Here is a 70,723-nt window from a genome sequence, read left to right on the forward strand (position 1 = left end):
ATTTCATAGTTTTCATTTTCTGACAATAAGAAGAATAAAATTCAGCTGCAGACAACTCGAGAAGGAATTAATGTATGAACCTTTAAATAAAGGGAGACAGGCAGCACTGTGGAAAATACCTAACTCTGTTTTTTTTTTTTAAGTTTATTTATTTTGAGAGAGAGAGTGTAGTGGAGGGACAGAAAGTGAGAGAGGGAGAGAGAGAGCGAGAGAGAGAGAGAGAGAGAGAGACAGAGAGAGAATCCCAAGCAGGCTCTGTGCTATCAGGGAGAAGCCTGATGTGGTGCTCGAACCCATGAACCGTGAGATCATGACTTGAGCCGAGATCGAGTGGGACGCTTAACCGACTGAGCCTCCCAGGTTTTTATGCAACACAGGAGAGTCAGATGATTGTCATCTTGAGAGCCTCTACCCTTACATACTAACCTCCTACTTGTTAAAGCATCTCCACAGGCTGAAAAAATGTGATCCTGTATTTCCTTCAAGGCCTAAGAAGATCACAGGTGTAGAACCTGGGGAATCTCTGATGGGTGGTTTATATGCTTTGACCCTCTCCAATCCCAGATGCCTAAGCAATCGCCGGGTACATGCTAAACACCTATAAATAATGACCCAAACCTCTAAACAATATAGATTTTTCTGGACTGAATGAGAGCTGTCCAATTTCGATACAAGATAGGAAAGAAAGAATCATGCCCTTCTATGTTGTAATATTAAGATCTGGACTTGGCAGTCCTTTGCAGGCAGGCTACCCACTGTAGAGTTGCAGGAACAACATGGGATGGGGCAGGGGAACAGCTTGGAATAATGCTTGAATGATGTGCTGGGCACCGTTCTAAATAGCTCTGTGAAGGAGATACCATTATCATCTACATTCTTCCAAGAGGAAGTTGAAAGCCCAGAGAGATCAAAGGTCACATATAAGCATCCCTGAGTGAGGAGACCCTGTTCTCGACAGAGGGCGACAGTGATAGGACAGACTTAGGAATTCTAGTCCGTACTGCTTGGGAAAACAAGACTTTCATTTGACAACCTGCTTTAGGCGGTGACCACCTGTCTATACCTTCTCAAAGCGAACTCTATTATTCTGTACTTTTTGCTGAGGAAGGCGTCTATTAGGCGCCACAAATAAGTAATAGTGTGGAAAAGCAGCTTAAATAGCAGAATGATTCAATTTAACCAGTGGGAGAAGATTGTAGAAAATTGTTCTTTTTAAAATTTTGAGAGGGGCGCCTGGGTGGCGCAGTCGGTTAAGCGTCCGACTTCAGCCAGGTCACGATCTCGCGGTCTGTGAGTTCGAGCCCCGCGTCAGGCTCTGGGCTGATGGCTCAGAGCCTGGATCCTGTTTCCGATTCTGTGTCTCCCTCTCTCTCTGCCCCTCCCCCGTTCATGCTCTGTCTCTCTCTGTCCCAAAAATAAATAAACTTTGAAAAAAAAATTAAAAAAAAATTTTTTATGATGAATGCTTACTTATTTCTGTGATTTAATTATGCTGTAATTTATATTAATTAATGTTCCTTCTGGCAATAGCTACAGTACAAATTCAATGGTTGCTTCAGACCTTTCCTAGGCAAAGACAATAACACAATGCCACTGGTTCAAAGGAGAAAGGCTAGCCTTCCTGTTTCCTAAGGCAGAGGGACATGCCCCTAATTTTCCTAGTATTATGAAGATTAAAAAAAAAGGAGCAGTTCTAGGTCATTGCCCCATTTGGTGCCATTTAAAATTGGTGCTGTTTCTGCCTTGAGAATCTAACTAGTCTAACAGCGCTGTTTTCCCAAAGGTGCTGGAGAATGAGACACTAGCCTGGAGTCTGTGCTCCGTATTAAATGACGTTGAGTGGCCCGGGTGTCCTTGATGATTTCCCAAAGTGGAGGAAAACGCTCTCTAACAGAGCTTTGTTCTTATACAAGGCACTTTGTAAGAGCAATCGTAGGAATGGGAAAGTGGGTGTAGATAGGCGGTCAAATGAGTGCCTGAGGGACCGTGGAGATCTGAGGGGCTACGGGAGAGTCGAAGATGAAAGGATTTTAAGTTTGGTTAGCTCAGGTGATGGTGCCACCACCGGTACAAGTAGGAAAGTTAAGAACCAGGTAGGTTTGGATGGTGGAGGGACTGAAACCACAGGTAGGAATCTATTTGCAAATAGACAGTAGGGGCCAGTAAGTTTCTAAAAAACGAACAGTTGCCCACCTCCCTTGTTTAGGATCTGTGCTGTCACTTACCATTTTCCGTTAATATTGACATAACGTCAAGGGTCCATAATGGTCTGATAAAGGTCTGAAAGAGGCCAAAGGCTTATAGAAGTTGATATCGCCGTCTCACAACCTGACGCAATTTTTAGAACCAATGCCAGGCCATTCTTCCCTCCGTTCAAATTTATTCATCCATTCAACCAGCATGTGTTTCTATGATCCAGGCACTGCAGGGACTATGCTAGGTGCTATGGATAAAAAGGTTGATAGCATAAGGAGCTTAATAAGAGACGATAAGAAAACAGGCAATAACGTCAGAGTGAGTACGCAATGGTAGGGGTAGTGGGCAGAGCTCATAGGAGAAGCATCTTACTCAGCCCTGATGAGCCAGAGAAGCCTGCCTGGAAGAGGTGATGTCCACGTGTTAACCGAAATGATGGGGAGCAGAGAGCTGGGGCAAGTGGCAAGGTAAGAGCTTTCCAGGCAGGGCAGTAAGCAGGTCTACATGGTTAGAGCAGAAAGGGGTATTCAGGAGCTGGGACTGAATTCAAGAGCCGTGAGATGCTATCTACTGACAGATTAGAATGATCTCTCTGCCTACAGTAGGAAGGATGGAGTGGGCTTGGGTAGTGCTTCAAGGAGTACTTTGTTGTCTTCTGATCATCTGGGGACAAGTGCCAAGGGTTCCCACCTCAGGGAGGAGCATCTTGGGAAATCAGAATCGGAACTTTGGCCCCAGCACTGTTAGACTCCCACTCTGACACTCTCCACCTTCCACTACCACTGTAGTGGCCCTTGTCAAGGAATCGTAAGAACCTATATTTCAGAAGCCCTTTCTTCATCCCAGCCCCGATGTAAGCATCTCACAGTTTCCTCCAAACAAGCCTACGGGGTAGGGATTATTTTTATCTCCATTTTACATAGAAGGAAGCTGAAGCTCCAACAATTTGAGCGGCTTGACCCAGATGGCACAGGTAGTAAGTAACAGAGGGAGGATTCGAACCCAGGCGAACTGTCTCGAGAGCCCACACTTGTGACTGTAGGGAATAGGAAAAGGCAGGTGGCATTCATCGTTCTAACTGGGATGTTGGCGTATCACAGGAGAAGAGTCTGAAAGATAGAACCACGCTTTTTTTTATATATATAATTTATTATATATATAAAAAATGCCATTTTAACCTTTTCTAAGTATACGATTCAGTAGCATCGTTCATGTTCATACTGGTGTGCAACCATCCCCACAATCTGTTTCCAAAAACATTTCCATCATTCCAAATAGATACTCAGTACCCATTAAGTAATAATTCACCTTTGTTTCTTCCTCCAGCCCATGGTAATCTCTACTTTCTGTTTCTATGAAATTTCCTATGTGTTTCTATGTATTTCATATAAATGGAATCATACAATATTTGTTCTTTTGCCTTTGGCTTATTTCATCTACCATAAAGTCTTCAAGGTTCATCCATGTCGTAACAGGTAACAAAACTTCATTACTCTTTATGGCTGAATAATATTCCATTATATTATGTGCCACATTTTGTTTATCCCTTATCTGTTGATGGACCCTGGGTTGTTTCCACCTTTTGGCTACTGTAAGAAAATGTTCTAATGAAAAATGCTCTAAGTAACCATTTAAATCCCCACTTTGAATTATTTTGAGTATGCACCTGGGACTGGAATTGCTCGATTGTAGGCTGAGTCTATGTTTAGTTTGGTGAGGAACCTCCAAACTATTTTCCACTGCGACTGCACCATTTTATATTCCCATCAAAATGTACAAGGGTAGAACTGTAAGACTTTAAAAGTGGAAAGGATCCTCAGTCTATTTAATGAGCTCCTTTACAGCTGGAGGGCTATTACTGATTTAAAAATTAGTCACCATTTTTGATCGCTGACCAGATGTCAGCCATTTATGTGTAATATTCCACCGAGTCCTCTCCAAACCCCTATTATCTCAATTTTACAGACAGAGAAACTGATGCGCAGAGAGGCTGATTTAAATGCTCAGTATCGGGGCGCCTGGGTGGCGCAGTCGGTTAAGCGTCCGACTTCAGCCAGGTCACGATCTCACGGCCCGTGAGTTCGAGCCCCGCGTCGGGCTCTGGGCTGATGGCTCAGAGCCTGGAGCCTGTTTCCGATTCTGTGTCTCCCTCTCTCTCTGCCCCTCCCCTGTTCATGCTCTGTCTCTCTCTGTCCCAAAAATAAATAAATGTTAAAAAAAAAAATAAATAAATGCTCAGTATCTCCCAAAGGATAAATGTGGAGCTAAGCTTTGAACTCAAGCCTGTTTCTAGTTTCAAGTACACTTAAGATCCTAAACACGGGGCTTCTCTGTGGCATGGGGTTACTTCCTGGAATTGGTTCTCAGTTTTGTCCATTCTCTAGGATGACTGCAAAATGTTGTGTGCCAGTGAAAGCTTTTAATTATGCCTGTAAATTTATTTACAGATTTACCTGGCGTGCGTACGTATGTGTGTGCTTTCGTATTACCTGGGTTCATGTTTTTCAAATGCAGCTTCATTGTCCATCAACAATGGAACAGGCAGGAAACAAAACACTTTGTTGTTATTGTTGACTAAATATAGCACTGGTGCTGATTCTTCCTCTTCTGAACCTTCTCCAAAGTATTCCTCTGGGTAGCTATTGTAGTCTGATTTATAATAAACATTCTGCTAATTTGGATGCTGTTAGTAGTGGGAGAACTCATCAGATTTTTACATCTGTCTTTTTGTCCTTCATGGGCATGCTTGTCACCCATCGCTTGTCTGATTTTCTTTGTTATAGATTGAATTTCCATATGCTGCCACACCGTGCCTGTAGCCTTGCTTTCCAACCATCTCTTTACCGTGCAAGACGTTTCACACCCTATTGTGAAGCACAGGCGTGTGTTATCTTTAACCAACGATAACATTTCCCCCAAGAAATCTCCTTCTGCTTCTCCTCTGCTTTATAGGTGTTCGATTTCATTCATTTGTTCTGTTTAATGTCCTCATTACATAACGTATTACAGGGCGGCTTCCTTTTTCTCTTCTGCTCTCTAAACAACTTGGTCAGCCGTTCTGGGAATCATATTACTTTTTTTTTCATCTAGGATTTTAAACTCTGTTATTAGTGATACCGAGAATTAGTCTAGCATGCTTCCGAGTGTGTTCTTTTTTACTTGAAGAATGAAAGCACAGCCAAGAGGAAAAATAGTCCTCGCAAATGGTCCTCCATACTTTCTGCAAGGGGCTCTTCTCATTAATGTTCTCCTACTAGGTGTCTAGAAATTCTAGCTGGGATTTTCACTGTCGCTGGCTCGCCCGGCTGCCCCAGGCATCCTGCTGGTTGCTCTGGCTTTACAGAAGCAATTGCTTACATTTGTATAAAGCCTCATACTTCATAAACCACATTGGAATACACCGTGTGAGTTGAGTCTGACTTAAATGCAGTAGGTAAGCTTTATAAACCCTGTTTGTGATGAGAAACTGAGACACAAGGAGGCTAAAAAAATTTTCCAAGGCCACACAAACTAAGTGGCAGAAACAGTATGGACTTTACATTTTTTGCATATTTTTCTTCTATTTTATCAGCACTTAGGTATATTTAAATTCTTCTTGGTTCCTAGTAATCAGATAGTGAATTAAAAAAGAAAAGAAAAGAAAAGAAAAGTATGAAGAAGATAGTGGTAAACAGCAGGTGGAAAGAACCAGAGTAGAAACGAGGCAGAGATGGACACATTACTAAGTCTTCAAGTTTGAGCTACAGGTTTTTCTTCATTGACCTGTATTTGTGTCCAACGGTTGCACACAAAATCGTTACAAACTTAACAGCTGAAAACAACACCCACTTATTCTCTCTGGATCTGGGTCTGGATCTGGCCGGGTCCCCCGCTCAGAGTATCCCAAGGCTAAGGTGAAGGTGTTGACCAGCCTGGGCCCTCATCTGGGGGCCCTGGGAAGGACTCCATTTCCACTCTCATTCTTGCTGTTGGAGAATTCAGCTCCTTGTGGGTGTAGGACTGAGATCCCTCTCTTGTTTCTGGGAGTCAGCAAAGCTACTTTTCTTAGAAGCCACCAAATTTCTTGACAAGTGGCCCCTTCCCTCTTCAAGCCATCGGTAGTGACTTGAGTCCTTCTGCTTGAGATCCCTGACTTCCCCTTCTGCGACCAGCTAGAGGAAATTCTCTGCCTCCAAGGGGCTCTTAGGATGAGGTCCTACCCACCTGGATGACTCTTCCCATTTTAAGGCCGACTGGGCATTTTAATGTAACCCATGGATGGGAGTCAGACCCAGGCTCTTCATGGTTCTGAGGATTTTGCAGGATGTGCAGGGGTGGGGTGGGGGCGGGGTGGAGTGAAACACCTTAGACTCTTGTCTTCTGGAAAAAACTGGCCCTGTTCCTCCCCACCGTCTTAAATAACACCAGTGTCTGGTACTCCTATCGTGTGGCCTTCAGGGATCCCTAAAATCTCTCTAACACTCACTGCTGATTTCCTCTTCGAGTGTGGCCTCAGGCAGCCATTCCAGACTTCTGAGTGCTCTCAGATGTCTAGTTGACCTTTCTCGATGCTAGGCCCGAGAATTCCTAAACATCTTTATCACTCCCCTGAAGATCCTTTGGCTCCCAAATCCCGAAAAACCCCATTCTTATTCCTGACCCATCTCCTAATGCCCTGAGTGGTTTGCCCTGGCATCATTCACTGACTGGTAACCGTGGCTTCTGATTCTTTCCTCGGAGGCCTAGCTGGTGTCAGGCCCGGGTCCTGTCCCAGTTCCCATGTAGCGTAAAATGATGAGTGACACCTGGGCTCAGCTCTGGAAGCTACTTTGGCTTCCTCTCCATTTCCTGGTCGGATGAGCATGAGCGAAGCTGTCTTCTTCCCAAGATCCCACGATCCACTTGGCACTTTCCAGCCACGGCTCGTTTCTGACATCGCAGGACTCAGTCAATACCGCGGTCTAGAGATTCAGACTATGGTTCTCTCAAAGTCATCCGATAGCCCACCTGCCCCCCGGGAGGGGGTCTTTCGGAATTGCAGCTTTAACATATTAGGACGTTAGGTGTTCAACATCTTCTCAGGTGCCTCACTGCGTAGAAGGAATACGGCAAGCCTGCGAGGGAAGGAGTATTAGGCGCATTTTACCAATGAAGACATTGAAGCTCAGAAAGTTCAAACAACTCGCCTGAGGATAGAGAACTAACAAGTGACAGAAACACCTCAGTTTGCGCCTCTTCCGTTCCTGTGATTGCTTGCTCTCAAGGAAAGAATAACACACGTCCCATCAGGATGCCACAAACACAGCGGAAGCGAGGTCGTGCTCTCACACTTGGGCTCCTTGTTGCCGGTACCCCCTATGCTTTTTTAAAGCGTGGCTTTAGGAAACATTCTGCTGCGGTCATTTGCTGTCCCTTTGACTCTCCGTTCCGTCAGCGCGGCGGCTGCGGGCACATCCCAGCACAAGGCGGCACCGCGAAGGCTTTCCTGATGCGGCACACAACAAAGCAACCCAGCAGACGGTTGCCATAAAGTGCCATATGGAAAAATCATGTGTGGTGTGCGCGTTCGGGGCAGGCAGCAAGGGCGCCTCCTTCCTGCGGGGACCCACCCGGGGTGGGGATAGTCTCTGAGCAGTTCCACTGTGCGTCTGGAGGCAGATCGAGGCACCCAGGCACACATTTTGGCCAGACCCCCCCGGACTGTCGGGTGTACGACAGATCAACAGCGGAGGGGGGTTGTGGTTGGAGTGGATTCCTTTGCTCTGACCCTGGTTGGCTCAGCGCTGCCATTTCATTGTTTCCCGAGAAGGCCGTGGTGGCAAGTCAGTCTCAGTACCTGCCAAGGGCCTTGTTTACTTGTCAGGGAGGCTTCCCAGCCCACGGCCTCTGCCTCGGGGTGAGTGGGGCTGGCCACGTTCCGTATCCACTCTCCTTACCAGGAGCAGGACCCTGATTCAACGACAGCCAATGCACAGACTGACCAGCGACCCAGGAGGAGGCCCCACATGAGAAGTCCTTCCCCATCAGAAGCTGTGCTGCTCAACGAGGCAAGTCCGGTTCTCATTGTTGAAAATCTGACCTGGAAACCGGAGAGAGTAAGGGCCAGTGGGCAGAAAGTGGAAGCGACAGACACAAAAAGGGACCGACAGCGAGAGCAACAGAGCCGGAAACTCTTGAGACAGACAGATGCGGGACACCAGCCGATCTAAGGCCTAGCGTTGTCAGAGCCTCTGAACGTCCTCCTGATAACCCCTCTGATGCCGCACGGGACTTGCATTTCTGCTTGTGTATCGCAGGGAGATTCTGGTCTCACTCGTTGTATTCGGAAGGTTTGGGCTGCAAAAGAAAACCGCACTTGAAGCGGTCTAGATAAGAAAGATAATCCATCTCGTCTAACAGGAAAATCCGAAGGCGCGCCCCTCCCCCACCTCTCCAAATCCATGAACCTGGTGGCTGAATAACATCCTGAAGATACCAAGTGTTTCGTAACTCTCTTCTCTGCCACCCTCAATATGCTGCCTGCGCCTCTAGTCCAATGTGTCACTGTCTTTTGAGAAAGACCGTAGTGATTCCGGGCAGTGGCATCTAGAGATAAAAAAGGAAATGCATGTTTCTTGTGACCCTGTCAGACAGGGAGGAAAATTTTCCAACCGCTCCCCAGCAAGCTTCCCTGCTCCGTCACTGGTTGGAATCATACCTGGTACCCATCCCTACATTAAGCACTGGGGACAGCTGGGAGGAGTGCAGCCTGCCCCCCCTCCCCCCCCACCCTTCCCGGAAGCACAGCCTGGCTCTACCCTTCAACTGAGTCAGGGTCAGCTTTCTGTCAGCCAGGGAGAACGAAACAGCAGTGTCCGCTTCACGTGTTTCCTCGTACCTAGCAATGCTGTTCCACTGCGTGACGTGACCTGGTTGCACCTGTTTCTTCCAACTCAAAGAATCAGTGAACATCCAGATCATCCTTAGCAAGTTGAGGCACTGGTCCACAGCAGGACCACTCGGTGTGTGAGTCGAGTGGGTGTGTGAACGCAGTATTGTGTGGCGCCCTGAAAGACCCCATTTCTTTCCAATCTCTTATGTGGCCCCAAAGGTTTACCCACATACGCACACGTGCACACACACACACACACACACACACACAGAGTTAACAGAGAATCTGAAGAATGGACCCATCACACTGCTGCTGATTGCCGGACCAGTTCATTTCTTGCCTTCTCGGACCTCCTCAGCAGTGCGGCAGTCAGGCTCTTGGATTCAGAGTCTGCTTCTGCAGAGGTTTTTCTAGAACGGTGGTTCCCAGAACTTCAGCATGTATCACAGAATCCACTGGATGGTTCCTTAAAACAAAATTGCTGGGCTCCGCCTCCAGAGTGTCCGATTCAGGAGGTCTGGGGTGGAGCAGAGGTTGCGAATGGACTTCTTAGAAGTTCCTGGGTGGCGCTCCCGCTGCCAGTCTGAGGACTAGACTTTGAGAACGACTTGCCCAGGGCAAGGAGTGCTGATCCTCCTTGCAGCTGGAAGGAAAGCATCTAAGAAGGCCACTCACAGAATGTGTCCTGCTGTAAGGAGAACCTGCTTCCTCATCACTTGCTATCACCACCTCTCCGGGCAACAGAAGACTAGAAGGCCTAATTCTCAGAGAAATAGAGGCCACCGTCTTCAAGAATGTTGCAGGGGGTGGAAACGTGGCTTCCCGCTGAGGGAAGGGGAGAGAGGGAGAGAGAGAGGGAGAAGGGGGTCAGCCTTTGGTTGACAGAGCTTGGCTAGGCGAATGGGCACAGAAACTCAGGTCTTTCTCACTCCTACGACTTCTCACCTGTAAAGTGAATAGGTACCAGCTCTGTCTGCGTCACAGGGTTGCTGTAAGGATAAAGAGGAAAGATGGGTTGAAAGCGCCCAGGTAAAATACAAACCTGTTTATGTTTACAGTCTTGTTAACGACAGTAAGGGGATAACAGGGCTGTGTAAGGCCCCTTTGTGGCTCACGACAGGTGAGTTTCAGGGGCTCAGCACAGCTGAGCTTCAGGGTTCCCCGTTCTTGTCATCTTCCCAAAGCAGGTGCTCACTTTCAGGAAGTTCTGCGCGCAAGCCATCTCAGCGCTGGGCCCCAGGGCTGTCCCGCCTGGGAACATGCGCGGGGCGGGGGGACTGCTTTCGTGGGGAGTGGGACCGCATTTCCTGTCCTCCCACGATCTGCTCAGGGATCCCAGGCACGCGCCAGAACAGGGAGTCCCGAGGGGCCGAGTGGGGTTGGAATCGCCTGCTGCCCGCCCTCGGGGCCGACGCGGCGGTGGCAGGGCCCGGGACGGGAGCGCTCCCGCAGCGGAGCGGGCTGCGCGGGCTCGGGGCAGAGGCGCCGAGGGAGGCCGCCCGCCCCTTGCGCGCGTCCCCGCCGAGCCCGGGGGCTGCGCCCGCCGGCCAAACATTATTCAGCACCCCGCGTCAGCCTTGGCTCCCGGCGCTGGCGCGAGCCGGCCGGCTTTTGGCTTCCTTGGCCCCGTCTGAACCCTGCAGGCGGCGGGCCAGGCCCCTCTCCCGTCGCCTCCCGGCCGCCCCGGGCCGACTTCGCGAGGCCTCCCCCGGCCGCCCCGGGTTCCTCCCGCCCGGCCTTCGCGCGGACCCGACACGCTTGCAGAGGGAGAGCTTTGCGGAAGGGTTTGCAGATGTGCGTGCGCCCTGGCTCCGTGCGCTCCCGGTTACTCCCCGCTGCCCCAGGCTGCCCCGGCCCGAAGCGCTCGCACCCGGGAGCGGAGGCGCGCGGGGAGCTTCGCCAGCCAGGCTGTGCCTGGCGCCGCTCCGGGGTCCGCCCTGACCGCGGGCTCAGTGCCCCTGTGCTCCGGGGCGGCGGTCGGGACAGCGGCCGGAGGGAGGAGACGCACGCGGCCGCCCTGACGTCTCCCCGCGCAGAGGTTTCGGGTCGCGGCGCCGCCCTTCGGGGATCCAGCCGGGAGGGTTGCCAGTTGTGTGCAGCTGTGCGGCGCTCAGCTTCCAGCGGGTTCTGGGTGGGGGCCGCGCGCAGAAGCAGCCCCTGCTGCTCTCTCTGTGTGAGCCGAGCTGGGAAGATCCGCCTCGGGGGCCCCCCCCCCCCCCCCGGGCGGTTGTCCCACGCCGGGCCACAGATGGTTGTGGGAAGTGGAGGGCCTTTGGATGAGAAACTGAAGACTTGGGTTGAAGATGGGGTCTTGATTCCGTTTATCAGCTGCTCAACTTTGAGAAATCCACTTCCCCTCTCGGTTTGTTTGGCTGTAAATAATAGAGCTGTCATTTGAGTGCTTCCTATTTTCCATGTATTATTTTTATCCTCCCAGCGATTTGCAGGATAGGTGTTACCCACATTCTGCAGAGGAAGTGCGATCCAGGCAAAGTGACTTGCAAGCTCCAGGGCAAGCTTAGACCCCTGATATATGGGGACCTATGGCCCGAAACCGTCTCTAACCAGAGACACCGCTGTCTCTGGGAGGTTGTGGATGGCATCCAAAGAATTATGGGTACCGCTCTCTTCTGACGCTCCCTTCCGCCAGGCCCTGAAACCCGGACCAGAAGCATGCCCATCCCTCCTGCCTGCCTTCACAGTAGAGCCCCTGTAGGACAGGTGGCGATGAGGAGGGGGCTCAGACTGGGGCCCCCTGACGGTCAGCCTGGCCTACCTGCCCTCCCCCGCCTCTTTTGACCTCTTTTCTTCCCATCCAATTACTCCATGTCCTTGAGAAGAACAGTGAAAAAGGTTTCACAGTGGTGCAGTTCCCCGCCGCCCCCCGCCCCCAAGCTGGGCAAAGGCATTTTTCTTCCAGGTTCAGAGGTTAGAAGCCCAAGGAGTTGCACACGGTGACTCTGGGTGGCCCTGAGCTCACAGTCTCAGGACCCCTCCAGGCCCACAGCACCTCCACATTCTCACCCCTGGCCTAGAGTTCACCTTGCAGAGAAAATGGGTGGGCTACCGGGGACAGAAGGGCCTGGGTGTTGGAGAACTTGCGTGAGACAGTGAAATATATTGGTAACACTACTCGTGGTCTTGCCCGACCCCGCGAGAGTTGTGGTGGGGCTCAACATGGGGGATGGCTGCAGAAACGCTTGGGGAAGTGGGAGGTGCCTCCTAAATGCAAGGCGGGGTTATTCATACAAGGCAGAGGAAAGGACCAGGACCTAATGAGGAGTGCCGCCACGGGAAAGCGCAGGCTGGCAGGGGAAATAAAAGGGCTCCACAAATAGTTAAAATAGTAGATGCAGACGCAGGCAAGTACTGCGCCGTACATCTCCGTGGCGCCAGCTCATACCCGTGTTGGGATAAGAAAGAACCTACGTATACATCACACACGTGGGTAGCCTCTGACATTCTTACCCGCGCTGCAGGAGCCCCTTGTCTTCTTAACAGCTCTTGCCCAGTTGTCTCCTCTCCCCAGTTCATCCCCTTCTATGGATGTGGGTCTACAGCAGGATTTTCTTTTTTCCCCGGGAGGGGTCGTGCATTAATTTCCTATTGCTGCTGTTAACACATTACCGCAACTGTGGCAGCTTGAAATAACACAAATTTACTATCTTACGCTTCTGGAGATCAGAATTCCAAATGTGACTCCCTGGCCTAGAATCAAGGAATCGGCAGGATTGTGTTCCTTCTGGAAGCTCCAGGGGAGAATCTGTTTCCTTGCCTTTTTCTACCTCTTGGAGGACACCTGCAGTCCTCGGTTTCCGGACCCTTCCTCCAGCCTCAAAGCCATCAGTCTTCAGCTAAATCTTTCTCGCACTGCGTCACTCCAACCTCTGTTTCCACTGACACAGCTCTGACTCTGACTCTCTTACCTCCCACTTATAAAACCTTCTTTTGATTACAATAGGCCCATGTGGATAATCCAGGATAATCTCCTGAAGATCTTTAACATAATCACATCTGTAAAATTTCTCTTGCCGTGTAAGGTAACATTCACAGGTTCCAGGGACTAGGACCTGGACATCTTTGGGGGTGGAAGGAGCACTTAAGAAAAAAAAAATCTAGAGCTTTAATCAAAAAAGTTTTTTTTAAGAGAAATATGAAATACCCAACTGTCCCTTTTTCTTTTTTTTTTTTTAATGTTCATTTATTTTTGAGACAGAGGGAGACAGAACATGAGTTGGGGAGGGGCACAGAGAGAGGGAGACACAGAATCTGAAACAGGCTCCGGGCTCTGAGCTGTCAGCACAGACCCTGATGTAGGGCTCGAACCCACGAACCATGAGATCATGACCTGAGCCGAAGTCGGACGCTTAACCGACTGAGCCACCCAGGCGCCCCTGTCCCTTTTTCTTCAAGTAAGTAACATAGGAGAGCACTTGGGTGACTCAGTTGGTTGAGCATCTGACTTTTTTCTTTAGAGAGAAAGAGAGGGAAAGAGAGAATTGCCAAGCAAGATCCACACTCAGCACAGAGCCCAACTCGGGGCTCGATCTCAGGACCCTGGGATCATGACCTGAGTCAAAATCAAGAGTTGGAGCCTGCCTAAGATTCTCTTTCTCTCCTTCTCCCCCTCTCTAAAATACTTAAATCAAAGTAAATAAAATAAGGCGAAAAAGAGAAAAAGAAAATGATCCGGTGAGCAACTTTCATGTATGGATAGCAAAATCTTTGGAAGCCGAATTCCACTAATTCTTACTTCTCTTGGCCATCAAAGAAAAGTATATATATAAGAACAAAAAATAAGTGCCCCAGTAATATAAATAAATAAATAAATAAATAAGTAAAGAGGGGTGCCTGGGTGACTCAGCCGGTTAAGCATCTGGCTCTTTTTTTTTTTTTTAATGTTTATTTATTTTTCAGAGAGAGAGTGAGAGAGCGTGCAAGTGGGGGAGGGGCAGAGAGGGAGGGAGACACAAATCTGAAGCAGGCTCCAGGCTTCTGAGCTGTCAGCACAGAGTCTGCCACGGGGCTCAAACCCACGAACCGTGATATCATGACCTGAGTGGAAGTCAGATGCCACCGACTGAGCCATCCAGGTGCCCGTGATGCTTGATTTTGGCTCAGGTCATGATCTCACAGTTTGTGAGTTCGAGCCCCAAGTTGGGCTCTGTGCTCACAGCACAGAGCCTACTTGGGGTTCTCTCTCTCCCTGCCCCTCCCCCACTCCCTCTCTCTCAAACAAATAAGCTTAAAAAATAAAAATAAAGGACACAAAAGAAGTAACATAGCGACTCTTTGTGTAAATCCAACAAAATCTGAAAAAATACCTCCCAGTTCCTTGCTATATTCATTAAACATCAGACTCCCCATTGGGTAGCAGGGAACAGACTCCATATAAAAGGAAAGGAATGGGGCTCGGTGGGTCAATAGGTTGGCAGGTTGGCACGTTGGCTAGTTGTGATACATACTTTACTGAGAACATAGGCTATAGCCCTTTGAAATGATTAGCTGTTAATGATTGTTCACAGCTTTTGAGCTGCTCTACATCACAATCCTTTGGTGCCGTGGACTCAAAACTTTCATGAAGCATTAAGAGGAATCTTGGCTCTTCCCCCCCCCCCCCCCCCCCCCCCCCACCCACAAGAAAGACCTAAATAAAAATGGTGCTGCCCGGATTGAAGTGGGCACATTGGGCCCCCGGAACACTTCTGCCAAACTGTAGGAACGCGGTTTGAAATCTCTGTTTGGCGACGTCATTTCTCTAAGTAGAATAACCCGAGTAGTAAGTCAGAACTGACCATTTGGAATACAGAGATTGGGAGAACATCATGTTCCAACACGCCGTTGGGTTTTTCTCCTCGCCGCCGAAGCAAAGAACGTGAGAATTCTGCCAAGAAGTGACTTTCATTTGGACACTTGGTTTCCCCTCCTGTGCCCTATATCATAGGCCCGTCTATACCACAAATCTGGTTATTTTAGTTACAAGAGTGAAAGGGCCAAAGGGCAATGTAGTGAAAAGTGCACAGGTCCAGAGGCTGGGGCCTTAGATAAGCTAGCTCTGGCCCATTCATTCATCACATATTTATGGAGTCCCGATCTTGGGCTCAAGGCTGGCCTAGATGCCGGGGACATAATATGAACGTGGACTTACTGTAGGCCTTTCACAATCTGGGCCGAGAAGAGCACTACAGGAGTGAACAAACAGGGTGGTGCGTGGGGGCTACCCCCAGCATGTGCTGTGCAGGGTTCCATGTGAGGAGCACAGGGAAAGCACGGGAAGTTTTCCAGGGGAAATGGCGTGTAAGCCAAAGTCTAAACGTTGAGCAGGAGTCAGCCAGCAGAGGCTGGGGCCCCGGGGAGGCTGGGGTCGTGAAGCCGCATGTGCAAAGTCTAAGATGGGGTAGAACCAAGTAGAAAGGGGGGGGGCAGGGTGTATTGGAGAATAAGCAGGGGTAGATGGAGCTGGAGGGCCTGGAGACCATCTTCGGGAGCTCCCACTTTCTCCCAAGAGGTAGGGAAACTATTACTGGGCCCTGCGTAGGGAACAGACAAGGTCTGATTTATTCCTCCCTGACAAACTTCGTGACCTGGACTCCTGTACTTCTCTCCTTTCTTCACTGCTGCCTGGCCGATCCTTTAAGTCGTTTCCAGCTCTGACCGTGCAGGTCCTTATGCGCAGTGAGGGCCCGCAGCCCACAGCCCCTTTACTGGGGCTGCCTGTTAACTGGACGTTCCCTGCGGCCCGTGCCCGCTCCCGGGGACCCCTGGCCGGTGCGACCTCCGGAAATGAGAGGCCAAGGCGACCTTGCTCAAAAAACAGAGCCAGACTGGCAGAGGGTGGGCCGCGGGAGGGGCCCTGGGGGGCTGGTGGGAGAGCGGGAGGCCGGCGGGGGAGGCCTGTGAGCCCCGAGGTCAGCCGGCGCGGAAATTCTAACCCCTGGGCCACGACCGAAGCTCACTCCTCTTATCGCGTCTCGGGGGCCTCGGAGGAAGGCTGGTCGGCCCCGACGGATGAAATCCGCCTATTGTTCCCTTCCGGGACCCAGAACCGCTGCTCCGGCTGGAGGCCGTCGGCAGCCCGCTCCGCCCCGGCGGCCGGAAGCGCGGGCCGGGCACTGGGCCACAGCGACCGCCGGTCTGCGCAGGCGCAGGCGAGTCGGCCCGGGAAGACGGGCGCGGTCGGGGGTTCTGCGGCCCGCGGCTGCCCTCTCGTGGAAGTTGGGAGCCATGGCGTGGCCGGCGCTGGCCGGCCGCGGACCCGCGAACCCGGCTCTGGGAACTGCGCCAGGCGCTGTGTTTTTCCAGGTCCGCGCAAGGGCCAGGGGAACCCTGCGTGTTTGTTTGGTGGGAATGGCTTACTGGAAAACTAGACGGAAGGTACCCTGCAAATCGGCATGCACTGTATTGTTTGGGAGTCAACAGCCTGTAAAGTAAATGTCAGGTGATAGGAGTGCTGGGAACCACCGCCCGCTCCCTGACCTTGAGCAAGGCGCTGCTGGCAAAACAACTCTGCTGCGTAGGGTAGAGGGAGGGGATGGCAGGGGAGTGGAGACTTAGAAAAAAGAGCCAGCTGGGCCCAGCCCACAAATTCCACTCCTGGACCTTTAAAGGGTGGGGGTGGACACCACTCCCCTCCCACCCCCCCCCACCCCCGCTCTGCCCACCCCACAAAGACATAGTATGTATGGACTAGTCACACTTCCAGGGAGGCAAGCTTTCTGCAAGGTGGGGGTGAGGGTAGAGGGGTCGCCAGAGGCACAACGATGTCTCAAGGGCAACCCCAACAAGGAAGGGTTTAGCTGAGAAGGGTGAAGCCCCAGAGTGGAACGAGAATTACGTGCCCCAGTCTGCTCAGGGAGCCACACTGCTTACAGTTCCCTTGAAATTCACCCTCACTAGCCGCGTGTGCTGAGTCCTCCCCTAATTCCTGATTCTGAGTTGTCCTTCGTCAGCTTGCGTCCCACCCTGTTCTTGTCTCAGGCAGTTACTTTGGAATGTGTTTTCCCTCATCAGGGATAGAAAGATTTGTCCTGAAAATCGTCACTCGCCTCTGCCTCTGTTCACTTCCACCTGCGTTTCTCGGGCCGGGCTGTCTGCCAGGGAAGAGCTTCCTTAGGGCTTTTCCTCTTTATGGGCTCTCCCAGCTCTCCACTCCGTCCCCACTGATGGACGTGACCCACTGCGGGCAGTTTTGGTGGGAGGGGAGCAACTCGGGGAATGGAGATAGGAACCCTCAAAGGCTGGGCCACTGTTGCAGAAGTCAGGCATTCCATTAGAGGGTGTTTCCTTTGCCCCCGCCCTGGCTGCACATACCGGCGTTTACTGTGGTTAGCAGGGCACTCTGTGATGGAGGGGTCTGTAAGGATTTCCTACGGAGGGAGATGCCAGTGACAGAGCAAAGGCTCAGGGTGTAGACTCTGGGTGGTGACACTGATGTTCAAGAAACGTCGAGACTGGGTGACCTCATGGGAGATCTAAGTCCCCGCCACACAGAGGGGCAAATTAAGACCCAGAGAGGGGAAGTGACTGTCCCAGATCCCCCAGCAGATGCCTCACTGTGTGTTTGGGTGCTATGGGGGACACAGGCGTATAAGAGGAGGACCTGCCTTCAAAGCTTGCTGCTCAACCGGGCAGGTAAGACGTGCCTCTTAGCATCATCTCTGTATGTACGTCCGTGATTTTCATGCACATCGTCTTCCTCTCCAACCTCTTCCAAAAAAGAGGCTTGTAGAAAACGCCGATTCTGAATTGGTGCAAATCCCTTCTGCAAAAGGCATCCCAAATCCAGTTGCTGCTACTGTCCTATTGATGGACCTCATCCGGTGGCCTTGGAGAGGCAGTGGGCAGCCCGACCACAGCCTGTAACAAGGAAAGAAAACCCAGCATCCACCCTGCAGTGAAAAATAGAAGAAAAAGCCGCAGGTGCCTACAGGATCAAAGCACCGAAGCAATAGTGTCTCTGGGTTAAACAGCTCATCGGAGCCGGCTAGGGCAGGTGGTGGGTGCCATGGACTTTCCGGAAGGGAGGACTGGGCTGTGGAGGAATCTGCAGGTGGAAGGAGGACTTCTGAGCCTTATAAGACACTCTCCTGTGGCCCTCTTGGGTGGGGAGGGGAGTCTTTCCTCTATCCTCCTTCTCCACCACCCTCACCCCCGAAGCCCGAGAGACGGAGTGGGTGGGGCAGGTGAGGAGGAAAGAACGCTGTGCAGGAAAGATCCGGTAGGAGACACTGGATCCCTGTGCTTCGGCAACGCTGAATTACTTTGTAGGTCTCAGTCTTTCTTTCCGTAAAATGAGGAGGTTGATACGTGGCCTTGAACTGTCTTCCCCCTTTCTTAAACTGCATTTCTTTGAAAGGAGGCAGAGAGACTCTGTGGCTTGGACTCCCTGTCCAGTGACTTCTAGGCCATGCCGAGTGACTGCCATAACGGTCCCGGAACCATCTTCAAACTCAGTCAGTGAACCCCAGAGGCAGCAGCAGGACGGCAGGCAGGAGAACGATATTGTTTGTCCCCTTACCCCGCCTGCCCCCACTTGCTGGTAGAGAAACTGGCCTCAGCCTTACGGTAACATTTTTGGGATGGATTATTATTGGGATCTTTACCTAATTTTTACTGGGTTTTGGGATGATGATGTTCATGTTTGGGTCTTTAATTTTTTTTTTAACGTTTATTTATTTTTGAGACAGAGAGAGACAGAGCATGAACGGGGGAGGGTCAGAGAGAGGGAGACACAGCTGAAACAGGTTCCAGGCTCTGAACTGTCAGCACAGAGCCCGACGCGGGGCTCGAACTCACGGACCGTGAGATCATGACCTGAGCCAAGTCGGCCGCTTAACCGACTGAGCCACCCAGGTGCCCCTATGTTTGGGTCTTTAAATACATATGCAGCTCTGGTAGAAGCCTCTGGTGCCATGAAGTGCTCTGGGGAGTTTTGCAGGTAGGTATCTCGGTCAAGAAGGCCCCCAGGGTCCATCACGCGCTCTGAGAACCACACCTTGACTGCTCCTTGTGAAAGCGTGTGAGTGAGCGTGTGCGTGTGAGCGTGTGTGCCCTGAGTCAGCCTGGGTCCCGGGCCTTTTGTCTCTTCTCCTGAATGAGCCAGGGGCGGACGTAAGTGTATAATTAGAGGAAGGAATGTGTCGGTCAGGAAATAACCGTTTTATTAGTGAGAAGCCGTTGAAAACCCATCGTGTTGCGGGTGAGCGCAGGGGCCCGGAGGCAGGTGAGGAATCTCAGAACGGGCTGGGGAGAAAACCAGCCCGTTGTTAAAGACGGAAACTCCCATGTTTGATATAAACCTGAGACTCCCACACAGAACCCAGTGCCTGGGGCCACCCGGAAAGAGCATACGGGTGTGCACAGCACGCGTACAGCTCCACACGGGCACTGCACGGACGTGTGAAGGCATGCCTGCACACACGTGTACGCCAACCATCCTCACAGATACATTCAGTGTGTAGGGCAGAGCCCCGGTGTTACAGGTTGGACTGTGTCCCCTGCAAAGATATGCTCAAGTCCCAACCGCTGGTGCCGGTGAATGGGGCCTTATTTGGAAGTAGGGTCTGTTCCCTGCAGTGTAAACAGGCTGAGATGAGGTTAGACTGGAGTTGGGGGGGTGGGGATCCGATGTGGTTGCTGTGCTTATATGAAGAGGGAAATATGGGCACAGACAGAGGCACAGAGGGAAGACGGCCGTGCGGGGAATGGAAGCAGAGATTGGAGGGACACCATCAGCCATAAAACGCCTGGGGCTCCCAGAAGCTGGAAGAGGCAAGGAAGGATCCTGCCTGAGAGACATTGGCCTTCGCCGGCTCTTCTGTTCCCTCCCGCAGCCCGGGCCTCCTGCCTGCTGAGCTCGCTCTCCTGCTCTCCCGGTGGCTTCAGCCCACCATCAGCTGTCACATCAGCAGCCACGGCTTCAGCCCACCATCAGCTGTCACATCAGCAGCCACCGTTTACTGTGCGCTGTCCCCAGGCTCTGTTCTAAATGCTTGAGGCCACTCTGAATCTTTACAACAACTCTGACGTAAAGGCTCCCTGTCCTTGGTTAGACCTGCAGCGTGCTGTTTGATGATGGAACAGCAGGATGGGGGCAGCGTGGGCTCAGGGCTTTCCTCCTCCTCCCCTCGCTTGTTCTGATCGAGAAATAGTTTATTCATCGAGGAATATACCGTACCGTGTATACGCGCACATGTGATGTGTGCAGTTTGATTTGCAGTGACAAATAAATCCAGTCACGGAACCACTGCTGCCATTAAGCAATGACCCTTTCCATCACGGCGGAAAGTTCCCTTGTTCCCCTTCCTCGTCAGGCTTCCATCTCCACCCCTGGAAATCCTGGACCCCATTTCTGGCGCCGCAGAGTCACGTCGCTTGTTCTCGAACTTCATATGCATAGACATACATAAAATGTCCTTTCTGGTGTATCTGGTTCCTTTTACTCAGCCTATCACTTCTGAGATTGATGCGGGTAGCAATATAGGCCCCCATAGTTCACTCTTTTCTTCACTGCTAAGTAGTATTCTATTGTATGGATGTACCACAATATGTTTATCCATTCACCTGTTGATAGACAGTTAGGTTGTTTCCAGTCGTGGGCTATTGCAAATAAAATTGCTGTGAACATTTGTATACGAATCTTTGTGTGGACACGTGTTTTCTTTCTTTCTTTTTTTTTTTTTAACGTTTTTTTTTTTTTAATTTATTTTTGGGACAGAGAGAGACAGAGCATGAACGGGGGAGGGGCAGAGAGAGAGGGAGACACAGAATCGGAAACAGGCTCCAGGCTCCGAGCCATCAGCCCAGAGCCGGATGCGGGGCTCGAACTCACGGACCGCGAGATCGTGACCTGGCTGAAGTCGGACGCTTAACCGACTGCGCCACCCAGGCGCCCCTTTCCTTTCTTTTTAAGACAGTTATTTTGAATTCTTTGTCAGGCAGCTCGTAGATGTCCATTTCTTTAGGGTCAATTACTACGGCTTTACTTTGTTCCTTTGATGGTGTCATGCTTCCCCCATCCTTCGTGACGCTTGCAGCCTTGCTTTGGTGTCTGCACATTTGAAAATGCAGGCACCTCCTCCAGTTTCTACAGATTGCCTTCACTGGTCCTCTGGGAGGACGGCAGGTGGTGAAGGGTGGCTACTCGTAAGGTCCTGGTGGCAAGGCAGGACACTCACTGGAGGAAGTGAGCACCACATTTATGTCCTCCGATCATAGTTGTAAGTTCCTGTAGCGCTCCCTTAATAGAAGATGGGTCTGAGTAAATGCCAGTGTAAAGCCAGCAAGCGGCAGAGAGTGGCTCCAGTCCCTGAACCTCTCTATCTGGGTAACCAACTGTGGCAACACATCTATGCTTGGAAAGACAAAGGGACAGAGGTGACCAGAGAGAGCAGGCAATAAGGATTCCAGTCCTGCCACCTCTCTCGCCCTGCATGGGATCCTTGACCACCCCCTCGTACCCCAGAACACAAGGATGGGCACACACTGCGTGGCTTCTTTTCCCCCCGCCCACTCCCACCCCAAGCACAAGTGGCAAATAAGATTACAGAGCCGTGGAAGGCAGCATTTGGAAATTTAAAAGATAAGCGTGCACGGGGTAATTGAATAGCATTCTGCTGAAAAACGAGCTCTCAGAGCTCATAATCAAGCCTATGCTTTACCAGAGGGGCTCTCCCCTGCCTCCCGTTGCAAACCCAGCAGGGTTAACCCTTTGGGAGGGCTCTGCCAGGGGAAGGCAGGTTTGGTCTTTATTTGAGGACTCACTGAACTGAGATGGGACTAGCCACCCGCATGGCAGGTAGAAAGCTCCTTGTCCCTGGCAGTGTTCAGGCAGGGGATGGCAGGGTGGGGGGTGGGGTGGGGTGGTGAAGGCTCAGGTTGTTAAGGGGCTTATCAGCACTGAGATTCTGATTCTCCCATTCTGATTTTTCAGACTCAACCATCCGGTATCTATCCAGAGCATACTATATGGTCAGCAGCAGGCTCGGGTCTGTGGGATAAAAATGCGATAGACAGTAGTTTATACAGTGCTCAGTCTGCCCCAAGCACTGGTCTAAGTGCCTTCCATGCAGGAACTGATCTGATCCTAGTAGCAGCCATGGGAGGTAAGTGCCAGTGGTGTCTCCATTTTACAAGCAAAAAAAAAAAACACTGAGGCGCAGAGAGTTGAAGTCATTTGCCCAAGCTCGCTTAGCTAGTAAGGAGACCCCGGGATTCAGACTCAGGTGACAGGAGAAAGTATATGATGTACACCCTGATAACGCCATCCCGGCTCACTTGAATTCGCCATCTTGTTGGGGAGAGCAGAGACTCTGAATGTTGGAAGATGGGGGAAGGGAGATAATGGAAGAGACCAGGGGTTGAAGGGTGCCCAGGCCCTTTTTGTCAACCTCCCCCCACCCTAGAGGGGGCTGGGGACAGATGCTGTTGTCCCCTGGAACCATCACTCACAGATGTGTTGGCAACCCCCACCCCTCCAAACCCACCTTCCTCTCCCCCTTTTTTCTCTTTCTCTGGTTATCGTAATTATTTGGGAATTTACAGAATAATCCGTCACCAAGTCCTCCAGAACAAATTGAATGTCAGGTTTATAAAACAACCTAATAAAGCAGATGGCATTACCCACTGGTAAATCTCTTCCCCATTTCCTGCCCCACCCCCTACCCACTTCAGTGTCTCGGAAAACTGACAGATTATCCATTTACAGGCAGATTAATCCTGAACAGTATAAACATGGGGAGAAAATTACACTTTCTTGTCTCCATAATTGATAAGAAGGACGCATTAATCTATAAAGCCCAGAGGAAAGGCCCATCTGTCTGCCCGGGCAGACGTGGGGGTGTCTGGGAAGGAAGGAGTCCCGTTCATCTCTCTGTCTGTCTGACTTTTTATCAGAAAGCACTTTCCCGGGGGCGGCCCTCCCTCTCCCCGGCCCTGACAGCTGGGCACCTGCAACCGTAGACTCCTTCTATCCCCGTGCACGAGGCAGGCAGGGTTCAAGGTCCAACAGCCCAGGAATCCAGGCCAGGGAGACAGGCTCTGCCATCAGCTTTCTTTTTCTTTCTAGAAGCTCCGACAGAGGCTCTACTAGCCTCTCTCTCTGTGGTGATGCCATAAGTTTGCCTCAGGTGTCCACTCTCCGGCCCTTGAGGGGATTCCAAGAGGCATCTGTTCAATGAGATTTTGATTCAGTTCCCTCGCTATTCTCTACTATTATTTCAAAACTTTTTGCAAATTTACACACTTCCCTCCCTCCCCGCCTTCCTCCTCTTCCGGCACCTTCCCTAGTAGAGGCAGCTGTGAGGCATTAATTGTCTCCTTGAGGCCTGTCAGAGCTGTCAGGAAATGTCACACCGGCCAAATCCTCTCTGCAGAGGGATGTGGGTGGCGAGAGGGTTTCTGAGGAGACTCTGCTCCAGAAACAACCATCCCCCTCCCCGCTTAGAGACATACGGTGACTTGGACGACAAACACCCCCCATCCTCACCCCTCCAGCCTAATCTGAGGAATTTGGGGCAGGCCGCTCTGCCCCTGTGCCTGTGATGTCTCGACGTGGGGATGGAAGAAGCACAGCAGGTGGGTGCATTTGTCTAGAGTGGGCGAGACAGTGCCGTGGACCGAACTGTCGTCACCCGGGGCCGCTTCCCTCTGTTGGCGATTTGTGCTCCCAGCAAGTGCTCCAGTCTTTGTCTTTGAACTCCAAGCTCTCTGCACAAATGACACATGCTGCTCCTGGGGGCGGTTCGAGGATGCCTGTAGCCAGAGTCTCCCAAACTGTGTCCCCGGGAGCACCAGTGGCTGCTCGGCTGTTCTCTGAGCTCCATAGTTGCATACATTTGAAGATGCTGGGTCAACCAAGTTAGTGTCATTTCCTGTTTTCCTTTTTTTTTTTTTTTTTTTAATTGCCCTTCTCTTCTCTACTCTGAATTTTCTCTGGTTCTCTCTGTTTTTTTCTTCTTGCCCTCTGTATTATGAAGCCTTAATTGTGGGTCTGATGCAAGCCCAGTGAAATTGTAAATACTAACTCATTTTTGTTTCATGCTTTCCTTTTTAAAATAAATCATTAAATTCTACATATATATATATTTTAAATTGACAATTACAATTTTAAAGAAGAAAAAACTAAATGGCTCTGACCCTAAGATCCTGAAAGCTTAGAGGTAATATTATTCCATTTTCACTTACTAATTTTAATAAAAATCACTGCAACATGAATTGTAAAATAATGATATGTAAATTATCTGGAGAAACCAACAAAGCACTTAATTTTAGCCCCTTAAATATAGTAATTAATGCTGGATAAACTTCTAAGGTTTGGAGGGTTAGTTTTAATTGGTATAAGTTTGGGCGAGAAAATGATTTTTTTTTTCACTTATTCTGTTTCTAAGAGTCAAACTGCTTCAACCAATTAACTTGTTACTATCTAAAAAGGCAGCTTTTTTAATAGGAAAAACTGAGTTTCTTTGTTCTGCCACTGTATTTTCATAAAGTGACAAACCAGAATTAGTCCCCACATGCTGTCCAAAGCACAGCGGTGTTTCCGGTTTTTTGTTTTTGTTTTGTTTTGTTTGCTTGTTTTAATTTGTGAAGCCCCTTGTTAGACTTCCTCAGAAGATACAGGGAAAGGGAGAAATGCTATTTGTACCCTTGAAAGGCAGGACAGAGTGAGAAACCATGTCCCTCCTGGAGATTTTGTTAAGAATTTCACAAAACAGGGACACTTGGGTGGCTCAGGTGGTTAAACCTCTGGCCTCAGCTCAGGTCATGATCTCACCGTTCATGGGTTCGAGCCCCGCGTCGGGCTCCATGCCGACAGCTAAGAGCCTGGCACCTGCTTCAGATTCTGTGTCTCTCTCTCTTTCTGACCCTTCCCTGCTCACGCTCTGCCTCTCTCTCTCTCTCAAAAATAAATAAACATTAAAAAAGAAGAGTTTCACAAAACAAAGCCAGATGGTTATTTCAAAAAAGAAAGAAAGAAAGAAAGAACATTTTTAAAAGGTAATGTGAAGTTGAAGAGTCCTGGAGAATGAAGAGCTGAGGTCTGTTTGGTCACACAACACGGTGTTGCTCACTCCCACACCGCCTCTCCCACACTCTGCATGCCTGCTCACACCCATTCCCGGGCATCTCTTTCCCTTCATCAACTTGGTAGAACTGACTGCTTCTCTTCTGGCCCCTCACTGTATCTGCTTCAGGCTCCCATTTATCTTACTGAATTTTTATTGTATTTCACGTTGACAGATTCAAGACTCAAGAAGCTTAATGAACCCCAAGCAGGATAAAATTAAAGAAAACCACACGTAGACCCATCATAATCGAATTGGTGAAAATTAAGGTGAAGAAACGCCTTTGAAAGCAGCTAGAGGAAAAACTACACTTTACCTACAAAGGAACAAGAATTCTAATGCCAGGAAATTTTTCATTGGAACCCCGAAGGTCAGAAGACAGTGGAACATCATTTTTAAAGTGCTGAAAGAAAAGCACCATCAACCCAGAATTCTATAGCCAGCAAAAATATCCTCCAGGTATGAAGTCAAAATGAAGCTATTTTCACATGAAGGAAAACTAAGACAGTTTGTCACAAGAATACCTGTGTCGTAAGAATTGTTAAAGGAAATTCATCATGTTGAAGGAGAATGATAACAAAAGGCAGCTGGGTCTTGAGGAATGAAGGAAGAAAACCAGAAAGGAACAGAAACAAATAACTGGGTAAGTATAAGAGACCATTTTTTTTCCTTTTAAGTTTTTTTTTTTTTTAATTTTTTTTTCAACATTTATTTATTTTTGGGACAGAGAGAGACAGAGCATGAACGGGGGAGGGGCAGAGAGAGAGGGAGACACAGAATTGGAAACAGGCTCCAGGCTCTGAGCCATCAGCCCAGAGCCCGACGCGGGGCTCGAACTCACGGACCGCGAGATCGTGACCTGGCTGAAGTCGGACGCTTAACCGACTGCGCCACCCAGGCACCCCTCCTTTTAAGTTTTTTAAAACACATGTCATCACCAAAAGCAAAGATTACATGATGATATGATACAAATGACAATGATAACATACAGATCAGTTGAGGGGAATAATAAGAGAGTCTATATGATTGCAAAACTTCTACATTTTACTCATATATGAAAGTATATATATTTGTAATCTCTAGAGAAAAAAGTACAAAATAATACAAAGAGATGTAGCCAACATGCCAATGGCAAATTAAAATAAAATGCTAGAGATGCCTGGGTGGCTCAGTTGGTTAAGCATCCAACTCTTGACTGTTGATTTCGGCTCATGTCATGATCTCATCACGGTGGTGAGATCAAGCCCCACATCAGGCTCTACACTGGACGTGGGACCTGCTTGAGATTCTCTCCCTCCCTCTGCTTTTTCCTCTCCCTCAATTGCACTCTCTCACGTTCCCCCCCCCTCTCTCTCTGTAAAAAAATAATACATACAGGGGCGCCTGGGGGGCTTAGTCAGTTGAGCATCTGACTTCAACTCAGGTCATGATCTTGCACTCACGGGTTCGAGCCCCGCATCCGTGCTGACAGCTCAGAGCCCGGAGCCTGCTTCGGATTCTGTGTCTCCCTCTCTCTCTCTGCCCCTCCCGTGCTCGTACTCTGTCTCTCTTTCTCTCTCAAAATAAATAGACCTAATAAAAAATTTAAAAAAAATAATACATACATAAATAAATAGGTAAGTAAACTGATAAACAAACTAAAATAGAATGCTAAAAATTATTTAAATAATCCCAAGGAAAACTAGAAAAGGAGGATAAAGTTACAAAAATAAAGGGGAAAACAGAAAACAGATGGTAAAATGGTAGAAGTAAAAGCCAGCAATATTAATAATTACATTAATTGCTAATGGTCTAAACCCTTCAATTAAAAGGCAGAAATGGATACAAAGGCAAGTCCCTACGCTACACTGCCTTCAGGTGACAAATTGTACCTACGAAGATACAGCTGGCTATAAAGTGAATAGATGTCATGCAAATAGTAAGCATAAGAAGGGTAGAATGGCCATGTGAAGACCAGATAAAATAGGCTTCAAGATAAAGAGTATCCCTAGAAATAAAGATGGACATTTCATAATGACAAAAAGGACAATTCATTAGGAAGGTATAATAATTGCAAGCTTATATGAACATAATAACAGAGCCATTTCAATCTTAGGAATGAAAACTATAAACAGGAATGAGCTTTGATACACAACATGAATGAATCTCAAATCATATTTAAAAAAATTTTTAATGTTTATTATTTTTGAGAGAGCGACAGAGTGCGAGCAGGGGAGGGGCAGAGAGGGAGGAAGACACAGAATCCGAAGCAGGCTCCGGGCCCTGAGCCGTCCGCACGGAGCCCGACTCGGGGCTCGAACTCACGGGCCGTGAGATCACGACCCAAACCGAAGTCAGATGCTTAACCGACTGAGCCACCCAGGCGTCCCTCAAATCATGTTTAATGAAAGAATCAAAGAAAAATACATATCCTACCTATCCTCCTATTTCTACAAAATTTCAGAAAATGTACTCTATTGTATAATGACAGAAAAAAGATCAGTGGTTTCATGGAGATAGAGGTACAGAAGACATGGATGTTGAAGAGTACAAAGAAACTTTCAGGAATAATGGAAATGTTATCTTTTTGGTAGTGATGGTTTTGTTTGAATGTACACTTGTCAAAACGGAACAACTTGCATACTTTAAGTATATGCGGCTAGTGTACCTCAGTTATATTGCAATAAATTTGAGGAAAAATGAATGCTTAAAAAAAATCAGGTATTCAGGGGTGCCTGGGTGGCTCAGTCGGTTAAGCGTCCGACTTCCAGCTCAGGTCATGATCTCACAGTTCGTGAGTTCAAGCCCCACGTCGGGCTCTGTGCTGACAACACAGAGCCTGAAGCCCACTTCGAGTTCTGTGTCTCTCCCTCTCTCTCTGCCCCTCCCCTGCCCCTGCTCACTCTGTCTCAAAAATAAACATTAAAAAAAAATCAGATATTCACACCTCTAATTCCAATCTACTACTACAGGAGGATTCTTCCTCTCCTTTTCCCCTTCCTTATGTGTCTCTCATTCTTGCACGGTGATTCTCTCCGACAGGTTTTCAACCGCCCTGGTTCTCAGGAACATCAATATATTTACTCATTTGCTCATTGTCATAATACGTACAAAATAGTTTTGGAATAGCCATGCCCATACCACCATCAAAACAATACTGTTGGATAAAGTTCAAAATTTCTTTGCCGCTCTTATTTTTAGAGAATGTCTCACTGAGAATGTACAGCCCAAATACCATGCCCAAAAGTTAATTGGGTTGAATTTTTTCCCTTCTGTATAGTTAGTTACCTTATCAGTTTAAGATACACGTAGGTTCATTTGTTTCTGTTTGCATTCAACTTCAGGGTCGTTCCTCCGTGTTCCATGATTTAATGTTATTTTGTGTGTAGTAAAATATTTACATGGGTCAAAAATCCAAACCATACGGACAGTACATTTGGAGAAGTTTCTGTCCTTCCCTCAGCACTTACTCCTTGCTTTGAATCCCTCCCTGCAGGTAACCAATTTCACCGGAGTTATCCTTCTTATGTTTCTTTTACAAAAATGGGCATGTATTCTTATTACACTTTCCTTCTTACAAAAATATAGCACACTATCCAAGTCTTTTACATAAAAATATCCTGGGAATCACTTCACATCTACATCAACGTATAAAGATATTTTTCGGTTTTACAGCTGCGTGTTATGCCAAGGTATAGACATACAATGACATTCTACCAATCTGTTCTGCATGTACATACACAGATTGTCCCCAATAATCTGTTATTATAAATAATGCGGCAATGAATAACCTTGTGCGCCTCTTGTTTCCTATTTTTTGGAGCTGGAGCTTCAGCGTGAATAAATGTAAATAGGATTAGTGGGTCAAGGTTAAATGCATATGTAGTTGTGTCAGATACTGTCAAATCCCTTTTGTGGGGTTGTACCATTTTGCATTCCTGCCAGTGGTAACTTTGAGTGCCTGTCTTCCCATACCCTTGTCAACAGAATGTTTTATGGCGCTTTTGAAATGTTCCTATCTTGGAGTTGCAGGATGGCGTCGATGTAGTTTTAATTTACATTTTTCATTTTCTAAGGATCTTTTAATATATTTAAGGATCCTTCCCCGTCTCCTCCTCACCCCCCAACCCCTTCCCTCTTTCTTTGGTTTAGCCTGGACTTTTTCTCCTTGATGTTTGTGAGTTGTTTACATAATAAGATATTAGCTCTGCATCTGTGCTATGCATTGCACATATCTTCCCAGTATGTAATGTGTTTTCGGCTTTGTTTATGGTGATTTGGGCCATGTAAAAGGTTTTCTTATGCATTTGAATTATCTTCCGTTGATTTTGAATTTTGAGTCCTCGTGAGAAAGCCTTTGCCCAATCCAAAATTATAAGGCAATTCACCTGTTTTCCTCTAATACTTGTGCAGTTTCATTGATACATCAAATATGACTGATCCATTTTCAGAGTGTGGGGTATGATTCCAATTTTATCTTCTCCAAATGGTTATCCAGTCGCCCCAACATCCTTTATTTAAAATTCCACCTTTTTCTAGCGATTGGAGATGCCACCTTTATCATATAATTAATTGCCTTTTGCACTCAGGCCCGTTTCTGTATTTTTTCTGCCATGTTATTTCGTATTCTCCATTTACTCTATGTTTGTTTTTTAAAAATTTTTTCTTCTCTTATGGTTTCCATTACAGAGACACATTTTCTTATGCTTATTTAAAAGCTGTATCTTCTATTTTATTATTATGGTGGTTGTCTTCAATTTAAAATCTGCACTTATGTTTATGTGCCTGCTAATATCTAAAACCTTAGTTTTGAGGGTTATAAATATGGGTTTTCTTTTCTAATCTTCTGTTGATACTTGCTGTTTTAGACAAGCTTTACTAAGGAATTTGATCATTCTTCCATCAACTTTCTCTTGCAATACTTTCCTGGATTTATTTCTCTTTTTATTTGAGTGCGCTTTCAAGAGAGTTATCAAAATGGGATTTTGTGTGGCAAACCTCCTATGCCTGAAAATATCTTGGTGGCACTCGTGCACATAAATGACAATGTGGCTATATATAAAATCCTAGGTACAATGTTCTTTTAATACTTTGGAAAAAGTTCTCTGTGTGTTCCTATATCCAATGTACTGTTAAGAAATCTGATAAAATTTGAGTCTTTAACTTATTTTTAGACGACTTGTTTTTCTTTTTGGAAACCTAGACTTTTTTGTGTGTGTCTTTGATTTCTTAATTTCACCAAAATGTGTCTAGGCGTGCGTGTTTCTTTATTATCCTATTGGGACTCTATAACGCTTTCCAGTCTGTGGTCTTTCATCTTAAAAAAAAATTTTTTTTTACATTTATTTATTTTTGAGAGACAGAGCACAAGCAGGGGAGGGGCAGGGAGAGAGGGAGACACAGAATCCAAAGCAGCCTCCAGGCTCTAGGCTGTTAGCACAGAGCCCGACGCGGGCCTCGAATCCACAAACTGCGAGATCATGACCTGAGCCCAAGTTGGACGTTCAACCGACTGAGCCACCCAGGTGCCCCTCATCTTTTACTCTTATTTCTTCAAATATCTCCTCCCCTCTTTTTTCCCCTACTTTCTTGAAATTCCGTTATCTGGATGTTAGTACTTCTGTGTGCTTACAACTTGTCTTAGAGTTACTTTAAAATTTGCTATCCTCGTATCTTCTTTGCTGCCTTCCAGGAGGATTCCCCAATGGGATCTTCCAACTTACACATTCTGTCTTGTGGATTATCCATCTAGCTATTTATCTCTTCTACTTATTTCAATTATGATTTACACACAATATTTCTATTAGTTTATTTTTTATGGCTTCCAGCTGCTTTATATCTTTTAATAGTGTCTCTTTTGTTCAGAATATTTATTATGCTCATTTTAAGATCTTGGTCCATCTGTCCCAATTATCCTGTTTCACGGGACGCGTGATGCTCAGTTTGTTGTTTTCTTAAAAAAATTTTTTTTAATTTTATGTATTTATGTATTTACTTATTTATTTGTTTGTTTTCAAGAGAGAGAACAAATGGGGGAGGTGCAGAGAGAGGGAGAGGGAGACAGAGGATCTGAAGCAGGCTCTGTGCTGACAGCAGAGAGCCCGCTGTGGAGCTGGAACTCACGAACTGTGAGATCATGACCTGAGTTGAAGTCGGAGGCTTAACGAACTGAGCCACCCAGGCGCCCCTGTTATCTCTTTTTTTTTTAAGTGTTATTGTCCCTAAGGGTCAAATTACGTTGACCTGTAAACTTATGTTCTCTTGGGGATACAGTTATTCTGTTGTAATATGTAGGGGGAGGGTCTGAAATCCTAGTCTGTTCCCTTCTGGTGAATTTCAAAAAGAGGGGAGGGGATGAGCTCCAAGGCAGAGAGGCCTGGATGAGGGAGCACCCAAGGGCACCCGGAAGCACACTACTGGCCTCATTAACTCTTATTCCAGCAGAGTTTTAAGATTTCTCTGATAATTTTGGAATCCCAGAGGTCTGTATTGTGATGCTGCTTGTCCTAAGTAGACAATGGCCATCTCAAGGTAGCTCGTGTGTGTGTGTGTGTGTGTGTGTGTGTGTGTGTGTGATAGAGAGAGAGAGAGTGGGTGAGGGTGTGGGTGTGGGTGGGGGGGGGGGGAGGGCATACAGGACCAGAGCTGGAGAACCCACCTAGTTTCCTGCTGGGGCTTCTCCCCCTCTGTTCCCTTTCACCCATCCACCTGTGCCTTTCACACACACAACTATTCCCAGTTTTCAGGAGCCTTCTGTCTCCCAGGGATTTCTCACAGTTTTATGTTTAGATCCTCAGATACATGACTTATTTTCTCTGCTCTCGTCACTCCAACATTAATTTTGGGTGAGGAAGCTAGCAGCTTATGCTAGTTTGCCATCTTTTCAGGAACTGGTGACTCATTCTTTCTGGGTAAATGCCTTCTTTCTTGGAGATGCCTTCTCCTTCTCCCTGGTCCTCTTCATTGTGTTTGATAAGACCCGATGCTGCCGTGGGGAGAAGGATGTTCTAGACTCACGCAACATCATTCCCAATAGCCTGCTCTCTCCTGCGGGATGGCTGATCTGGGCTGGTGCCCGGCCTGATGACCCCTGAGGCCCCAACTAGTTGTTTGGGGCCTCATGCTGGAATTCACCATTAACATCTATGGTCCAGTTTTGTGACGCTGTGTGGGAAGCATCTGTAGGTAGCCTTTCCATCAGACCTCAAGGCTCCGCTGGTCCATTAGCCCACCAGGCAACTCTGAGTTTGTTCACCGGGGCACAGGAAGGTCCTATGTCACCCCTGCAGGCCATGAGAAGACCTAGCAAGGACCCAAGGGTGGCTTCAGGCTCACTCATGTGGCAAGCATCCTCGACAAGGCTGTCCCTGCACTCTGCGTCAGTTGGCTGCCTGGGTACTGGGCTTCTCTTAGATTGAGATTTTTAGTCTCCCTGAACCTACTCCTTGAAGAGGGTCCTGCTGTTCTTCTATTATTCTTGATCTCCCGACATCTATCTAGATGTTTCCATAGTGTTGCCTCTAACCATAGCCTATAGAATTTTGTATAAACTTCCTTTATGACCTCTTTCCCTTTGCATCATAAGTATTTCTGTTTCTGTTTCTGTCTCCACGGCAAGAGCACACGCTCCCCTAGGGCAGGTACTGTTAAATAGTTTTCCTTGAACTGCTTAGTGTCTGGCTTAGGGGTTGGCGTAAAATAAGCATTGGATAAATGTGTGTTGAGTGGAACTGAATAATACAAATTAAAAAGAGATAAGTGCCTTAAAAGAGGTGTTTGGGGGAGAAAGACATTATTTATGGTTGGGGAATATGAAAAGTTCTCTTAAGAAGGTGAGTCTGAGGGTTTTGACTGATGGAAAGAGAAGAACACTGGAGGTACAGAGAACATCAGGAGCAAAGGCATAAAGACGAAAAAGCACAGGATTCTTGTTCCTTTTCTTGAGTTTCTTTGCAAACCCCTTGTGCAGTGCCTTGGATATAAGTGGCATTAAGAATAATCCGCACTGAGTGAGATAAAAATCCCTGTCTCCTCTTTCCTTCCTAGGAAGGTGAGCCAGGAGCTGGGGATGCCCAGTGGTCATAGAAGACTTGAGATCAGAAGGAAAAAATGGGGCGCCTGGGTGGCTCAGTCAGTTAAGCGTCCGACTTCGGCCCAGGTTATGATCTTGCGGTCTGTGGGTTTGCTCCCCGCGTTGGGCTCTGTGCTGACAGCTCAGAGCCTGGAGCCTGCCTCGGATTCTGTGTCTCCCTCTCTCTCTGCCCCTCCCCTGCTCATGCTCTGTCTCTGTCTCTCAAAAATAAATAAACATTGAATTTTTTTTTAAAAGATAAAAATTTTTAAAAAGAAAGAAAAGGACATTTCTTTGGTATGGACATGTCCTCCATTACCGCATTTCACACCTGGATCTCTCAGTCAAAGTCCCTGCAGGAACTCAATGGCACACCCAGACAATGTAATTGAGAAGAATTTCAGGAAGGAGCTATTTGCAAAGAGGTGAGCTGTTGAAGGAAATCAACAAAGAGTGGTCAGGCACCTCAGGGCCAAAGATGGCCCATCCCGGGGCCTGGAGGACAATGGGAGAAGGAGACGCCCCATGTGAGAGGCTGTCCAACAGGAGCTCTGCCTCCTCTAGGGACACTGCCCAACTGTGGGTGTGCACACATGTGTGCCTCTGTAGGAGGGAGACAAGCCCTCCAGCCTCTTTCTCCTGCCGCCCTCTGGCATCCCCCACCAGTGCCTGCCATTGGCCAAACCCAACTGAAAGCCTCCAGGGGTTCAGCGCAGGGCGTGGAAAGGTGGAGAGCGGGCTCGCAGATGGAAAAATCTAGCATACACCGTCTCACTTAATTTGCACAACGATCTGAGGAGGATGCCTGTAACCATTAACATCTGGGGCTGACGAAAATAAAGCCTGAGAAGTTGACTTTTCCAGGATCAAAGGCTACTTCGAGGAATAATTGGATCTTTATTGTCTATAGGAGCACACATTGTAGTGTGTGTGTGTGTGTGTGTGTGTGTGTGTGAGAGAGAGAGAGAGAGAGAGAGAGAGAGAAAGAGAGAGAGAGTGCGCAGGGGTAGATGGTGAAGACAAGGGACACACAGAAGGTTGGAGCCCTCCTCTGCCACCTTGAAATGGAATCCCTGGGGAGGCAGGGGGCGCATTATGGTCTAGGTCAGACATTATGGATCAGGATCTGGGAGCTGAGGCTTGGAAGCATGGAGAACACTAGGGCCCCAGGCCCAAGGAGAGGTGACAGTGGTGGTGGGGAATAATGAGGTAGAGCGGGATTCTCTAACTTTCTGGTCTGAGGAGTCCTTCACTCTCTTAAAAAACATCAAGGGCTCCAAGCAGCATTTGTTTATGCGGGTTGTATTTCTAAGGCAATCTTTTCCTGTACTGGAAACCAAAGCGGACATTTTAAAACACTTCTTTTCAATTTATTAAAAATTAACAGTAATACAGCTCTTACGTGCTAATACAAATAACATTGCCTTGTGAAAAATATTTTCCAAAATACAAAGAATTTGTAAGTAGCGTGCCATTGTTTTACATTTTTGCAGATCTCTCTAGTGTCTAAATGGATCCCATCTGCTTTTGCAATCAATCTGTTGGGATATGCTGTTTTGGATGAAATATGTGAAGGAAGTCCAGCTCCATCCAAATGTGTAGGTAGGAGTTTTTAATCGGTTTTATCAGAATGTGGCTATTCAGTTTTGATATTACACTAAAACTCAAAAAAGGACAGTTTCTTCTTTTACATTTTTAAAAGTTTATTTATTTATTTTGAGAGAGAGAGAGAACAGAGGAGAGGCAGAGAGAGAGAGGAAGAGAGAGAGAGAGAGAGAGAGAGAGAGAGAGAGAGAGAGAATCCCAAGTAGGCTCCACGCTGCAGCACAGAGCCCGATGTGGGGGTGAACCTTGAGATCATGACCTGAGCAGAGATCAAGAGGCCAAGAGTCAGACACTTAACCATCTGAGCCACCCAGGTGCTCCAATAAAGGGCAGTTCCCTAAAGGTTATTTGCAATACAGAGTTTTAAACCATATCAATGAACCCTTTGTACTCAATTGTATGTATTGTATGAAAATACATTGGTGATTCTTCTACTTCCAATGGCTCTTTTATCCATGTGTGATCTTGTAGAATCGTGCATTGGACATTTGGAAATTATTATTTCATTGAGTTATGTGGATCTTCCAAATGCTGACACATTTCATTATACAAGATTTAAAAAACCCCATCAGACTTGTTATTATCACCACTGACCTCATCAGGAAAGATTTCAAATTTGGGGAAGCCGTCCAGTTCATGGTGACAAGGACATGTTTTTCCAAAATTCTAATTTTCACATGAAAGCCAAATTTTATCATCGCGCACAAATTTGTCAATTGGTTTAAGGGACAGGCTCGTTTCATTTTTTTGTTTAATTAAACCAACAACTTTGTTTTTTATTAAAAAAAATGTTAATGTTTATTTATTTTTGAGAAAAACACAGAGTGCGAGCAGGGGAGAGGCAGAGAGAGAGAGGGAGACACAGAATCCGAAGCAGGCTCCAAGCTCCCAGCTGTCAGCACAGAGCCCGACACGGGGCTCAAACCCATGAACCGTGAGATCATGACCTGAGCTGAGGTCAGATGATTAACTGACTGAGTCACCCAGGCGCCCCAACAACCTTTATTTTTAAGTTTTAATTTTAATTCCAGCAGTTTCAGGTGTACAATATAGTGATTCAGTAATTCCATACATCACCCGGTGCTCTTCACAACCAGTGTCCTCCTTAATCCCCATCACCCCTTTACCCCACTCCCCACCCACCTCCCCTCTGTTAATCATCAGCTTGTTCTGTATAGTTAAGAGTCTGATTCTTGATTTCTCTCTCTCTCTCTTTTTCCCTTTGTCTATTTATTTTGTTTCCTAAATTCCACACACGCGTGAAATCATGTGGTACTTGTCTTTCTCTGACTTACTCTGCTTAGCATTATACTCTTTAGTTGTATTCATGTTGTTGTAAATGGCAAGAGCTCATTCTTTTTAATGGCTAAATAATATTCCATTGCGTGTATGCACACACACACACACATACACATATACACACAGATGTATTTATTCTTTCCCGCTTTGTTACAGGTTAATTGACCATATAATTGTGGGTTGATTTCTGGGTTTTCTATTCTTTTCTGTTGAGCTACGTGTCTATTTTTGTGTCAGTACCATACTGTTTTGATCACCGCAGCTTTGTCATATAACTTGAAGTCTGGAATTGTGATGCCTCCAGCTTTACTTTTCTTTTCCAAGATTGCTTTGGCTATTCAGGGTCTTTGCAGTTCCATACAAATTTTAGGATTGTTGGTTCCAGTTGCATGAACAATGCTGTTGGAATTTTGATAGGGATTGCATTAAATGTGCAGATTGCTTTGGGTAGTACAGACATTTTAACAATATTTGTTCTTCTAATCCACGAGCATGGAATATCTTTTCCATTTCTTTGTGTTGTCTTCAATTTCTTTCATGAGTCTTTTATAGTTTTCAGAGTACAGATCTTTCACCTCTTTCGTTAGGTTTATTCCTAGGTGTCGTATTGTTTTTGGTGCTATTGTAAATGGGATTGTTTTCTTAATTTCTCTTTCTGCTGCTTCATTATTGGTGTATAGAAATGCAACAGATTTCTGTACGTTGATTTTGAATCCTGTGATTTTCCTGAATTCCTTTATCGGTTCTGGTGGCATTTGGGTCGTCTTTCAGGTTTTCTATCTCATTTTGTTCATTTTCGAGAAAATCTCTGCCAAAACACAAGTCAGGATAACCATAGCTTGTCAGTTCTTTCAAATAGGAATGGTGTTTCATGTAAGAAGTAACTAGTTCAGTTCTCCACTTGATCCCACAAATGCTTTTTGAGACGAGAACTGGGCTTCAATATGCAGCAGGAAATGTGTACTTCTCAGTCACACAGAATATTAAAAAGATAAGTACTCAGGGGTGGAGATTTAATAAAATTAATGATTTCCACTGCCTCATAAGAAACGTCCGTAAGCAAAAGTGGCTTTTTTTTGTTTTTGTTTTTGTTTTTTTTTTACTGTGAGCATGTGGCGAGGAAACAAATAAAATGAGTATTAGTTCAATTTGATGCTAATATTTTGGTTCACACGGCATCAGCAGTTTTGCCCACCACTGCCTTCGCACCATGGTGCAAATGTCAACCCCCTGAGAAAGACAAATAATGTCTTATTATTATAAAAACATTTTGACCTTAAGGACCCTTGAAAGTGTCTCAGGGAACCCCGGGGATCTGTGGACTCTACCTGGAGAAGCGCTGGGCCACAGAATCAGGAATAGGGAGCAGCGACGACTGGGAAGGTGTCCCCTGCTGTGGGAGGACCTGCTTCCGGCCACGTCCCCACTCCCTCCACAAGGCTGGGCCTTTGCTGCCCGCACAGACAGCAGCATCCAGGCCTGTGGGGGCTGCGGTGGGGGTGCTGGTGGGCCGGGGATAGACACTTGTACTGGAGGCTCAAGTAGCTTTGCCAAGTTAGACAACGCAGCCTTCAGAGAGTGGGGGACGGGAAGTGAAGCAGAAATCGCGTGGGCAGCAGTTGCTAAAGAGAAAGATCCCGAAGGGCCCTTGAGTGGGCTTTTTAACAGACGCTCCCAGGAGACTGGCTACGGGTGTGCTGACATGGCTCTGGGTTCGGGCTCTGGTCCCCGCCTGCCCACCTGGTCCCTCACCCCCCAGCGTCTTGGGGCCGTTTAGGCTCTGTTTTTCCTTCTTTAGGTGCATAGAAGGGGAGAGTCTGCAAACGGAGGGCAAACATCTCCCAATCGAAGCTCGCGGACCTGAAGGGGAGTCAGGAATTCGTCTTGAGGATCTGGATTTGGTTCGATTTCATTTTAAAGTGCTACATACATCTTACTGGTGTATTGAGCCGGAGCCTCATATAGGCAACCCCGATTGCTTCTGAAGTCTGATGGCTCACGGTTCTCACCTCCAAACCTGAGTTTGGTCCATTCCGTTCTGCCTCCCACCAGGAGTTCTTGACACCCTCATGTCAATCCGCTTCCCTCCTCTGCTTTAAACTTCGCTCAGAATTCACCTCCCTCAGAAATTGTTCTCTGCTTCTCTAGCCCTCCTCCGCAGACACTACTCTCTGATTCATTTTCAGTTCCTCAGTGCTCACAAGAAGTAAAGCTATCATCTTTGAGCAGCAGTTCGTGTTGGGTGTTATGCTGAGTATGTCATGTATGGTGTTTCTAATTCTACTTTTTAATGTTTATTTATTTGTTTTGAGAGAGAAAGAAAGATAGAGAGCGCGCACAAGCAGGCTCTGTGTTCAGGCTGGAGCCCGATGAGGGGTTTAATCCCATGAATGTGAGATCATGACCTGGGCCAAAATCAAGAGTCCAATGCTTAACTGACTGAGCCACCCAGGCGCCCCTTTAATTCTTATAATAGGGGTCCCTCCCCCCTCCCCTGCCTCTTGTTCTGGTCCTAAAGTTGCAACAATCAGTCAGGTCTGTTAATTTCACCTCTAGGAGGTAACTTGCATTTGTTGTCTCTCCATCCCCACTCGGTGCCCAATTCCAAGACTTGTCTCCTGCCTGTACTACAGCCCAGCCCTTTTTTACTCTCTCCCAGACCCCACGCACTAGAACAGAAGCTTCTTAAAATTTTTTTTAATGTTTATTTATTTTTTTTTTAGAGGCAGGGGGGAAGAGAAAGAGAGCACTAGTGGAGGAGAGGCAGAGAGAGAGAGACAGGGAGACACAGACTCCAAAGCAGGCTTCAGGTTCCCAGCTGTCAGCACAGAGCCCGATGCAGGGGCTCTGAGTTCATGACCTGAGCTCAAGTTGGACACTCAACTGACTGAGCCTTGCAGGTGCCCCTAGAACAGAAGCTTCTTGAGGGCAGACCTTTCTTGTCTTGTTCAGAGTTCAGTCTCCAGTGCCCCGTACAATGCCCTGTACAGTAACTTACTTTTGACTAAATGAACCGGTGGAAAGAGTGGGTAAATGAAGAAATGATAGCTGTTTTACAGATGAATATATTGAAGGTCATTAAGGAATGTTCCATGATCTCATGATCTTGCTATGAGAAGGGGCCACAATGAGATCCCAGCTGTGTGCATGGGTCACTAAAGCCTGTAACCTCCCACCTGCCTTTCACCCTAGTCAGATATGCACTGTCCATTTTACCTACGTGCATTTTGGATCAGCCCAGGTGGATTATAAACTTCCCAGGGAGGGGAACGAAGGGAAACGTCCTCATAAGTCCTTGCACCCAAGAAGTGCCCTGATTTTGAGTTGGGGGACTCAGGGTTTTGAATAGTATTAGTTATCCTTAAACAAATAGCTCCACCTCCCAGAACCTAGTTTCCTGGTCTGGATGATAATGTGCACGTCGACCACTCAGCGATGCCATAAGGAAGCAGGGGGCTATGCCTGGGACCAGGGCACCGGCAGTCGGGGTGGAGAGAAGCAGATGCGGCGTAGATGTGTACTGGAGAAGAATCACCGAGCATCGTCGGCGTAAAGGATGGTCATTATCATTCCTGGCTGGGGCATAGGACTGCACTGCCGGCCACAATGAATGTTCCGTCCCTCATTGGCTTTCTTCCCCACCCGGGCTGCCTCCTCTGTCCAAAGGTGTTGAAAACCTCCTCTTTTTTCATGCACAAAGCCTTGCAGCCACCTTGTGTCTTCTCCCATCCAGTGTCCGCAAAAGCAGCTGCTCGGGACCGTATGAGAACTCTCTCTCCTTCCAGTTCTCTGGGTCTTTCTCTATTCCTGGACATCTGCATCTCCGTCTCTGTCAGAACGGTCTCTTCAAGGCACAGGGTCCCCTGCCTCTCCCGGCTCAGCCGTACAAAGGCTCCCCACTTCTATGGATCTGCCACAATCTGAGCCCGGCCTCACCTCCCACACGTGGCCTTCCATCTGGCCTTAGTGGCCTCTTGCCTTCTCAGGATGCTCCCGTCAGTCAGACTCAATTACTCTTCAAAATTTGTCCTTGGAAGTCCTAAAATCCTTACTCCGGAAGAAACCTGAATGACATCTAATCCAACCTCTCACTCAACTCAGGACTTCCTTCTAGATTCATCTCTAATAAATTGTTCCCTCTGGATCGAAGTGGTCTCCACCAATTTCCTTCTCCAAAGAGACCCCAGAAGCTCCTGTGCATTTTGTTTGGTATTTTGCCACTTCCTGTGCCTGAACTCCTGCCAAGGCGGCCTGTCCCTCCCTCAGGGCCCCATTCAAACCTCACGCCTCCAAGCGCTAAGCTCTGGCCACCAAGCCAGCAGTGACCTTTCGTTCTTCTTTATCCCCTTGGGGTGGTAGTTAACAACACGAGCTGTTTTGGGTTTTGTTTGTTTTGTTTTTCAAGTGGTCGTAAAACACACATACCATAGAAGTTACCATCTTGGCCATTGTGAAGGGTGCAGCTCTGTGGCATTAAGTACATTCACGTTGCTGTGTGGCCATCATCACCGTCCATGTCCAGAACTTTCTCATCAACTCATTAAACACGAACTCCCCATTTCTGCCCCCCCCCCCACCCCACCGCCCAGCCCCTGGCAACCACCCTTCCGTGTTCTGTATGAATTCGATGACCCTGGGTACCTCATACAAGCAGAGTCACACGGTGTCTGTCCTCTTGGCTTATTTCACGTAGCGTAACGTCCTCACGTTCATCCATGTGGCAGCCTGTGGCAGCATTGCCTTCCTTTTCAAGGTTGAATAATATTTCATTGTACGTCTAGACCACATGTGGTTTATCCACTCCTCTGTTGGGGGCACATTTGTGTTGCTCCCACTTTTTGGCTTCCGCGCGTGAGTAAGTGACACGAGTTTTGCATCAGACACAACAAAGCTTAAATCTCAGCTTTGTTACCTTTCCGCCTTGGGTGGGACACCTAACCTCCAGGAATCTCCGGTTTCTTCCATATAAAATATGATAGTGCTGTGTGCCTTTTAGGATTTTCACAGGCAACGAATGAGGTAAGGGACATGGAGTAATCAGTGAGCCATCCTGACAACTAGGAGGTGCTCAGTGAAGCTGGGAAGCCACTCGTATCACACCGTGTCACTTACCAGCATGACTTGGGTGTATTAGCTGCTTTCTTTTTGAAATCGACAGCAGTTCCATCCCCATAGCTCTTGTTAGAATCTCAGGGGGCCGGGACTTGAACATAATAAGTATAGTCACTGACTCTCGGCTGATTGCTTGACTTGGAAACGGTTGTGTGTGCGTGCGTAAACACACGCGTGCGAGTGTGATCATGTGTGTGTAAGTACGCCTGCGTGCGTGTGTGCGCACATGGGTCACCGGGGAGCACGAGAGAGGCTGTGAGGAAGTGTGCTTGTAGAAGACAGGGTCAACCATAAATATTGCCTCTGCTGTATATGACTCCCATGCAGCATATGAAGGGGGGGGGGGGGTGCGGCTCCAGGTCACTGGTGAATGTTTTGTTCTTGCTCCCTTTGTGTTTGCTCACCCCCACCCCTTAGATCTCGTGCTGCTCCCCCAGGGGGTGGAGTGTATATGGAGTGCATAAGTGAGCTGGGAGTTGCGAAACAGGGTAGGAGGGTACCCAAGGAGGATGTAGAATCGCGGATCCTTTGTTCTGCCCGATGGTCCCCTGCCCCCACTCTATGCACACCCTGAAGGGCTGTTTTCTGTGCCAGCCCGGCCTGCCCATTCCCGCAGCCCAACAGAAGGCCTGTCCCCACTTGGCTTTTGCACACTCTGGCCTTGTGACAACGCAGTCGCCCTCCCCGCGCCTCCCCCTCCCCTGGCCACTTTGCTTTGGCAGGTGTGAAATATTAATTGCCTCACTGGGGACTGGGCTCTTTCTGTCTGTCGTGTCTGACCAGAATATCATTCTCTTCTGCAAATATAATTACCAGGGTTGGGGGCGGGGGGTGGAGGGGGTGCTGCAAGGTAAGGAAGAGGGGAGGGGTGTGTGGGAGGGGTGTTGAGAGGGGCGGCAGCTTTTTTTCTTAATCGCCTCTCGCCTGTCTGTTAATTAGGAGCCGTGCTTTGCTACATGCTGAGATATTTTGGTTAATTATGAAAGAGAAAAGGACAAATTTGTCACGTCTTTTGTTTTCGTTCCGCCACGTCTCATGGTGACAGCGGTGTAAGGCTGACGGACTGCTCAGGCGGCACTGCCAGATGCTGACGAGCCCCTCCTCGGGAGGCAGGAGGGGCCGGGGGACCGAGGTGGGCAGGGGGCCATCTGCGCTGCGCCTCCGGGGTCTGAGGGACAGAGTCACATTCTTACACGTGAATGTGCAGCGGATGCCAGGGAGGAGCCCACGGGAAAGAAGGGGTGGCGGAGGCACTCTGTCCGCTCTGCCTTGCTGGCTTTAGGCGGATGCCCACTGGAGCGAGGCTGAACTTGCCGTTAGCATTCAGGGCGGACAGGTGGCTTGCCCAGCCTCCTAGGGTCTTGAGGAAGTGGGGGGCACGCTCCTGTTGGAGTGTGGGGGAGTGTGGGGGTGAGTACAATACAGTGCAGTAGTCTGCGGGCATGTCATGGGATAGACCACACAGGGGACGTGGAAAGATGTGCTAGTTCACTGGGCGCAGAATTTAACGCTTTTTTTTTTTTTAAATTTTTTTTTTTCAACGTTTATTTATTTTTGGGACAGAGAGAGACAGAGCATGAACGGGGGAGGGGCAGAGAGAGAGGGAGACACAGAATCGGAAACAGGCTCCAGGCTCTGAGCCATCAGCCCAGAGCCCGACGCGGGGCTCGAACTCACGGACCGCGAGATCGTGACCTGGCTGAAGTCGGCCGCTTAACCGACTGCGCCACCCAGGCGCCCCTACCGGGCGCAGAATTTAGTTTCTGCTTGTACCTTATTCCCTAGAGCAGGATAAGAGCCCCACCTTTGGGCTTTAGGGCTCACTGAGCTGCTGTTACGTGATGGTTAATTTTACATGCTGTCTTGGCTAGGCTGTGGAGCCCAGTTGTTGGCTCAAAGACCAGTCTAGATGTTGCCGCAAAGATATTTTTTAGATGTGATTGATATGTAAAACCAGTAGACTTTGAGAGAACTAGATTAACCTCCATAATGTGGTTGGGCCTCATGCAATCAATTGAAGGCCTGAAGAGCAAAGACTGAGGTTTCCCAAAGAAGAAGAAATTCTCCCTTAAGACTGCAGTATAAAAAATTCCTGAAGCTTCTCACCTTCTAGCTGGCCTGCAGGGTTTTCTCTTTATTGTTTGTTTATTTTTGAGAGAGAGAGAGAGTGAGAGAGAGGACAGAGAGAGAGGGAGACAAATGATCCGAAGCGGGATCTGTGCTGACAGCAGAGAGCCCGATGCAGGGCTTGAACTCACGAACCGTGAGATCATGACCTGAGCCTAAGTCTGACGCTTAACCGACGGAGCTAGACGGGCGCCCCAGATTTCAGACTCTAGATGGCATCAACTTTTACCTAGCCTGTCCACCTTCCTTCCAGATTTCAGATTTGCCAGCTTCCACGATGACATAAGTCAATTCCTTAAAATAATTCTCTCGCTCTCTCAGTACATGTGTTATAGATAGATATCTGTATCCGTACCTATACATGATATAGGATGTTCATGATATGTATATATCCTATAAATGTTTCTCTGGTGAACCCTGACTAATACATACCGCCCCCCCCCTCGCCCCCGCAGCCTTTGCCTTCAACCTGGTCTTGGATCTGGTTCAAGGTCTAGGGGACCTGGTTCCCTTTCTGCGATGGCAGCATCCCCTGGGCCTAGAATAGGGCCTTCCTGTAATAGGCCTTAATATGTATTTGTTGCACACTGAATGAGTTCATTTGGAAAACAAGAAAGACCTACCCCCCCCCCAAACCAATCAAATAACCATCCAAGGCAGCACAGGCAGTTCCTGACTTATAAATGGGTTGAGTTCCAAAAATTCATTTGAATTAGTTGTCTGAAGCTTTTTCCCATAACAACAAGGATATCAGTGCTGGCATGGCTCCAGGGCTGGCTGCCAAAAACCTATTTAACCCGTAGTATAGATTAAGTACTGTGCGTTTGCCATGAAAAATAGTAGAAAACAATACGCTTGCAAGGCTAGTAATTAAAAGAGAAATATGATAGTATTGAATAAAAATAGATGAAATTTTTCATTTTGAACATTGGAGTGTGAGGAAAAATAGGAAAGGATGAGCAAGTAGAGAGAGACTTATGGAAAATCTGGATGGAGTTTCTGAGTGGTTTCGAAGGTTTTAGAAGCCAATGGGGCCGAGCCTTTATTTGATCTAATTTCTGCTCGGAACTCACGGTTATTCTTCCCCTTCCCCGTTTGCTATATAATGAGGCTCCCTCTTATTGGTCTCAATTAAAACCATTAGTTTGTCCACAAATGTAACAAAAAGAGGAAGTAAAGGCACCCGGGGCTGCAGGAGCAAAAGCTAGAGAGAGAAAGCCCGCAAACCATTGAGAAAGGGTGTGCACCGAAACGGGAAGGGGCAAAGGAGGCCAGGGTCAGCCGTGAGCCCAGCTCCAAAGCTGTGCAGGGAATGCGGAGCTGCTGACTCTGCAGTGCCCCGCGCCGGTCACCAGGAGGCACTGTTGTGCTGTCCTCACCCAAGGCCGGGGGTGAGGTGCCTTTGAGGGGTAGGTGGGGAAAAGCGGGAGGGAGACCATGTGGTGGACCTTTCCAAGCTGAGTGTTCCTCCTGCAAAGGCATTCTCCAGTTCTAAAGATGGAGATGAGTGTTGCAGACCAAAAAACGCCCAACAACCAGAGTGGGGAGTGTGGACTGTGGGAGACTCACGGGGAAGTTGAGCCCGGGACTGACCCATCTGGACCAGCATTACAGGGCTGGCGGCAGGAAGGCAGGGGGCAAGTTTCAAAAAGAGCCATTGGGAGCAAAGTTCCTGAAGCAAGAGGGGGCCCGGTGAGTTCTGGGAAGGGAAATAACCCTGCGACATGGACTTTGTCCATGCACTTTATAAAGCAACATAAATGGGGATGTGAGGATAGAGAGGTCTTGTCGGTTTTTTTTTTTTTTTTAACATGGGGAGGGAGGAACAAGACGGTGAGTTCTTTTGTAAAAACCAAAAGCTTTTGATTTTGAAGTTTTTTCAGATTTGCAGAAAAGTTGCAAAGATAGTGCAGAGTTCCATGTACCCTTCACCCAGCTTCCCCTAATGTTAACCTCTTACACAATCACGGCACATGTATCCAAACTAAGAGATTAACACCGGTACAATGCTAGTATGGAAACTAGATTTTATTCCATTTTTGCCAGCTTTCCCACTGAGCGTCTTCCGTTCCGGGATCGTGTCGAGGATACCGTGTTCCATTCAGTCCTCCATCTTCTCCAGCCTGTGTCCATTTCTCAGCTTTCCCCCATGTTTTTGGTTTTTAGGAAGAATACCACAGGGGAGGAGTATCCTTCCCATTGAATTATATCAGGAGGCACATGATCTCACTATGACTTATTATTGGGGACACGAGCTCTTGAAGGCTCGCTCTCTCTCTCTTTCAGCCTAATTTTCCAGAATAATGTAGTATTCCTGCCTCTACGTACCTTAGTATCCAGATGAACTAGAAAATCTTTCCTGCCCCTGGGAAACTGCGTGCTTTATCCTCTGTGGATAATTGGTCATCAGGATTTTCTGTTGAAACATCACTAGCTCACTCTTCCCATACTTTGTTAGAAGCGGGTCACTAAGTCCATACCCAAGGAGATGGAAGTGAAGCTCCACCTTCTGGAGGAAAGAGCAGCGAAGGATTTTTGGAGATGTGGCAAAACCACCAGGTAATAATGCCCATTTGGGGGGGAGGTGATTTGAAGCTATGCGAATATTCTATTTCAATGAGTTCATGATTGGGAGTGTTGACTTGCTGTAACTGTAGGACAGAGGACGTACTTAGGAGAGAGCTAGAGAGAGACATAGGATGAGGGCTCTCGGGTCGCTAAGACTGGGGATTTGTGTGTGAGAGCCAGAGAAGGTCATTCTTTTGTGTGTGGTCAGCCCCCAGCGCCTTGTTGCCAGGGCTGGGAGTAGCTGAGTGTTGAGAACCTGGATGGGGCCTCTACAGACATGGTCATAATAGTGGTGGAAATGGTGGGGTGCAGGCATGGGAGGAGAAAGGTGCAATCAGCATGAATTCCTAGTAATGGATCCATCTTTTGCAGGGGAGAGGGCTCAGGAACCCACCCGGCTGCAAGAATTCAGTCCCTCTTGTCTCCTGGCCCTTCCTGCCGGCCTGGGATGGACAGGAGTGGAGGAGATGGCCTCCAGCTTCTTTGAGGGCCTTCCCTCTGAGTTGTGACAGCAGCCTGCTTCCCGGTCTGCTCGGGAGCTGTGGGTAACCTCCTCGTTAAGGCTGCAGCCTGACACAGCCCAGCTTGCCGGTCCACTGAGTGTCGTCTAATCTCGATCAACCTCCCCTGCCCCACCATCTCCCCAGATCTGGGGACAATCTGTAACTGGGACTCCTTTTAGCTCTGCTGATATACAGATAGCAGCAATGCACCAATATGGGAGCTGGTGTCCTAGCATCAGGACCCTTGAGGTTTTGCCCCTTCTATTTTTTCCTTCACAACCTGGCTTTATTTTTTATTTTTATTTTTAAAAAAAATTTTTTTTTTCAACGTTTATTTATTTTTTTGGGGACAGAGAGAGACAGAGCATGAACAGGGGAGGGGCAGAGAGAGAGGGAGACACAGAATCGGAAACAGGCTCCAGGCTCTGAGCCATCAGCCCAGAGCACGACGCGGGGCTCGAACTCACGGACCGCGAGATCGTGACCTGGCTGAAGTCGGAGGCTTAACCGACTGCGCCACCCAGGCGCCCCCACAACCTGGCTTTAAAGACGGTTGCCTGAATTAGGGAGCTGTTTGTTCCTGCAGAGCTGGGGTTTGGATCAGCTGCAGGGTGCCTCATGGGCTGGTTGGGACCTCCTTTCTCTTTTACTCAGTCATCTCTGTCACTGTCCAGCCATTGAGAGACAGGCTGGCTTGGTGGGGTTCAAAGAGCATTATCCCAAAATATCTCCCAGGATTGATCAAGCCTGGATCCTGATGTCCTGGCTTGAATCACTTGTTGCTTTAGGTACACAGCCAGTTCTCACCATGTGTATGTGTGTGTGTACATGTGTGCACACGAGCACATGGGCGTTAAATGAACTGTCTCTTTCGCATCTTCAGCCTGTCTTTGATTTATTTGATTTCGTGGATCTGTGACCCGGTCTCTCTCACCTCTTTCAAAAAGCCTTCCTGGATTAACTTTACATCAACCCAATTTTAATTTAGCTAATTTAACCTCAGTTCTGTGCTATCTCTGTAAATTTAAATGTGAACGTTCAGCGTCTTCTTGTAGAATGTAAGCTCCTTGAGGGTATCTCCTGCCTCCCTAAGTCTGTATTATTGGTAGGCAGGCTAAAAGATGAAAATGGAAGTTCTTTGATCAAAAAGACAAAAAGGAAGTTCTTTCATCATGTATGGTCTCTAGTGACTTGTGACTCAGCCTGTCCTCTGGAATGGTTGAAGACCTGGATCAAACTTCCAGGAACCTGGGGATGTCACGTCCATTCTCCTGCTTGTGTGCATGTGCGTGCATGCGTGTGTGTGTGCCTGTGTGTGTTGGTAAATGCCTCTTATTCCAACCTTGTGGCTAGGCCTCTCTAGTTCCCAAAATAAATTACCAAGAGGGTTCAAAGAATTGCCCCTACCCTGAGGCAGCAAGCCCTCCTTGTCCCCGCGGAGAAAGGGCCCAGTGCTTAGAATAATGAAAACGCGGACACCTTCCATCCGTCAAGAAGTGGGGAAGCATGCTATTTCTATCCAGGTCTTTTATTCTTCTCCTTGTCTCCTTATTTGCATTCAGTGAGGAGGTGACACATTCTAGAACATAACCTCCCGTTTTCATTCCAGGAACCTAATTGTTATTTCTGTGTTTGTGAAAGATAAAGGATTAGCAAGAATGCTTTGCATTAAGGTGCCATTTGTAAATGCTTTATAATTATTTATGAAATTATCCCACATTTTATAGCATGGGAGATAATAACTTAAATTGATGTCTTAAACATGCACAATCATTATTTTAACAATATTAAATGCACCTCTGTAGAATAATCATTTCATAAATACGAAGAAAGCATTCAGAAGTGGCACCTTAATTTAAGACATTACAGGATTCGTGACACCCAAATCCACGACCCTTTTTCTTGAAGACAGATGGAGTTTCTTATCTGGCTGCAGCGTTCCTCTTTCGTGAAGTGAAAATGAATTCTTAAATTAAAAAATATATTATCGAGGTAATTTTGGCAATGTGATGAAGCAATGGGAGAGGAGATAAGCAGAATTTCCAGGGACCAGAACAAATTGGACAAACCTTATCTGTGCTTGTCTCTAGCCTCCCCACGCCCAGGGTACTGGAGGAGTCATCCGGTCTCTGGGTATCCTGCAGGGTCCTGGGGAGGAGGTAAGAACGGGCTAATGGTGGAGACGGTTGCATGATTCCCCTCTAATGCCAGGGCTTGGGGGGGCTGTTTTGAGCAAGAGAAACCCTAAGATAGAAGATCCATTTTGCACAGCGGTAGATCTCTGCAGTGAGGGGATATAAATCTAAATCCCAGCCTGTTATTTGTGGGAAGCTAGTCTATTTTTTCACCGGGTTAGCGGATCCAAGGCAAATAAGCCAGTCTCCCTGGCAGCGCAGCGCCACTGTCTTTTGCTGGTGGTGCCCTCTGCTGGCCACTGCCAGAATTTCAACACCACATCTTCCACCTCTCCACCAGGAAGGAGCTTTCTAGGCTCTGTGCCTATGCCCTGTGCGAAATGTTTTGTTAACATGGTCTCATTCAATTTTTGCAACAATCTCTGGATGACAAGACTGAGCCTCAGTGAGTTTAAGGGCAGGCCCAACCTCTTAACCACTGGACTCTCCTGAGTTAGCAGGCTAGGCCTTGAGTAGCTCGTTCTCCAGCTCTGGGCCCAGGGAGGAGTACAAATCTGCTCTGCGCTTAACGACCATGCTCCACAGCCTTAATGGGCTTATTTGGAAGTGCCCCTTAGACTCCAGCTTAAACCTAGCAATCTCTCAAGTGCAAGTCCTTTGAGGGTGCACTGGGTCTTTGAAATGTATAGTATTTATTCTACGATCTCGTCGTGGCCCCTGTGCATCCAAATACTGGAAGTTACACCAGCTCTTCTTTCTTTCTCACCTCATACCCAGGAAAATCTGTTGGCCTCACCTTCAAAATATATCCAGAATCCGGCTTCTTGTTTTTGTTGAATGTTTATTTATTTGTGAGAGAGAGAGAGGGAGCGTGCCCGTGCGTGCGCGCGCGCGCACACGCGGGTGGGGGAGGGGCAGAGAGAGAGTGGGGAACAGAGGAGCTGAAGCAGGTTCTGTGCTGACAGCAGACAGCTTGATGCGGAGCTCGAACTCGCAAACCATGAGATCATGACCTGAGCCAAAGTGGGCCGCTTAACCGACTGAGCCACCCAGGTGGCCCGATCCAGCTTCTTTTTAACCGCTTCCACCATTACCATCTTGGTCTGAGGCCTGCCATTGCTTACTGGTGTTATGGCGACAGCCTCCGGATGGACTTCTATAGCAGTCAGAACGAGTCTATGAGGACACAAACCCGAGTGTGTTCTTTCTCCTTCTCATTCCAGGTAAAAGTCAAATGGTCTCCCAGTGATCTATAGAGCCCTACAGTAAGGCTTGGTATCTGGCCATAGTTTCCACCTCTCTCCTGCCCTTCCCTTTTGCTCACTCTGCTCCAGCCGATGGGCCTCTGTGGAATTCCTTGAATATGTGAGCCAAGCTCAGCCTCTGAGCCCTTGCACTGGCCGATCCCTTTGCCTGGAATGCCCTTCCCCCAGATATCCTCATAACTTGCTTCCACACCCCCTTCGCACTTGGCTCAAATGCCACCAGCTTAGTGAAGCCCACCTTGATCACCATCTTTAAGATGGCCACCTCCCACACCTCCCTGCCAATCTTCCTTCCCTGTTTTGCTTTCCTCCATCCATTTCTAGTATGTTCTATAACGTACTTACTTAGTATGCTTATTGTTTATCTCTCCACTCGAATGCAAGTTTCCTGAGGGCAAGTGTTCGGTTGTTGGCATCTGCCCGTTTCCCAGCCATCTGAAAAGTGTCTGGCATGCTGTAGGTGCTTAACAAATACTTGTTAAATGCACAATGTTGCTTTCTTGTCCCCAGTGGGTGGAAGACAGAGTCACCAACTGTCCTGGTTTGCCCAGTACTGACCTGGATTTAGCACTGGAAGTCCAGCATCTTGGAAAACCCCTTAGTCCCGGGCGAATAGGGACAGTGGGTCCCCTGGATGACAGGCAAGGAGAGTATCAAGAAGAAGGGACAGCTGTCCCCAGGAGCCAGTCAGGCCTTCCCCCCCGCCTGGGAGTCTGGAGGGGGCGCCTGTCCTCACCACATCACTGGAGGATGGCTCTGTCTCAGAAAAAGCCTTTAGAGTTATTGAAATTGCAGCTTATTGAGAAGAAGAAAGTGAGTTTCTATTTTCCTGTAAGTGGCACAGGAGTAGAAAAACGATAGTGTAATGATGTTCCAGTGGAACAATTATTTTCCTGAGACGGAGGAACATAAAATATCACTTTGATTACACTCTCTGCCTTCTTACCCCACGCCCTCCGGCTGAGTTCAGTGGCCAATAAATCTTCCTCGAGCCTCCCTGACCTGTGGTTGCCGCCTCCGCAGGGACTCGCTGGCTGGCTCGGTCCTCACTTTCCCCACCGACCCCTGCTTCTCCTGACTGTGCTTTAGGGTGATCGATCGGGGCCAGAGCCGAGGGCAGAGGTGAAGGGAGACTGAGGCAGAGGAAACGGGGGGGCAGCTGGGACGCTCAGGACATGACCTTGAACCAGAGATGAAGGCTTGCCCTGGGGCAGGGCAGGGGCTGTGGCAGAGAAATGGAGAGAGGAGCGGAGATGAGAAAGCGCTTTTAAAGTCCTCCTCGTTAGGATTGTGCAGGAATGCAGGCAATGGAGAAAGTTGGGTCAGAGGTGAGGGTGGGTCTGGACGAGCAGAAACCACAGGTGGGCTCGTCCGTGCGGCCAGCTCGGGAGGTGTACGTGCAGACCTTTCTCCCTCTTTCTACAAAGTCTCAGTATTTACTCGCGTTGTTTGGTCCCTGAGTCTGCCTGACTGAGTCCGCTTGCGTGGCCATGGCGGACCACCCCAGACCGGGGGCTGAAATAACACACTTGTATTTCTCACAGTTGTGGACGCTGGAAGTCCGAGATCAAAGTGCCGGTGAGAGCCCTTCCTGGCTTCCAGATGGCCTTCTTGCTGTGTCCTCACAAGGGAGAGGGGTGGAGGGGGAGGAGAGGGAACGTGTGTTCTGGTGTCTCTTCCTCTTCTCATAAATGCACCAACCCTGTTGGATTAGGGCATCCCGCCCATGACCTCATTTAACCCTTATCGCCTCCTCACAGCCCGGTCTCCAAATACAGTCCCATTTGGAGTGAGGGCTTCGACACACGAATTTGGGAGGTGTGGAAGGGACAGGAGAATACACACGTCCAGGGTACAACATTACCTTGGGTGATTTCCTCTTGGCTCCCGGATTGTCACACACTTTCAGCCTGAGGATTATATCTTGTCCCCAGATATTTAAAGCAGTCGTTCTCAAAGCGTGGTCCTTGGACCAACAACATTAGCATCCCCTGGGAACTACCCGGAAATACAGATTCTCAGCGCTCCCCCCACCCCTAGACCTCCTGAATCAAGGACTCCAGCATTCTGTGTGTGTGTGTTTAAATGTTTATTTTTCAGAGAGAGAGATGGAGTGTGAGTGGGAAAGGGGCAGAGAGAGAGAGAGAGAGGAAGAACAGACAGAATCCAAAGCAGTCTCCAGGTTCTTAGCTGCCAGCACAGAGCCCATCACAGGGCTCGAACTCACGAACCACGAGATCATGACCTGAGCCGAAGCCGGAAGCTTAACGGGCTGAGCCACCCAGGCGCCCTCCGCAGTCTGTGTTTTAATAAGCCCTCTGCGTAATTCTGTGCAAGGCAGAGTTGGAGAACAGTGTAGGGCCCTGTAGCCAGGACCACAAGTTGGTTCTCTGCCCCTGGCCAGGTCTCTTTTATCACCCGTATTTCTGGACCTAAGCCGGACCCTCGTCAGGGCATCCATGACCCACATCTGATCTCGGCCAGGTACCCTCGCTGCTGGTGGAGCCTTGCCTAACCTGTGTTTTGATCTCCTTCCCTAGCACCCAGGTCTTGTACATCACTGGGTCCTTGTTTTAATTTCTGTCCCTGAACCTAGATGCTCAAGCCAGGGCCCTCCTACTGACTTCCAGGCCTTACTGCTGGCTTTTACTCCTGCTTTTCCTGACTTTTCTGAGTATGGCCTCCTGGGAGTTGTCCACCTGGGACTTCCTTCCTCTGTGTTTCCTGAAGACCTGGGCCGAGAACTGCTGCCATCCCCTACCCCCCCCCCCCCCCCAGCATCCACACCAGCCCCAGGTCTCATGGGGCTGGCCCACCCCCGGGGCAGTCCTGGCCGCAAGTCCACTCACCTCTTAGCCCGCCCGCCAGCTGCGTTATTCTTCCGGGCTGGATCATGTCGTGGGCCGGGACGGGCCCCAGGTTGTTCCCGGGGTGATGCTGGCACTGGGAATGCAGCATTGCGCAACTCCACGTTGCTGTGGCCACGGAGGGGTGGGCCGAGGTATTGGCCGGGCTCCCAAGTCCTTAGGAGTAAGGACAGGTGGTGGGGTTTTATTTCATTGTCATCAATTATAGGGGTCCTTCAGCAATTGCTGGCTGGGAATGAGAGGGATGAAGAAGCCTATGGTTTTTGTCCTAATTTGTTTGGTTTGGGGCTGGACCCCAAGCTCGGGAACCACAGTAATTAGCCCAGCTGCAGAATTGGGCAAATGTAGCACACGGCTGTCGCTGCTCCAAGGGGCGGGGCTGGCACCAGACCCCTTGGCTCTGACAAGGCCTTTTGTCAGCTGGGGGTGGGCTGTGATTGCAGCAGCGGATGTGGAGGGGGCCGGGGCTCTGCGTTCCCAGCCTCCCCTCCCTGCTCCCTCTCCCCCACCCCTTTTGGCTTGTGGAGCCGGCCCCCCCCCCCCCCCCCGCCTTTGCTGAGTCTGGGGGTGGGGATTAGGGAGGGAGACGACCCTGGGGTTGGGGGGCAGAGGAGAAGGGGCGGCCCAGCCTCTGAGCATCACGGAGGCTCATTTGATGGAGGAGTTGGCGTCTGGCGCTGGATGAGCAGGAGAGAGCTAAGAGAAGGGGCATTGCAGCCACGTGCACGTGGAGGCCGTGCAGAGGCCCGGAGCTCTGGGAGACGGTGTCTGCAACTTGCCGAGGCAACCAGAAGGGCCAAAAGATGGCTCGCCATGCAGAGCCCTGGTGGGAGAAGGGGAGGCAAGAGTCAGAGAAGCGAGGGGGGTGCTGGGCTACGGAGAGGGGCTCCATGTCAAGCACTGGCAGGGCTGGGCCAGGGAGCGCCCATCGTGGAGACTGCCACTTTCACCCGGAAGCGCATTCGCGTGGCCTGTCCACGCGCCTACGGGCTGTTGGGAGATGTGTTCACTGACACGCATCCCTCGGCTTTCCTGGAGCCCCAGGGCCTCTGGTGAGGCTTCCCCCCACCCTGGCTTTCCTTCTGTCCCCCCGAAGTCCTACTCGACAGGCCGCGTCCTCAGCTTTCCAGCGTGAACGGTTAACGCCTTCAGGCTCTTGACCTCTGTGTGCTGCAGAGTGTCCAGAAGCTGTGCCCTTACGCTGACTCCCGTTCTTTGCCTTTAATTGTAGAAGGAGATAAGAGCGGGAGGGATTTAGGGCGGAGACATTGGGAAGAAAGTCTTACTCATAAAAGTAGGTGAGGAATGGAAAAAATGGGGGTTATCTCAACAGTCGACTCCAGAGCTGTGATAGCTGACCTCTCCAGAGGCTGTGGGGGAGGCCAGCAACCACAGACGTCTCGGGTTCTCTGAGCAGACTTAAAGCCAGATGCCTACCTGGGAGCTAAAGACTCACCAGCTGCCACTTTCTTCCGTAGCTGAGTTGTCTTCCTTGTAGTATGCCCGGAGGGTCAGCCCTCCTAGTGCCACAAGCGAGCGCAGTGCCATTAAGAGAGGAGTAGGGGAGAGCGGACGCTCGGCCTCTGCTTATCTTTGGCCAGATGCCCCTCGACCTCGCCCATGTAGAGTTCTCTTGGACCTACCTCCTTCCTTTGTCTGTCAGCAAGACTGGAGGACATAGCCTTTCACAAACCCATGGCAAATGACAGCCGTTGGCTTCTTCTCTTGCTCTTGCCACTCCCAAAGATTCTGGGTGGGCAAGGAAGAGGCAGGGAAAGGATGAAAAGGCCCATATCCTGAGAGATGGTCAGTGTAGGGAGAAGCCAAGGGAGGAATGAGGTGAGTTAGGGCGGGAGCCCAACGCTAGGTTTTAGGGATTGTGGCCCAAAGCCAGGGCCCAGGTTTGGGGTGAGAAAAGTTTGGAGGGGCATTTTCCTCAGGCTGGGTCCCCTATAGATGGGCTACAAACCAGAAGGCCACCGACTCTGCTGTGCTGGTGGGGTGGCCTCGATATGTCTGTCGGTACAGTTGCATCCTAAGGGCCTGATGTCCTCCTTGTGAGCCTCATTGGCCTGCCTCTATTTCTGTTTCCCCGCCAGAGTGAACTGTGGTTGAGTAGCAGTGATGTCCATTTTGTTCATCCTTGTGTCCTCTGGGTCTAGAACTTAACAGGAAGTCACTAACATTGGTTACATGAATTTGCCCATGAGAGAGAGATGGCTGCTGGGCCCGGAGCTGGGCGTGGTGGCATTCAGACATTTCTGCTGTGGGGTCTCCCATCTAATTTCCTTCCCTTCTTGTACGTCCTTCCTTCTTCATACTCTAGTGCTGTCAGCTTTTCCTTTCTCATTTTCTCTGTATCCTCTTCATAAACTCGACCCGGTCCCTGGCTGTTGTAACCATATGGGCAGATGTATTTGCAGCGTGCCTTCTCAATAGGGACTTCCCTGAAAGCCCAGTCCCCGTGTGAAAATGTGGAGCCAGGGTCCCACTGTGCACTCCTCTCAGGGTCCTTCCAAGGATCCACCTGTCACTTCTCTCTCCAAGGCATTCGGATGAGTCACACTTCATCCAGCCGGGCTGGGCAGGCCCAGAATATGACTTGGTTAGGTTACTCTGACCACACGTCATATCCCAAGGTCCCACCAGACCTGTTGGTATCACACTCCTTTAGAAGAGCGGAAGCCTTTCACGCACCACCATCAGAAATAGACTTCGTCCTCCCGATGCAACTGACTAGGTATTGGAGCTCGGCTCCCAGAAGATTTATCAATCAAGGCAGCACTGTGAGAAAATACGGACAATTAGAGGTTAGTGCCTTTTAGAGAAGACGCTAATTTGTAGCACAGACAATAGGAATTTTTGAGGAGGGATCCACGCGATGAGAAGGCAAGTGTCAGAATGACGTCAATGAGTTGGGCAAAAGTCGACTTCTAGAGAATATCTGGAAATCGCTAAATAGTTACCTTAGCTGTCTATACCTTCTATCTCAACATCTACTGCCATGGAAAACAATAACCAATATGGATGATGAAGAAGCCAGAAATTTTGCGATATTCTCATCCATCAAAGAAATTGCTCCACACGCTGGTGTACAGCCCGTAATGTCCCTTTAAATGAACCAGGCTTGGGAATCTTTATGATGGCCCCCAGAGGTCCCTGCCTCTTGGTTTTCACCTCCTTGTATAATCCCTTCCCCTTTGGCATGGGCTGGATTCTTGATTTGCCTCTAACGAATAGAACATGTCACTTCCAAGATTAGGTTATAAAAAGACTGTGATCTTCATCTTGGGGGTTTGCTGTCTCCTAATTTAATCTCTCGGTTTCTGGTTTCTGTCTCTCTCTCTCTTTCTCCAGTCATCAGCGACCATGTTTTGCGGATGCTTAGGCAGCCTATGGAGAGGCCCATGGGAGGAGGAATTGAGGCCTGCCAGCAACCACAGGAGGGAGCTTAGAAGTGGATCCTCCCCACTGTCCTAAGAAAGCCTTTAGAGGAAGCCACAGTTCGGGTCTTCAGCTTGACTCCAACCTCGTAAGAGGCTTTGAACCCCAGTCATCTGGCTAAGACATGCTCGGATTCATGATGCACAGAAACTCTGAGATAGCAAATGTTTGCTGTTTTAGGCTACTGAGTTTTGGGGTTTCTTGTTACACGGAGCGATAGATAACTAATAAACCTGTATATCACCAATCCTTGATCTCGGGGATTCCTTCAGACTCCCTCTTTCACCACTGTCTCCACTCACCATTCTCTAGCACCTTGACTCTAGCTCCCTAACCCCCTAACCTCTCATTTTGACCCTTTCTGTCTTTGGCCTCTTGCCTGGCTTCTTGGGTTGATGGTCAGGTCTTGGCCTTATCATGTAGCTTTGACCTTGGTTCTTCTCCAGACACAGCGTTGAGGATCTGCCTTCTGGCACCATGCTTTATAATCTTGTGTAAGAAACTATAAACTCCTAAACTCTGCTCTGGCCAGGCTCACCTCTCACCTGCTACAGGTCTATGCAGAAGCAGGATCAGAAAACCAGCTTGACTTAGTAGAACAGGAGAGCTTAACCAGACACTCTGGAAAGATTTTCAGTGAAGGCTGAAACAACCTTCTTATCATGAGAAAATCCATACATTGTAGCCCTTCGTCCCCATTCTGCTAGCGTTCCTATCAATCCGGACTTTCCTGCATTTGTTAGCTGATGGATGGCAAATGACTGGTCCATTGCTTTGTAAAAACAAGATGTTGTTTTCAGATATTTATCTTTCCCCCCTCTCCCTCCCTCCTCCGCTTCCCCTGAAAAGCTTTCATTTGTTAAGTCTAGTCGGTATTTCATTCACTATTATTATTATCTTTGAAATTTAGACGTTAAAATGATCGGGTCTGGGTTCCATTATGGGGCTCTGGTGACTTAGGGTGAATATGTAAATATGCTCTGAGACTGAGAGAGTCTGTGGCTCCTTTTTCTCAGTCACCCTGCTTTCATGATAGCTCAGGCCTCAGAGTAAACCCACGGGTGACTCAACGTTGGGTACAGAACCAGAATTTGATCCACATCCACTGGATTGCCTATGATAGATACTAGTGATTCAAAATAAATTCGACGTGGGGTGCCTGGGTGGCTCAGTCCGTTGAGCATCCAACTCTTGATTTCAGCTCAGGTCGTGATCTCACAGTTCTTGGGATCAAGCCCTGTGCTGATGGCACAGAACCTGCTTGAGATTCTCTCTCTCTGCTCCCCCCCCCACACATACACACACACACACACACACACACACACACACACACAGTCTCTCTCTCTCTCTCTCTCTCTCAAAATAACATTTAACATTAAAAAAATAATAAATTTGACATTTCTGTGGGGGTTGGAGGACACCTAGCCTAGGTTGGAAATTCCTCACCTCTTGTCATCAAGGACATATTATACTAATAGATAGAACTGCCTGGTAACAAGACGTAAGTGCCTTGCCCAGAGAAGATGCATGGTGTTTGATGAGAGGGTGAACAAAGATTGTTAAAGCCCACTGAGGACTTGTCTGGCCCCTCTTCCCACTCCCCCTGGATGATTTCATCTGTGGCCACACAGGAACCGAATGCGCCTTATGTCTTTCACTCAGAGCAGCTTCTCATCCTCTCTTTCCCATCTTCTAGCATCCCTCCACGTTGCTCAAGCCAGAAAACCGGGGTCGGATGTGACTCCTCCCACTTCCTGACGCAGCCCCCGTATTCAGTCGCTGACCACATACCTGTTGAATGGAGCCGCTCCTATCCCTCCTGCACTGTCCCTAACTGGTCCTTTGCTTCCAGGATAGACTGTAGCCAGGTAATCTCCACATTCCTGCCAGAGACATGGACACAAAACGCAGTTCTGTTCACAGCACTTTCTGTTTAAAATGATTCAAAGATGTTTCAGTTGCCCTTGGGTAAGCTGTGCCCAAGTTCTGAGGAGAGGCAGCAAGGCCTTACCTGATGTGATCTGGCCCTGCTTCTCTCTTCATCCTTACCCGGTTTTTCATTACACGCCTTGAATGTTATCTTCCAGGCACAGCTCCTCCCTCACACCTTTGGACACGGGATTTCCTGGCCTGGGTATCTCCTCCCCCTTGTCTCGCTACTTGGCCTGGGTTTCTTCCAAGCTCAGCTTAGATGCCATGTCCCCCGAGAAATCTCCGCTATCCCCCAAGTCCGGGTTGGCTATTTCCTGGTGGGGTCCTACGGCACCCTCTGCTTTCTCCGCCATCACGAACGCCTGTTCTCCCCAGCGCGGGGCCAGCCACGTGGCCCGGGCCTCAGACAGTGCCTGGTCCACAGCACAGGACTAATCAACAAGTCGCGGGGCCACAAAGGAATGTGCCAGACCTACCGAGGGCAAGTTTTCCACCTTCCAGGTACGGATACATTGTGAAAAACCTCCACCCGCCCCACCCAGCCAGCCAGGAAAATCAGCTCCTGTAACATGACGAGTGCCAGCCTCCGGGTCCTGAATCCCGCTCTGCCTCTTCTCAGAGGAAGTTACTGAACATCGAAGCCTCGGTTGGCTCAACTGGGAAGCAGGAACCATGACAAAACCCAGACAGGGCTGGTGGGAGGAGCACACAGGCAGTGTATGCCAAGGTGCCCAGCTCGGTAAGTGCCTGGCGAGAACGGAGTCCTCCCCTCTGTTCCCGTAGGAGCCTGCACCCAGGGCAATGAACTTGTGCTTTCAAGAGCAAGCTGACAGAGCAGACTTGATAAGCAGCCTGGTTGTCGGATATGATAATAACAGTCTCATTTATTAATATAAAGGCCCACTAATAGAGGCGGCACTTTTAATTAGCCAACACGGCCACGATATTAATTTTTATCCACAGTTATTTAAGTCCGGGAGCCTTCCTCCCCTCTTCTGTTAGCACTTAGCTGCAGGGCGATTGAGAACATTTGTAATTGGATTTCTGTGCAGGACTTAATTATAAGGAGACAATAAAGCCCCTGAAATGCGCAGGTTCTACCCTGCTAACTATTATTTTCCAGAGACACGCTCAGGCCAATGAATGCACAGATTTATCTAAATTATAATTTTTAAACTTAACAAAGCTTTCCTCTCCCCGCCTCCCCAGGACCGAGAGGAATCTGCCGGGAGTACAGATTTGCAGGGAGGAGGGCACAGAGGCGGCATGCTTCATTCCTGTAATCAAGTGCCTCGCTCCATGGGCCACTGAGCGGCTTCCCCGGGCCCCTCGGGATCTCAGAAGTGTATTTTCTTCCCTTGGCCAAATGGCTTATTAATAGAATTGGCTTATTTATATCTCACCCAGAAAATCCCAAAGTGATACAGCAACAGGGAGATATCGAGCCAATTAGTTGTGGGACTTGTTGTCGTGGGGGGAAATCTAGTTATTAATTTACTGCCCTTCACCAGCGGCAGAATCGATTCGCAGGAAACCAAAAGGCAAAGAAGAAGAAGAGGAGGAAAGCCACGTGTTTCGGACCATCTGGGAAAACTCAAAGAGACGAGGCGAAACCATTTATACCTTCAGCAAAGCTCTCTCGCTGCAGGCGAGCAGGGAGCCGGGGGCCCCGCGTGTGACCAGCTCGGTGCGGGGTGAGCACTGGGGTCTGAAGAGCGTCCGCTGGGAGGGCCTGTCACCCATGTGAGTGCATTTGCTTCTCGCAACACTCCGCAAAATGGGTTGATTTCCCGCACTTCACAGAAGAGACGCCCGTTCGCTCACTCATTTGTTCAGGAGGAATCCCGAATCTTTGGAGATACAATAGCGGACAGGAAAGAGCCTGCCTCCCTGGAGCGTACTTTTGGGTTCAGATGGCGAGCTGCCCAAGGTCATCAGCCAGCATTTGTATGTAGGTAGTAGGACTGAGATTATAGGTTCTGCCAAGGGCAAAGTCTGAAGCATTACTTTGCCTTCTCCTGGGGGCTGGGTCCCGTGGGTAGCTTGGCTGACCACAAAGCAGACTGTGTGAGGGTCTATCTGTCCTCCTAACGTCAGAGGAGGAACAGAGGTCACCAAGGAGTGCAGTTTAGGACCTGGAAGAAGAGAGTCTGCTGGGAGGAGGGTCTGGGAGTACCTTCTGCTACCCTACGAGAGGGGAAGATGAATCCAGAAATACAGTACTTTCTTTAAAAGAAAATGAAAACCAGGGCATCTGGGTGGCTCAGTTGGTTGAGCATTCGACTTCGGCTCGGGTCATGATCTTGCGGTTCGTGGGTTCGAGCCCCACGTCGGGCTGTGTGCTGACAGCTCGGAGCCTGGAGCCTGCTTCCGATTCTGTGTCTCCCTCTCTCTCTCTCTGCCCCTCCCCCGCTCACACTCTGTCTCTCTCTCTCTCTCTCTCAAATATAAATAAACATTAAAAAAATTTTTTTAAGGGGCACCTGGGTGGCTCAGTCAGTTAAGCGGCCGACTTCGGCTCAGGTCATGATCTCACGGTCCGTGGGTTTGAGCCCCGCGTCGGGCTCTGTGCTGACAGCTCAGAGCCTGGAGCCTGTTTCAGATTCTGTGTCTCCCTGTCTCTGACCCTCCCCCGTTCATGCTCTGTCTCTCTCTGTCTCAAAAATAAATAAATGTTAAAAAAAAAATAAAAAAAAAATTTTTTTTAAGCGACAATCATCATTATGCTTGTAGAAACTGTTCAGATCACATTGTAACATATTATGAACACTTTTCTAAATCATAAAAACATTTTTGTGGCTATAATTTTATTTGATTTTGATTTTTTTAGTGTTTATTATTTTTGAGAGACAGAGACAGAACATGAGCGGGGGAGGAGCAGACAGAGAAAGGGAGGCACAGAATCCAAAGCAGGCTCCAGGCTCTGAGCTGTCAGCACAGAGCCTGATGCGGGGCTTGAACTCACAGACTGTGAGATCATGACCTGAGTGGAAGTTGGATGCTTAACCAACTGAGCCACCCAGGCTCAGTTTTATTTTAATTTTATTTTAATTTAATTTTATTTTAATTAATTTATTTTTATTTTATTTTTATTTTATTTTAATTAATTAAAAAAAATTTTATGTTTGTTTAGTTTTTGAGAGAGAAAGACAGAGTGCAAGCGGGAGAGGGGCAAAGAGAGAGGGAGGCACAGAATGTGAAGCAGGCTCCAGGCTCCGAGCTGTCAGCACAAAGCCTGATGCGGGGCTCGAACTCATGAACCATGAGATCATGACCTGAGCCAAAGTCGGATCCTTAACCGACTGAGCCACCCAAGAGTCCCTATTTTAATTAAAAAAAAATATGCTTATTTATTTATTTTGAGAGAGAGAGTGTGAGCAGGAGAAGGGCAGAGAGAGAAGGAGAGAATCCCAGGCGGGCTCCACATTGTCAGCGCAGGCCTGATGAGGGGCTACATCTCTCCAACCGTGAGATCATGACCTGATCCGAAATCAAGAGTTAGATGCTTAACCGACTGAGCCACCCAGGCGCCCCCGTGGCTGTAGTTTTAAACGATAATATAATATTCCATCTTGCAGGTACACTATAATTTATTTAACTTTCCAAAACTTGTGAATATCCAAACCTCGGTGAATATTTGTTTGTATTTATTATTATAAATAAAAGAGATGAACACGGATATGTGTGTCCTTATGTTTTACTTGCTCGAAATTGAATAACAGAATTATTCCAATAAAATTAGAGTAAAATACTCCAATAAAATGGAAATATTGCAACAACGAGAATGAATATTTTAAAGACCCTTGAGGCTTATTATATTGCATTATATTGCATTCCAGAAACATTGTATGAATTTCTACAGTGCTAGCAAAGTGTGAGAGGACCTACCGTTGCAACCGTGGCTTCCTCGATACTCTGCATCGACTTTTACAAGTATTTGCTAATCTGGTAGGGCAAAAAAAAAAAAATGTATTTCATTACTGTGTTTTCTTCCTGTGTATTGATTGCCAGTGAGGCTCAACGTTTCTTTGTATGCTTAACCATTATTTGTATATCTTCTGCAAATAGCCTATTCTTGTTCTTTGCACATTTTTCTTTGGGGTTTAGTGGTTTTTGTCACGTATAAATGCTACTTTATATTTTAAGAACATTAATTTTTTGATGTTTTTGTTGCAGACATTTTTCTCAGGTTGATTTTGCTGTTTATTTTTATTTTCTATGATTTTTTTATAGCGATGGTTTGAATTTTTGTGCAGCCAAATATATCTGGGTTTTTTTTCCTTTGTGATTTCTCCAATTGCTTTTGTGCTTAGAAACTCCATCTCCACACTGAGATAGAAATAGTAATCTATATTTTATTCTAAGTATTTTATGGTTCTATTTTATTTACCCTTAACCCTTTAATTCATCTGACATTTATTTTGTTCTATCTTGTGTGATAAGTGTTTAAATAGATTTCCCCCCTAAATAGTTAACCATTAATCCCAGCATCATGTATTAAAGAATGTTTTCTTTCCCCATTGGCTTGGATGCCACCTTTATCACATGTTGAATTTTTTTTTTTTTTTAATATACAGTTCACTGTTCTGAGCTGTCTTATTCTGTTCGGTTAGTTCTTCCACTATAATCACACTGTTTTAATTATTGCATCTTTATACATTCACATATTTTAAAATATGACATATTTGTATATGAAATGTAGCATTTTATGATCTGGTGGAACAAATCTCCCACAATTACTCTGTTGAAAAAAAAAATTGGCGTTTCCTGCTCATTTTCCAGATGAATTTTAGAATCATGCTGTCTAGCTCCAGGAAAAAAAAAAAAAAAATCCCATTTGGGACTTGGAAAGGGATTAGATTCAACATATATCTCAATTCATGAACTGTTTGCATCTTTGTACTATTCAGTCTTGCCGTTCGGGAAAATGAACTGTTCTGTTTCCCCCTCCCCGCCTCCCCCCTCCCCACCCTCACCCCCCGCTTTTCTTTGTTTTTGCAGGTTTAACTCTTTGATCGGAGTGAGATTTTAGTGTATACTGTGAGATGAAGATCAAAACTGATTCCTTTTCAAATAGCCAATTTCCCACAAGCCCAGCATTTGCTTCACTCACACTTTCTCCGGTGAATTGCAGAGCTCTGTTCTCATTTATTAAGTCCTTAAATATATATTAGGGTCTGTTTCGAAGCTGCCTAATCCCGTTGATCTGTCTGTTCTTGGGCTAATGCCACACCATTTTGATTCTTGTCTGGTCTTTCCCAGGACGAGTTGGAAACGCTACCACCTTCCAGATGGCTCTTGGAGTCTCCTCCCGCTTCTCCCAAACCAGGATTCATTTCCTGAATACAGAGAGTCAGCCCCTTGATCTGGGCCCTCTGGTCAGAAGCTTTTCAGTGCCCAGGGGACTGGGATGGGGCAGTTTGAGGCCAGGTTTTTGGTTTTTAGTTGAGAAAACACTGAGGACGGTGATGACCGAGGCCTGATCCCCGCTTCTGTCTTTCCCACAGTTCAGCTCGGCCGGATGTCGGCTGTGGGGGAGTTCTAGTCTCCAGGGCGGACCAGGGAGAAAGAAGGGCCAGAACGTTGCAGGGAGGCGGTGCGAGTTAATACTGCCAACAGGAGAGCCCTCCTCATTCCTCAAGGGCCTGCTCTGTGCCCGGCCTGGGCTAAGGACATTACATACGCTTGTCTAATTTTTCTCCAGAACACCACATTTTCTACATTAGAAGTTGGGCTCTGGGGGAGTGAGAAACCCCTCACGTCACCCAGCTACTAAGTGGCAAAGCCCATGTTTCGCCCCCATCGTGCCTACTTCCTGTGCTGTGGTTGACTCAGCAGAGCTAGACTCTTCTGACTGGGGAACGTTATCACCTGGAGAAAATGGTTGAGGCTACCTTGAGCTTCAAGGGGTCTCTAACACAGGGGGTCACAGTGATAGAATCTGGTCATGCGAGGTCCAGGCGCTTGAAGTTGGTCACCTGAGTGCAGACTCAATGGTCACCTCTCCATCGAGGCTAGTGGGGTCACCTTAGGGTCCATGGCATTCGCAGCCTTGGCAGAAGCTGTACTTCCGGTCCTGCCTCCCCTCCCTCCCTCTTAACAGCCAGGCAGGCAAGTTTGCCTTTTCAGCTGCTGATTTCTAAGACTCGGTGCGTGTAGGGCAGAGCCTGTGTGCCCACTGAGGGTGGGAAGCAGAGGTCTGGGCCATGGGGACAAAGCTGGGAGAAGGGGGTGGGGTGGGGGAGCAGAGAACCTGTCACTTACCAGAGGGTTCTGGGGCCCTGATCACATTCTGTCCGAACCAGTGGCTGAGGTGGCTAAAATTTAAGAATAGCAAGCATTCATTCATTTAATCTGTATAAATAAAAGACTATAATCTAAACTTGCCTCTAACCTTGGTCAACACGGTCACTTTACCACTCGCGTGGTCAGTACTCACTTGTCCCCGCGGAACCTCCCCTTTTCCACTTCCATGCACCGATCCAAGTATCGATATATTTCCCACATTTAGTTTATTATGGCCTGTCGCATTCCAGCATGCCAACGATCCATATTTTAGCAAAACATATTTCAAATGCTGTCTGGAATAGGCAATGCATGAACAGACGTAGTGTTCATGATAGTGAAGGGTCCGGTCACAAGGAGATAAAACACATTTGCTTCGTGGGGAATTTCACCTTTCGGGGGGCATGGGGAATGTCATAACGCAGATTATTATTCTGAAGACCTTCCTTTGAAGCGGGCAGAGCTCTGGGCTAGGAGTCTAGGTACCTAGGTTCTGAGCCTGGCCTTTTCTGGTATTTACTTTGTGCATCTTTCACACTTTCTTCCCCCGGTTCTCAGATTTTACTTGTTCCCTTGTGACAGTCACAGCAATCAAGAAGCCACAGAGACAGAAGCGCATTACAGATGACTTCGTCGAATCCTCTTGTTTTACAGATGAGACAAAATGAGCCCAGAAGGTCAAGTGACTTGCTCAAGATCACAGAGTCAGCCATGGGCCTTGCAGACGCACCCCCGCCAGCCTCGAGGCTCTGGGAACCGCGTCAGAGACGGAAGGCTTGGCACCGCCTTGAAGAAAGACCCTTCATTGTTACTCACGCCAGCTCTCCGCACCCGCCCCCCGGGGAACCTTTGGAGTGTTTTTCCATCTGAGCTGTTGGCATGTACCTCCTGGACTTCTGTCTCTTGTTCTGGACACCCCGTGGGGCTGACTTGACCAGACTTGATGGAAAAGGAGACAAGGGCCATGAGGTTTCCACCTGAGCCCCGGGGCTCCCTTGTTTCCTTACAGGAACCCCCCCCCCCACCTCGTCTCACGGCTCTTGTCTTTTCCATCCGTATGAGCCATCCTCCAGGCTGCTTTTGGAACAGCCCAAAGCAGCCGCAGGATTGCTATTCTGCACTGGCAGAGCCTGTGAACTATTTGGCTTGTCATAATTATCTCACCATCTTGCTATGTTTCTATCTCGGTTCACAGAAAGCTCAAAGTGAACAAAGACACAGGCACAGCGGGCGAGGGGGACGGGGACAGGGTGGGGTTGGATCAGAAAATCGACAGCTAGGAAGTCTCCGGTTCTGGTGGAGCCTCCCCTAGGGAAACTGTTCTGCTGTGTGGAAGGGACCGGAACGAGGCCCTAGGAGCAGGTCTCGTCCGTGTAACGTGTTCATAGAACAAGACCAAGTCAGTGATGCTGCTGAACCAGGGATAGGGCGGCTCCAGAAAGGAGTGAGACCAGGTCAAGGCTGAGGAGGAGGGAAGCATGGTCGTCGGTGGTAGGTGGGTCCGTGTCCCTTTCCATTGCCTACAGGGACCCAAGGAAGGAGCCCCTGAAAGGAGACGTGGGCATCCTGGGAGGAGTGAAGGTGGGGCACCGAGAGAATAGAGAAGCACATCACAGCCTTCCAAGTTCAGAATTTTCTAAAGACTGAGATCAGAGAACATCAGAGGAGGTTTCCTCAAAGGGGATGTTTTGGACGAGAGCTCTCTGAGCTGGGCACTCTGTCCACTGTCCTCCTGGCTCTTTTTTGTGTCTCAGATAAAATGCGGTTTTAGTTCAGGGCAAAGACACACAGAGGAGGGGGGGGAAGGGTAACGGGAGCAGAAGAATAGGGGGCGGGCAGTGGTGACGGGCAGGCTGGGCTGGTGGGAGGGGACTGGAGTCCAGCCTCCCCAACACTGAGTGCAGGGCTATGTTCTGATTCCTTCCTGCCCAGGGTTCCTTAAGAAGGCGACATGGAGGCATTGTCCCTGGAGGTTTCTCATTGCCTGGGTGGACAGAGAGGCGGAAGGGGGATAAAAAGAAAAGGGAAGTGCCTCGTTTAGTGCCCCCCGTGGCCACCCGCCATCACACATGTTCCTGTGTGTCTTTCTGGTCCTTTCTCTCTTGGTTTTAGAGGAGGAACTTGGCCGGCTCCTCTGTCTCGTTACCAGCTGTCCAGTTTGCAGGTCAGCTCTGGTTGGGAGCCTGGCTCTCGCCAGCACAGTCCCCATGCATTCTTAAGACCCTCTCAGCTCTTCACCAGATGAAAACAGGCAGGGTTTACAAGAGAACAGACCGGGGGCCAGTAACGGTTAAATAAATCTCAAAACCCTTCCTCGTGGGTCTTCATTCAAGTGTAAACAGATTGGTTGCAGCAACCTCGGAGTCCACGTCTCTCCTTCTTCCTCCTCGGGTGGTGCCTCAGGGTCTCTCTCAACCTCCCCCCACACCCAGAACCACCCTCCCCCCCCCCCCCCCCAGGCCTCTCCCTTGTTCTCTCTCCCTTGCTAAAGATTCCTCGTTTAGCAGGAATCTTGTTGGTTCTCCGGAGATAGGAAACAAGTGCCCCAGGACTCAGTGACTTTTGTTTCTTTGCTCAGAAGGCTTAAGGGACTCTGCCCCTGTGCTCTATGGACCACTTCCTGACACGGGGACACTGCTGAGGATTTGGAGAAAAGAGCCGAGGCTGGATTCGGGGACGTGGATGCTTGCCCATGGAAGCTCCTTGCAGGAATGCAAAATTCCCCTCCTGGGGGGCTGGAAGTCTATCAAAAGCAACTTCATCCTTCACTCTCAACTCTGGCGTTGCTCCAAGCCCCTCGGACTGTTGTCTCTTGGCTATTCCAGCTTTACCCTATCTGAAATCACTATCTCCATGTTGGCTCTGTATTTGGCCCTTGCTCTCCTCGCAGTTCCTTGGATCTGAGGTTGAGGTTTGAATTTGGATTCTGCTTTGACCTTTGGCACTTCCCTCTACCTGGTCGACACCTCGGTTGTGGGTCAGAGGCACCTCACTCTGGTAGGGAGGAGGGTGGCCCCTTGGTGGCCACCTTCCTCCTTGGAGTCCTTACAGTTTGCTCAGGGGGCAATTCAGGGTGCGACGTGGGAGGCGGAGGTGGGCGGAGACCTGGGGCAGGAAGGGGAGGTGCAGGGGGGTGGGGCTTGGCTCCCTGTCTCTATCTCCACCAGGGCCACTCCACTTGGATCTGGATTCTGTATGAGCCTTTCTTTGGTAAAAAGTTGAAAACGACTGATCTTTTCTAAGCCCCTTCAATTTATAAAGGAGAAAGCTGAGATGGAACAAAGGCAAAGGATTTGTCAAGGTCACCCACGTGAGTTAGCGGTGGATTAGGGCTTCAGGAGGGGACAGGCCCAGTGGCTGGGGCGGACTCCTGAGCACGCTGACTCGGTGGCCTGACCCACCCTTCCAGAAGTCTTGTGGGTTGCTGTGGGTTGCCCTCGCTTGGCTGGCACAGGACTGAGGACCCAGAAAACTTGAGTGCTGTTGTCACAGGCTGTCTCTGGGAGCGCTCTGTGCTGGAACAGATGAGGCCCATTTAATAAACCCTGAAGACCACTGATGCCACAGCTTGTGAAGACCTGGGGTCAAGTCCCAAGGATGCCACTAACCTCAGCGCGATTCTGGATTTGTTCTGTATTCTCTCTGAGCCTCCATTTAGCTCGCCCGTGTGTGCACGTCTCCTCCCCTTGTACCTTACCTTACCCCATTCAACAAGGTTGACGAAGAACTCGGGACCCCAACACTGGGGGAATTGGCCGAGAGGAGTGACGACGTCTGCTTCTGTTCTCTGTCTGTGTCCTTACCCTCCTTACAGGGACACCGAGTTGCGATGGAGGCTAAGAGCTGCCTCTAACGTAAAAGAAGAGGAGGAGAGTTCCTGTAGTCCCCGAAGCTCGAGGTTTGCTGTTGTCAGCTGGGATTTAGCTCCCATTGTGGTTTGGGGCCCTTTAGAATCACTGTGGGTCGTCCTGGGTGGGGGTGGAGGCAGACTGTGGCAGCGCATGGATGGAGGGCTCCCTTCCTACCCTCCCGGGCCCGCCCCCTCGGGTTCCCCTCCCGGGGAGCTGGGGGTGTTTCGGACCCACCAGAGCGCCAGGCTCAGCTTTTCTAAAATGCATCCTCAGAGTCAGGGGCACTTGAGGCGACAGCCAGCAACTGAGAAGTTGAGCCAAATGAAGATGGGGAGCCAAAGGAAAGATGAGACTCGGAAGACGGACCTGGAATCACGGAATTCCGCACTACTCTTGGGGATTAAACAACTAACTTTTTTGGTACTAGTTCCTGGGGTATGCTTCTTGGTGGGGCTCTTGTAAATGGACTAGGATGACGGACATTTATGAGCATTCAGGAGAAAAGCCAGAAAACGGAATGGTTTCTGGTTTTTCCCACTTTCTATTGTTCCCCGTGATGACTCAGAGAGTCAGCCCCTCTTCCCCAGTCTGGAGTTGGAACCCTCACCGTCCCTTTGCCAGTCTTGGCCTCGAGGTCACTGCCAACCTCGTTGACGTTCGTCCCTTTTCTTCTGTGCTTTGCCAGCAACGATTGGGATTTTTCAAAAGCAGTTTATACCAGGAAATTAAGAGTGAAAGAAATCAGATTTAAAAAAAAAAAGCATCACGTTGTAAAATAGTGGACGTCAGGGGCTTGGGGAGAGGAGCACAGGGAGTTATTGTTTAATGGATACAGAGTGTTGCAAGATGAAATGAGTTCTAGAGATGGATGGAGGTGATAGAAGCACAACAATGTAAATGTACTTAATGTGCCTGAACTGTACGCTTAACAATGGTTAAGATGGTACATTTTCCGTTATGTATATTTCACCACAATTTAAAAGAAAAAAAAAAAAGCATCCAAGTAGATGGATTTAGAGATTCCCTTACACGGAGTTTCGCCTCAGTGTTTGACAGGAAGTGGTTTTTTCCTCATTGTGATGGTTAATTTAACGGAGCAGCTCAGCTAGACTATGATGCCCACTTGTGCGGTCAAACACCAGTCCCAATGTTGCTGCAAAGGTTCTTTTCAGGGCCGCCTGGGCGGCTCAGTTGGTTAAGTGTCCAACTCTTGATTTCCACTCAGGTCTTGACCTCATGGTCGTGAGATCGAGCCCTGCGGCGGGCTCTGCGCTGGGCGTGAAGCCTGCTTAAGACCCTGTCTCCCCCTCTCTCTCTCTCTGTGCCTTCCCTACTTGCTTGCATGTGCGTTCGTGTTCTCTCCTTGTCTCTCAAAACAAGGGGGGTAGTTTTTAGATGTAAGTAGGATTTATAAACAGTAGACTTTGAATAAAGCAGATTGCCCTTCACAGTATGGGGAGGACTCATCTAACAGCTGAACGCCTTAAGAGTCACAGTGAGGTTCCCAAAGAAGAATAAATTCTGCCTCCAGACAGCGTCTGGGCTCGAGACTGCAACATCAGCTCTTGCCTGCATTGCCAGCCGGCCTGCCCTGCAGACTTCAGACTCGCGTGTGAACCAGTTCCAGAAAGTCTCTGTCGATCTACCCTCCTCCCCACATACATCCCTATGCATACACGCCAATGCCTGGACCCGCACCGTATTGCTCTGTTGGTTCTCGTTCTCTGGGAAACCGTGACTCATACACTTACCTGGATCCAACTGGGGAGGGAGGTGTCCAGACTTGTCCCTGATGGGAGATTAGGAAAAGCACCCCTCCCAGGTCTGGTGAGCACTTCATTTCTTCTCCTACTCTGCTGCCCTGGCTTCTCGCTGGGAATCGGCCCTCCTGGGATCTATGTCCACTGTTTCTAGCCTATGTGCCCTTCTCTGGGGCCCCTTCTCTGGGCCTGAGGGCCTGACCTGCCCCTTGGCTCTCTGGGTGAAGGCTCACCTTTCCTACTAGACCCCAAACACTTTTTGGACCCGGGCCCTCCTCAAGCTCTCAGGAAGCCACCTACTGACTTTGGAACCTGCTGGACTCTGTCTGTAGCTTGAGTACATGGGGGTTGGCTGGAGTCACTTCTCTGTGCTACTTTCTATGTGCTTTTAGCAGATTTCCTGGCTGCTTCATGGTTGTTTTTGCCTTTGGGTAAAGCCTTGATTCATCTCCCATTTTCCTTGGTCAACATCCATGCCTAGGCTCCTAAAGGCCTAACTCCCAGGCACCAGTTGCCTTTGTGAAACGTATGAGCATTAATTCAGTTTCTTCCCACAGCCAGAGACTCTCATTTCCTCCTGCCTGTAGGTCCTACTGGACGGCCTATAAAGGAAGGATGGATGCTTAATACTTTCCCTCATTTATCTATAATAGTATCTATGGAGTCCATTATATACATTATCTTACTGAAGCCATTCAAAAGCCCTATTTAATATATAGTATCCCCATTTTATAGATTGGAGAATTGATACACAGGTTCTGCAGCTTGTCCCAGATCACACAGCACGGGAGGGGAATTCAACCCCAGGCA

General features: G+C 48.6%; 4 long non-coding RNA genes across 7 annotated transcripts; 2 read left to right on the plus strand and 2 right to left on the minus strand.

Moving 5' to 3' along the window:
• Positions 1–5,918: 5,918 nt before the first annotated feature.
• Positions 5,919–11,233, minus strand: LOC121011708 (uncharacterized). Of its 3 annotated transcripts, XR_005781712.1 has the most exons (3): positions 9,053–11,233; positions 8,604–8,760; positions 5,919–8,511 (listed from the first exon to the last, which is right to left on the minus strand). It is a non-coding gene; the product is annotated as an uncharacterized LOC121011708 (long non-coding RNA). The 3 variants fall into 3 exon arrangements; XR_005781713.1 differs by having other exon boundaries at positions 8,651–11,233; XR_005781711.1 differs by having other exon boundaries at positions 8,604–11,233.
• A 10,755-nt stretch (positions 11,234–21,988) lies between these two features.
• On the plus strand, positions 21,989–56,332 carry LOC121011710 (uncharacterized). The gene is made up of 3 exons (XR_005781716.1): positions 21,989–22,149; positions 25,286–25,753; positions 55,999–56,332. It is a non-coding gene; the product is annotated as an uncharacterized LOC121011710 (long non-coding RNA).
• On the minus strand, positions 49,477–58,290 carry LOC121011709 (uncharacterized). Of its 2 annotated transcripts, XR_005781715.1 has the most exons (6): positions 57,877–58,290; positions 53,744–55,425; positions 52,624–53,464; positions 50,120–50,237; positions 49,634–49,685; positions 49,477–49,522 (listed from the first exon to the last, which is right to left on the minus strand). It is a non-coding gene; the product is annotated as an uncharacterized LOC121011709 (long non-coding RNA). The 2 variants fall into 2 exon arrangements; XR_005781714.1 differs by having other exon boundaries at positions 52,624–55,425.
• Positions 58,291–67,466: 9,176 nt separating this feature from the next.
• LOC121011677 (uncharacterized) lies at positions 67,467–68,576 on the plus strand. Its single transcript, XR_005781687.1, has 2 exons — positions 67,467–68,200; positions 68,427–68,576. It is a non-coding gene; the product is annotated as an uncharacterized LOC121011677 (long non-coding RNA).
• Positions 68,577–70,723: the final 2,147 nt, after the last annotated feature.

The sequence above is a fragment of the Herpailurus yagouaroundi genome, unplaced genomic scaffold (assembly GCF_014898765.1).
Source record: "Herpailurus yagouaroundi ecotype Mexico unplaced genomic scaffold, PumYag 195, whole genome shotgun sequence".
NCBI classification, from domain to species: Eukaryota; Metazoa; Chordata; class Mammalia; order Carnivora; family Felidae; genus Herpailurus; species Herpailurus yagouaroundi.